At 40.0% G+C, this 68,462-nt stretch overlaps 1 protein-coding gene and 1 long non-coding RNA gene across 3 annotated transcripts; both read right to left on the reverse strand.

The window, feature by feature from the left end:
- Positions 1-27,924: 27,924 nt before the first annotated feature.
- On the reverse strand, positions 27,925-28,532 carry LOC118766882. Its single transcript, XR_005002793.1, has 2 exons — positions 28,093-28,532; positions 27,925-28,060 (listed from the first exon to the last, which is right to left on the reverse strand). It is a non-coding gene; the product is annotated as an uncharacterized LOC118766882 (long non-coding RNA).
- Positions 28,533-28,917: 385 nt separating this feature from the next.
- LOC115221511 (zinc finger protein ZFAT) lies at positions 28,918-60,404 on the reverse strand. Of its 2 annotated transcripts, none has more exons than XM_029791711.2 (14): positions 60,241-60,404; positions 48,178-48,383; positions 45,864-46,196; positions 45,170-45,265; positions 43,839-43,970; positions 41,858-42,340; positions 39,094-40,440; positions 37,764-37,977; positions 36,843-36,946; positions 35,703-35,982; positions 34,825-35,164; positions 32,929-32,980; positions 32,389-32,468; positions 28,918-29,328 (listed from the first exon to the last, which is right to left on the reverse strand). In XM_029791711.2, exons 2-14 carry the CDS (start codon positions 48,374-48,376, stop codon positions 29,053-29,055), a joined length of 3,936 nt encoding a protein of 1,311 aa, XP_029647571.1. In that variant the 5' UTR covers positions 48,377-48,383; positions 60,241-60,404; the 3' UTR covers positions 28,918-29,052. The 2 variants fall into 2 exon arrangements, with proteins under 2 accessions (XP_029647571.1, XP_029647572.1); XM_029791712.2 differs by having other exon boundaries at positions 45,876-46,196; positions 60,241-60,403.
- Positions 60,405-68,462: the final 8,058 nt, after the last annotated feature.

A 68,462-nucleotide genomic window follows, 5' to 3' on the forward strand; every position in this document is an offset into this window, starting at 1 on the left:
CCGAGAGTGTAGTGGGTGCTTTTTACGTGCCAGCGGCATGGGACCAGTCAGCTGGATGCCTCTCCTAACACCAACCACTCCGAGAGTGTAGTAGATGCTTTTTATGTGCCACCGGCACGGGGGCCAGTCAGGCGGTACTGGCAATGACCTCACTTGAATCTTTTTACACATGCCACCGGCACAGGTGCCAGTAAAGGCGACGCTGGTAACGATCACGCTCGAATGGTGCCCTTTTACGTGCTACCGGCATGGAAGCCAGTTGGCTGCTCTAGCAACGATCACGCTCGGATGGTGCTCTTTGCATATTTGAAAGTAAAAGTTGGTGATCAAAACAAGTCTTCGGCCCCTCAGAAGGTGTGAAAGCCATGTGTCAGGCGTTTACAGATATGGACCAAGGGAACAAAAGATAAGTTGAGAGAATTTGAACTCAGAATGTAAAGACAGGCGAAATGCCACTAAGCATTTTGTCTGGTATGCTAACAATTCTGCCAGCTCGCTGCCTTAGCCGTGGGGAAATATTCCCTTGTAGGGAAATAGTGGTGAGGTGGCAGCAGGAAGGGCACCAGTCAGAGAAAATTTGCCTCAACAAGTTCCGCCTGACCCGTGCAAGAATGGAAAAGTGGATATGGTGATGGTGATGATGATGATGATGATAAGAAACCATATCTTGAATGAACAGATAAAACAAGATTGCTGGTTTAACTTCTCCTCCTCACTCACCAAAACCGTCAGAGAAAGTACAAACAACACTCAAGCGATAAAAGATGGAACCCAGCTAACATTAGCTTATCATCGTTTGCACTAAGACGCTAATTAGACAGACTGGACAAACAATATGACTAAGTTTATTTCATTGTGAGGAAGAACTGACCGACATGTGACTGACAGAGAAACCACTGTTGTTGAGAGAGAGAGAGAGAGTAGTGCATGCCACCCTGGGGTACAAACATATGAAGCTTGTCTGATAAGGGTACGTGCATTACAACCATATGTGCATGGTGGTCTCATGTCAAGATAAACAATGGATGACCTTGCAGGTGGGGATCAGTTAGAATTTTTTCCTTCAGGTTGAGTAGATCATCCCACTCAAAAGGTCCTTGGATAAGGGTTGTTTAAGGACTCCCTTAATTTAGTCAATGTGGTAACGGAGTAAAGTTGGACTTGACTAATACTTTGTGGGTTAGTTTAGCATAGGAGTTCTCAATTGGAGCCCATAAGAACCTTAGGGATCCATGTAAGATTGTGTTGTTAAAATCTATGTGCAACAGACAGCTTATAGTCTAACAATACACAAAATATTTTAGCAATTTTTAAAATATAATTCCTAATATTATCAAATTACAAAAATAGGATTTTAAAAGCATCAAATGGCTGTGAGGGCCCACCTGAATAAAAAAGGAAATTGTTCAGAACGATGGGTTTACAAGTCATCATTATCATCATCATCATCATCATCATCATCGTTGGTATTTTACATCCATTTTCCATGTTGCAGGCAGCATGTATTCAAGGACATACTCCTCCCCTACCCGGTTCAGGGGACATCATTAGCTTGCATTTCAAGTTTGAGGTCCTTAAAACTTAAGGGTTCTCGCCATCTCATTTCAAAACATTGTGGGGCTCCCAGGATGTCACTGCACTGGCCCTTCTCTTTCACTGGCCCCCGATATGTGTATGTATGTATGTGTGCTCGTGTCTGTGTGCACACTTGCCATTAAGTATACGTATTCTGCTCCTGTGTGTTGTTTTGTTTCAACCCCTTTTTATAGAATGGAGTTAAAAATAAAGAATTTATGAACAAAGCGTAAAAATAACAGATCATGCGATCAATCTAAAAATAAACAACAGCAAAAAACACGTTCAGCCTGTTTCACATGAGGAAAGCGCTTTTAGTAGTAAGAAAAAACAACTAATAATAATAATAATAATAATAATGAAGAGAGTGTGGGAAACTGTGCAGACACAAATCCATTCTGAAAGTTTATGTTCAAATGCAGTTGATTATAAAAAAGCAAATATGACCATTAACTTATTTTTATTATCATATTTTTCACGAGAAAATAAAATATATACTAATATATAAAAAAAAAAAAAGATATTAACCGCTTTGTTACCCAATTCCTATTGAAATAAATGCGGAGACTTTATTTCAATAAATTCTGTAAACAATAGTCAATTCATTTCCTTTTTTTTTCTCTTCTATATATGATGGGATTCTTTCAGTTTCCTTCAACCAAATCCACTCACAAGGCATTGGTCAACCCCGGGCTATAGCGGAAGACCCTTACCCAAAGCGCTGCACGCTGGAACCAAACCTGGAACCGTTTTACCAATGTTGTTTTATAAAGTTCAATACATTTCCTAACAAATCTTTCCTTTTAAACCAGTTCTCAACTGCGGTCCCTATCACCCTTAGGGATCATATAAGATTTTGGTGTTAAAATTTATATACAATAAACTAATCATACTTCTACAAGACACATGGTATTTTAATTTTTCTATACAATTCCTCAAGGCCTGAGATTTGCGGGGAAGGGACCAGTTGATTACATCAACCCCAGTATTTCACTGGTACCTAATTTATCGACCCTGAAAGGATGACTCAAAGTCAACCTCGGTGGAAACTGAACTAAGAACATAGCGATGGGCAAAAAACACTGCTAAGTATTTTGTCCTATTTCGCTAACGATTCTGCCAGTTCGTTGCCTTATATACAATTCCTAAAATTTAATTAGCAAGAATTTTTTTTTTCATACAGCGAAATGGCTGTGAGGGTTCACCTCAGTAAAGTAGGAATCACAGGCTAAAAACGGCTGAAAATCACTGCTTGAAACAAACAATTTTAACCATGTCCCGTTGCCAGAGAACCATTGGAAAGTTCTTAAAATAACTTTGTGATTATTAAGATGTTTGGGATGGAAACAAGAGTGAAATTCAGATGGAAGGTCTTAATAGGCGCAGGAGTGGCTGTGTGGTAAGTAGCTTGTCTACCAACCACATGGTTCCGGGTTCAGTCCCACTGCATGGCACCTTAGGTAAGTGTCTTCTACTATAGCCTCGAGCCGACCAAAGCCTTGTGAGTGGATTTGGTAGACGGAAACTGAAAGAAGCCCGTCGTATATATGTGTATATATATATGCGTGTGTGTGTTTGTGTGTCTGTGTTTGTCCCCCTAGCATTGCTTGACAACCGATGCTGGTGTGTTTATGTCCCCGTCACTTAGCGGTTCGGCAAAAGAGACCGATAGAATAAGTACTGGGCTTACAAAAAGAATAAGTCCCGGGGTCGAGTTGCTCGATTAAAGGCGGTGCTCCAGCATGGCCACAGTCAAATGACTGAAACAAGTGAAAGAGTAAAAAAGAGTAATTAAGATGGTTATCAAAAGGGTTAATTATCTGAGTCACTTTTGTATAACGATGATTGACGATACTTTTTACAAAATAAAAACTTAAGGAATCAAAACATCTGCTAAACTTGCTTTATCAACCATTATCTTTTATCTTTCCCTGTACTTCTTCATCATCATCATCATCATCGTTTAACGTCTGCTTTCCATGCTAGCATGGGTTGGACGATTTGACTGAGGGCTGGTGAACCAGATGGCTGCACCGGGCTCCAATCTGATCTGGCAGAGGTTTTACAGCTGGATGCCCTTCCTAACGCCAACCACTCCGAGAGTGTAGTGGGTGCTTTTATATATATATATGTGTGTGTGTGTGTGTATCATCATCATCGTTTAACGTCTGCTTTCCATGCTGGCATGGGTTGGACGATTTTGACTGAGGGTTGGTGAACCAGATGACTGCACCAGTCTTCAATCTTGATCTGGCAGAGGTTTTACAGCTGGATGCCCTTCCTAACGCCAACCACTCCGAGAGTGTAGTGGGTGCTTTTACGTGCCACCGGATATGGCTATGTTGTCTGAATCCTGACTCAATCATGGCAGGACTCCCCTCCAACAGATAGGTGAAACGACATGGCCAGTCTGGGGCACACTGCCATAACATCAAGCAGTCAAGCACTGGAATAAGGAAGAGGATAAGTTTTTTTTCTCTTGATACAGTTGAGCGAACAATGGTTGAGGGTGAAAAGGAGTGGCCAGAACAGAAACATTTCCCATTTATTAGGTCAGATTAATTACTTAGAATAACCTCTTAATTAATAATTAACCCATTTCGTCTCCCTATTCCTATCTATTTTTAGCTTATTAGGAATACAATAACGAATCTGATGAAATAATTTTGTCATTACTAATCTGAGGCTTGAAACCAATAAAGAAAGAAATATTTTGAGAGAAGGTTTTCAGGCATTAAAAATGTGGCCATGCTGGGGCACTGCCTTCAAGAATTCTAAGTCAAGTGAACCAACACCAGAATTTATCATCGTTTTTAAGCTTGGTACTGACCCTGTCGGTTTCTTTTGTTGAACTGTTAAGTTGTAGGGACATAAACACACCAACACAGGTTGTCAAGTGGCAATGAATGACAAACACACACACACACACACACATGCGACAGGTTTCTTTCAGTTTCTGTCAACCAAATCCCCTCACAAACCTTTGGCCTGCCCAGGGCTATAGTAGAAGACACTTGCCCAAGATAGTCCCGCAGTGGGACTGAACCCCGAACCATGTGGCTAGAAAGCAAGTTTTCTACCACACAGCCACCTTACACCAGGAAGTTAGTATAACACTGAACCAAGGATGGTTTGAGACAGGTCTGAGATAAAATAATATTTCTGGAATTTAAGGTGGCGAGCTGACAGAATCGTTAGCACGCCAGGTGAAATGCTAAGCAGTATTTCGTCTGCCTTTATGTTCTGAGTTCAAATTCCACTGAGGTCAACTTTGCCTTTCATCCTTTTGGGGTCAACGAATTAAGTACCAGTTGCATACTGGAGTCGATCTAATCGACTGGCTCCCTCCCCAGAAATTTTGGGCCTTGTGCCTAGAGTAGAAAAGAATATTTCTTGAACTTAATCTTTTATCTTTAACTTGTTTCAATCATTGGATTACAGCCATGCTGGAGCACTGTTTTGAAGACTTTAGTAAAAACAAAAAAAAAAAAAAATCAAGCCCAGTACTTAATCCTTTTGGTTCTTTTTGCCAAACCACAAAGTTACAAGGACATAACCAAACAACACCAGTTGTCAAGCAGTAACAAGGACAAACACAAAGACATACACACACACACACACACACACACATGTATACGTTGTGCTTCTTTCAGTTTCCATTTACCAAATCTACTCACAAGGCATTGGTTTGCCTGGTGTATAATAGAAGACACTTGCCCAAGGTGCCATGCAGTGGGACTGAACCCAAGACCACAGAGGTGAAAAGAAAGCCAACTTCTTAACCACAGTCACAAAATCATTCGTCCTTTGTAAATTTATTTTATTCTCATTATTCTCAATGCCTTGTGAGTAGATTTGGTAAATGGAAACTGAAAGAAGCGCATCATATACTGAGTGTATGTCTTTGTGTTTGTCCCTGTTACTGCTTGACAACTGGTGTTTGTTTGGTTATGTCCTTGTAACTCATTTTCGTTGACCTGAGTGTCATTGGCCAATGGCTTTCATTACATCAATCATTGCTTCTCTGCATTTTGTGGGGCAGCCGTGAAATTGAACCAGGGAACCACATGTTGCAAAGCAAACTTCTCAACTATTTGGCTACACCAGCACTCTCTACAGCAGTGGCTATGTGGCAAGAAGCTTGCTTCCCAACCACATGGCCATGGGTTCAGTCCCACTGCGTGGCACCTTGGGCAAGTGACTTCTACTATAGCCATTCGCCAACCGTAGCCTTGTGAGTGGATTTGGAACTGTGAGGAAGCCTGTGGTATATGCATGTGTCTTTGTGTCTGTCTTTTTCCCCCACCACTGTTGTTGGTTTGTTTATGTCTTTGTAACTTAGCAGTTCTGCAAAAGAGACTGACAGAATAAATATCAGGCTTAAAAAAAATCAATACTGGGGTCAGTTCATTTGACTAAAAACCCTTCAAGGCAGTGCCCCAGCATGGCCACAGTCTAATGACCGAAACAAGAAAAAGAGGAAAAAAGAATAAACAAAAAAAGCCTGTCCCATGAGTTGTTTTAAATGACATTTCTGATGTCGTTAATGGGTTTTTAAAAACCACCAACACCTCTCTCTCTCACTATTCAGCTTTTTTATAGCTCAGACCTCCACCCAGAAATCACAACCCTTCTACCCTAACCAGTGAACATGTGCCTACACACACACATTCTATTACCACCACACGTTTTACAACCGGCACACAACGAACTGATAAAAACATTAAAGGTTAATTACCTAAAATAATTAATATATATAATAATGTGAGAGTGTGCAGCTTAGTGGTTAGGATGTTGCACTCACAATTGTGAGATCGTGGGTTCGATTCCCAGAGCAGGCAGTGCTGGGTTCAGTCCCACTGTGTGGCACCTTGGGCAAGTGTCTTCTGCTATAGCCTCAGGCCGACCAAAGCCTTGAGAGTGGATTTGGTAGACGGAAACTGAAAGAAGCCCGCCGTATATATGTGTGTGTGTGTGTGTGTGTGTGTGTGTATATATATATATATATATATATGGGTGTGTTTGTGTGTCTGTGTTTGTCCCCCCAACATCGCTTGACAACCGATGCTGGTGTGTTTACGTCCGCGTAACTTAGCGGTTCGGCAAAAGAGACCGTTAGAATAAGTACTAGGCCTACAATGAATAAGTTCTGGGGTTGATTTGCTCGACTAAAGGCGGTGCTCCAGTATGGCCACAGTCACATGACTGAAGCAAGTAAAAGAGTATATATATATATATATATATATATATATATTTAATGTGAGTAATCTCTTATGATAAAAGACAGATTTTCTCTGCCTGTTCCCATGTTCCTTTTTAATACAATTCTACAATATGGAATTTCTTCAATTGGAATTTACCTATGATTTTTCTAAGTAGATTTGATTGGGTCATGGCATATAAAGTTTTTTTCAATTTGACCCCCAATTAAGCAAAAATTTGAGAAAACTCAATATTTTACGATTTACCTGGAATAATGTTTGCTTCTCAAACCCTCTTTCATGGGTCTGAAGAGATGATAGCCTGAAGGCGCTAAATTATTTCAATGGCGTTAGGAAGGGCATCCAGCTGTAGAAACACTGCCAGACCTGACTGGACTGGTGCAGCTTTCGGGCTCCCCAGACCCCAGTTGAACCGTCCAACCCATGCTAGCATGGAAAGCGGATGTTAAATGATGATGATGATGATGATGATGAGGAAGTGAAAACTGTAGCGAAGAAGTGGCTCAAAGAACAGTCAACAGAATTTTATGGGGCAGGGATACATGCTCTCATTCAAAGGTGGAACATTGCTATTGAGAGAAACGGTGACTATGTTGAGAAGTAGGGATGTGATCCAGAGAGGACCAGCTTCCTTTTGATGTATGATACATGTTCCTGTGTTGGTAATTATACCTGTCCTAAACAAAATGGCATTACTTTTTGACTCACCCTCGTATATACTGTGTAGCTTTAATCAAAGATGCAAAAGTGGCAACCAAGACATTTGCAAAACCTTTCAGGCCATTCGGGAACAGGGAGAAGAGGAGAAAAAACAAGACTCCATTAAGTTGCTGGTAGCCAATATTTGGCTCTCTCTAAAGTACATCTATTAAAAGTCAGAGGCTTCAGGTGTCTGGCAGCAAATATGTCAGCCTGCTGAGGAGGCATTAATTAGAAGATTAGCCAACATAGCCAAGATTAGTGAAACATGTGGAGAATTACTGGCTATGGGCTTATGAATGGTTGAGCAACCATTGATAGTATAGGCCAGTGTTTCTCGGCCTTTGTGCCCTTGCGCAATCCTTAAAATAAATTACGTCTCAAGAAACCCCTGCACAAAAAAAAATTATATACCATAACATACTCATATTTTTTCATCGTAGTTCATGTAACTCATCATCGTTTAACGTCCGCTTTCCCTGCTAGCATGGGTTGGACGGTTCAACTGGGGTCTGTGAAGCCAGGGGCTGCACCAGGCTCCGGTCTGATCTGGCAGTGTTTCTACAGCTGGATGCCCTTTCTAACGCTAACCACTCCGTGAGTGTAGTGGGTGCTTTTTACGTGCCACCTGCACTGGTGCCATGTGAGGCTGGCATCGGCCACGGTCGGATTGGTGCATTTTACGTGCCACCGGCACGGAAGCCAGTCGAGGCGGCACTGGCTTCGGCCACGCATATATATATGTGTGTGTGGTTGTTATATTTTTTTGATAGGAAGATATCAATATTACAATAACCAATATGTTGTGCATGTATAGCGATATTTATTTCTTTATTGCCCACAGGGGGCTAAACGCAGAGAGGACAAACAAGGACAGACAAAAAGATCAAGTCGATTACATCGACCCCAGTGTGTAACTGGTACTTATTCAATCGATCCTGAAAAGATGACAGGCAAAGCCAACCATGACAGAATTTGAACTCAGAACGTAACGGCAGACGAAATACCGCTAAGCATTTCACCCTGTATGCTAATGAAATCATGAAATTAGAATTAGCTTATCTCACTCGTTCTTGTGGAACCCCGAAGAACCCTTTGCAGAACTTTAGGGTTCCAGGGAACCACAGCTGAGAAACGCTGGTATAGGCACTTCGATACTCCTTAGGAGATTTCAAATTCCATAGGTGGCTGCCTGTGAATTTAGTAAAAGCCTTTGAACGAAAGGGTATGAAAGCTGTTTTATCTCCTTGAACCAGAAGTTTTCTGATCTCTTCCCACCACTCTTTTCTCCTCACAGGTCCTACTCTTCCTACAGAAACCAATGAGAAAACCTCAGGGTGGCCACCTGACTGACCTACTATAAACAACAGTCAAATCTCACAGCATATCCCATCGCCTTTGAAAGAAAACAAAAAAAATATACATTAGCTATTGTGGATATAGACGTAGTGTCTAGGGAAAATACTGAGAAGGGAGGGTCGCGATTGGAATGCCTTTCGTGAATCAGAGTTGACCAGGTGGGGTGGGGATGCTGAACAGAAACAACTATCAAGTTGCTTGACCCACTAAAAATAGCAGCCCACCCCCTTTCTCAATCGCATTTGACTGTATCATCAAATAAGTAAATATTTCTAAAACAACAAAACAAACAAAACACACCGGATGGTCACGGATGAATTGCCTCCGATGCCAGGCGCCTACTGAAATGAGAACTGAGGATGTCAATAAGCAGCCAGATAACCATCTCCACTCACAGTCTCCACTCATAAGCAAGGCTGTGTCACAACAGACGAGAATTTACAATACTCTTTTACTGCGACCATGCTGGAGCACCGCCTTTAGTGAGCAAATCGACCCCCCCCCCCGGACTTATTCTTTGTAAGCCCAGTACTTATTCTATCGGTCTTTTACCGAACCGCTAAGTGACGGGGACGTAAACACACCAGCATCGGTTGTCAGGAAATGCTAGGGGGGGGGGACAAACACACACACACACACACACACACATATATATATATACATATATATATATATATATATATACGACAGGCTTCTTTCAGTTTCCATCTACCAAATCCACTCACAAGGCATTGATCGGCCCGGGGCTATAGCAGAAGACACTTGCCCAAGATGCCACGCAGTGGGACTGAACCCAGAACCATGTGGTTGGTTAGCAAGCTACTTACCACACAGCCACAATTATTATAATAAAATAGTTTTGCCCTGAAATAATTAAAAAGCTGATAACTTTTTAGCAAAATATAATTATTTCCTCCAACAATAAAATCAAAATAAATTCTTTTTCCCAATGCTCGGATCTCGCATCATTGGATCCAGTTCCACATTGAATGGTCTACGCTGCTTCAATAAGCGACAACCTGAGCTTCTATTAAGGTCGCTAGAAACAGTAGCCAAATTCTCATCATATCATACCTCATAATTTATTCATTATAACAATTGCAAGTAAATTTCTTCCACACAACGAAACTAAATAACGATAGGAATCAACAAATGTGCCTCTTCTACAAGGTAGCTTAACTTCCTAAAAATAACAGCCAAATTTACCTCAAGTCACATCACATTAACAGAGGATGCACTAAAGAATCTAGTCCTAGATCTACCACGTCTCTCTCTCACACACACACTTGATAATAAATAAACGGTAACTTCTCTGTTGGAGCATCTTTGATCTTAATTAGCAGGTTCTGCTAGAATGAAGACAGAGGGTCTGAAATTTCAGCAACATGCTTTTCTTAAAAAGAAAAAAAGAAGAGATACCGCCATCCGTTTAAAAGGTCAATCTCACACTCACCGACATGTCTGATCCGTGACCCATTGTTAGACTGTCCTTTCTCTCCTGTCTCCTGTCGCTTTCCGCTGCTACTGCTGCATTCCAAAGGAATGTAGTTCCAGGAACAACTGCATCCCACTGGAATTCCCCCCGCCCCCCACAAATTCCGCTCTCCCTCCCTCTTTCTCTCTCTCTCTCCACTGAAATATTTCAAACGAACTCGGTCGACTGAACTTCACGCACTTGCTTCAAACCACTTCACGTGGTTCTAAAAATACCTGAGCAATCTCTGGCTTTTTACTCACTTCTCTCAACACACACACACACTCACACAATTCAATAATGGACATTTTGTTTTATTTATTATTATTATTATGATTATTATTATTTGTGTTGCTGTTAAATATTTTAAAGAAGCCAAAATTAGAAAAGCAACAAACACAACAAAAAAAGTGCCTTTAAAAAAAAATATTTGTGTCTAAAACTATCGATCAATCGTATTTGTGAAAGAAATCGCTTTTATTCATTTACGGTATATATATGCATGGAGAGACATTCACATACATAATTGTGTATGTATATATGTGTGTAATATATATATATATATATTATATACATACACAAATATACACGCACACACACACACACACACATATATATATATATATAAAACATACACAAATATATACACACATACACAGATATATATATATATATATATATATATATATATATATATATATAAAACATACACAAATATATACACACACACACAGATATATATATATATAAAAAACATACACAAATATATACACACACACACACACACAGATATATATATATATATATATATATATTATATATATATATATATATATACATGCACACAATTATATATATTTGGTTATTTGTGTATCTTGTTTTAAAAAAACAAGGAAAAACATGATTTAAGGCAATGTACTCAATATATAAATAAAAGGGTGGAGGAACTTATTAAAAAAAATATTACTCCTCAAAAATTTTTTAAAAAACTAGGCACAATTTCTCAACAGAATTTCATGCCAATGTATGTGATGTGTATGGAATGGTTTAGAAGTGGAAGAAACAAACCCAATCCCCTGGGTAAAGAAGTATGGAGAGGGAGAAAAAGATAGATAGATGGATAGACAGACAGACAGACAGACAGACAGATAGATAGATAGATAGATAGATAGATAGATAGATAGATAGATAGATAGATAGATAGATAGACAGACAGATAGATAGATGGATAGATAGATAGACAGATAGATAAATATAGATAGATAGATGGATAGTCGTCTGGGGCCAGTCGAAAATAGATAGACAGATGGATAAATAGACAGATAGACAGAGGGAGAGAGAGAGTCATTAATTTATGTATTCTATATTTAGAAATTTCTATTACTATACGAAGATATTCACTTGTTCGTGCTAAATGGATGTGTATATAGAATGATTTAAAAGTTAGGTTGTAGGAAGAAACCAAAAAACCCGGGCAAGAGAAGTGTGTAAGATGAAGGACAGAGAGAGAGAGAGAGAGAAAGAGAGAGCATCAGGACAGCAGGCTGAGAAGTAGTGTGTTTGTCATCAAATTCACACCCAACATCTTTTTTCTTTTCTTTTCTTTTTTTATTTTATCTGTGGCTGATATTTAAACCCGGAATAGCAATCAAACGCAGGGTTAAAAAAGCCTTTCTAGCACAAACAATAAAAAACAACTGAATTGTCCCCATCAACTTATCTACCCCCATCATCATCATCATCTTCGTCATCAGCCAGCAACATTCTTATTTTTGGTAATTTACGCATTTTAGTTGTCGATGGCCTCGGGTCCAACCTTCACTGAACAAATTTCGAGATTAAAAACAATTTCAGCCATGACCCATGTGTCTTCTTACGCCCACCTCGGACTACACTATCAAATGTGTTCTTCTCAGTCGCTGTTCCGCCCCGTAAATCTATGACCAATAGGCGTTCCAGTTATGTCCACCATGTCTTAATTGCAGTCACAGTATAGTTAAGGACTAAGACTGCGGTATCCAATGTGTCCTTTCTCGTGTTTTAAAGACGGTAAAACTTTGGATTTGGGGGAAATTTTGACCCCTATTTCAAAGCTGGTCGAGCGACCACATCCTACTTAGGTCACAAGGTCGACGATGAATGCTTTTCGTTTTTTTTTTTTAAAGAAAGTAAAATCGATTGAATTTCCTTTCCAACCCCAAATAACCCCCAGTATATTACGATTTCGATTCCCTCTGCTTTACTGAGCTGAAGGGACAAAGACAAAGAAAAACATCGACCTTAAAGGACAATTGGTGGTTTTGACTCATTATCACGCGGTCTTTTCTCCACATAAGTAGATAAGTGTGGATGTCTTTAAGTGCAGAGTAATTTGTTACTATTTTAAGAGTGATCCGGGAACTTTTCGACTGGCCCCAGACGACTATCCATCTACTACTGGATGACGAGACATTTCGTTTCCTTTTATAAAGTTATCTGTCTGTTTTTTTTTTAAACCCATAATCGAGTCAACGGGGGGGGGGGGGAACCTCCAGTGTTTTTTGTAATCTGTCCTTGTAATGTCCTCACCATTCGTCGTCCTTGTGACAAATACGGAAATTATTATTGTTATTATTATTATCAACTGGCAGAATTGTCAGAGCGTCGGACAAAATGCAATGCGGTATTTTCTCCGATTATTTACGTTCAGGTTTCAAATCCCGCCGCGGTCATCGGCTTTGCCTTCCATTCTTTCGGGGTCGATAAAATAAAGTACCAATTGAGCACTGAAGGCGATGTTAGCGGCTGACCCTCCCCATCACAAGAATTCAGGCCTTGCACAAAAATTAGAATAAATTGTTAGTACGTCGGACAAAATGCTTAGCGGAATTTCTTCCGATTCTGAGTTCAAATTCTACCGTGATGGACTTTGCATTTCATACTTCAGAGATCGATGAAATAAGTACCAGTTGAACACTGGGGATCAATATAATCGACTTACCACTTCCCCTAAAAATTGCTGGCTTTGTGCCAAAACTTGAAGCATTTATTATCATGCTTGTGGTTGTTGTTTAGGTGTGGTACAATCCAAAAGACAACCTAGCCACGACCGTAAGGCATCGAAGACTAGCAAAACATAATATAATAATGTTGCTATAAATCACTTGCCAAAACAAGTACAAACATCTACGACAGATACAGAGTGTCCTTCTGTTTTCGAAACAGTTGGGTGCTGTGACATTTAGCAGCTGTTTTTAACAGGTCGAGCAACCACTGTACTCATTCCATTATAGATACAGGCTTCGCCAACATTTAGAGGAATTTGTTCTTGTAAGAAGAGCCTGGGCTGATGAACTTTACAATTCTTTCTTACAGACGTAGGTGTGTGTACACAACTGCATACCTATGGTACGTGGGTGTACTCTATATATAACTAGATTAAATGTGTGTAGATCAACACACATTAAGAAATATTAAGTAACATTGTCTATGGATGTATATGTGTGTGTGTTTATGTATACAAAGAAGCTACTTGTCCACATTAAAAGGGTAATTTTGTGTGTATATATAAAATAGAAGATTATATACATTCCATTTAGAAATGTGGACCCTACATTCTTTATGTATAGCAATGTATAAAGAAGAGAACCTTTATACACACACACAGGTATTTAGAAAATATATAAATTCACATAGTTTTTGTTTTTCTTTCTATATGGGCGTGTTTGCGTATACAGAAAAGAAGGCCAAATACATCCATTTCGGAATATAAACTTACATTTTATGTTTGCATTTGGGCAACCACGAAATGTTTTAGTTTGTGTTTTTATTTATAAGATTTCAAATAAGTTTTCATCGACACACACATACATACAGCTTGTCGGTTCGAGCCCAACTCAGGCCAGTCAGAACACGGACTTTCAAGTCAAACGATGATGACAATGTACATTTGGCAGTTGTTCAAAACTTTGATAAGTGTTATGGCAACGACCCCTCAGGGCATTCTCAGCTAATAAACAAGATTAAATACACCGTGGCTGATATATTGAGTTCTTTCTGTTATCCCTGGTTTGTAAAAGAGACAGCAGAATAGAAAATCTCTACTTAGTCGCTCGAACAACAAAAAATAACAGCCAAATTCCTTTACCATCTTAAAAGAAAAATGGAACGGATACACTAGAGAATATAGTGTCAGAAATTATGATGGAATCGTCATGACTGGAACGCCTTTAATTATAGGTCTCCTTCATAAGCAACAATTAAGGGTAAAACTAAGAAGACAATAAATGCCATCTCATTAGCAGCACCGTTTAATAAATTGGTAAAAGAGAAAAGAACTGAAGAAATAGAAGAGTTAAATAATAAAAAACCAAAGCTAAAATTTCCGTAAAATCTTCATAAAAGAATGAACTCTAGAGTTTTTGGAGCAAAGTGTTGATTCAAGGGTAAAACCTGCTAGAAATAGCAGTCAAATGTTTATCAAAGCACATATCCTACCGATCTCTAAAAAAGTGACGAAGGACATAAAAAAAAAGAATAATAATGATAAAAAATACGAGTGGAGGTGAAGGGACTCGAATCACAGGTGTGTTTGGTCGGGTCTGACCTGGGGTTAAACAACCAGCAACGAACGTGCTTCTATGCAATAGTTCGACTTGTTAGAAACAGAAGCTAAACCTCCCTCAAATTATATACAGCCGACCATCTGTAAAGAAAAGAAACAATGTAGTCCATGATATACTAAAGGCTGGATGGGCACGACTGGAACATCTTCGATCATAGATGTCTGTTGTGTCGACCGAATCAAGGCAAGACACGAGTTCAATAATCAACAAAGACGTCCCAAATTAAACAAAGGTGCCCACCTCGCCTCTTTGGAGCGGAGAAAAATAAAAAAAACACAACCATACATAATGTTGTCGTTGTTGATCACTGATCAAAGGCGTTCCACCCTTGACTATCCTGCCTCTTAAGACTTAGTTTAGCGACACGTCAGCCCTGATCCAGCAGACCTATGAATGAAGACACTCTAACAGTGGCCATCCAACCTCTTTTTTTTTATATATATCCACGACCATTTTATTCGATGTCCTTCCTCATTTTTAAAGGTTTCAGTGTGATTTGAGATGCATTTAGCTGCTATTTCTGAGGGGAAGCGACAAAGTGGACACTCCCTCATTTGATCGATGGTTATATATATATATATATATGATTGATTGATTGATTGATTCCAGTTCCAGCCTATGAGCTGTGGCCATGCTGGGGCACCGATATATATATATATATACATCGTGTTGTTGATGGTCTTGTTGTTTTAGCTCCAGGTTAGTAAGTGACTGTAGACAGACCTATTATCAAAGGCGCTCCTGCCGTGAGCATCCCGTCTTTTTAGAGTTATATGTAGTAACAGCCTTATCTGGTGTGTTCATTCCTTATTCAGGTCGGGTGGGGGTGTGATCTGAAATCGATGTTGTTGATTGTTGTTTTCCTTAGTTCAGGATAAAGCTTGAATAACGAGTCCACGTATCGTCAAAGACTCTCCCGTCGTGACCATCCCATCGTTTTAGAGGCGTACGTAGGAACATTACCCAATCGAGCTATCATCCAACCAGGAAGTTTTCACAATGTTACACAACCTGCTACAAATAGCAACCAAACCCCCTCAAATCACTCCCAACCGTCTTAAATAATAAAAGGAAGAGTAGTACATTAGATGATGTACTCCTAGTCCTACGTATCCCTAAAACAACAAGACGGGACGGTCAAAACAAGAACGCCTTTGGTCGTACGTCAACCTGGTCGCGCAGTGCGTCGGCCTTGGGTTAAACAGCAAATGACAACGACATCAACCAATGGGCTTTTCCACCGTACTTAGGACGGATGTGGTGTATGAAACGAGGGCTATTTGGCTACTATTTCTACCCGATCGAGCTACCGCACAGCTTAGAGTCCCTTCCGATCGGCCTTTTTATAGTTTTTTATCCGCCATGATAGAGAAACACTTGAAAAGTAAAAAGTAAAAAGATTTTCCCTTCTTTTTTTTCTTCCCCATTTTTCGAGTTTACATCGATCGTCAGATTATTAAAGAATAAGAGAGATTAGACAAATAAAACGAAAGTACAGATTAACTCGTATAAATGTAGACACGAATATTAAGATATATATATATATATGTATATTTAAAGGTCTTACCTTGGTACGGTGTTTAATTAATTATATATCAATCACACACACACATCTATAAGTGTGGTGTATGTTTGCGAGCTCGCATCCAAGATATATTAAGAGGGATAATTACGACTGGCAGCAAAGAGCTGTGAATGGTGTCAATGCACTGTAAACTGACTCGGTTACGCGTGTGTGTGTGCGTGTCTGTGTCTGTGTGTTTGTGTCTGTGTGTTTGTGTCAGGCTGTCTGTGTGTTTGTGTGAGCGCACATGCGCTTGTGTTGGGGAGGCAATTAGAATTTACTAATACGGTAGCGGGTGCGCGAAAGACAAGTACGGAAGAGCATAAAGGCAATAAACGTGTGCCGACGACCAATCGCACACGAACATTAGGTATTTTTATGTATTTCTTTACTACCCACAGGGCGATCTAAACATAAAGGGGACAAACAAGGACAGACAAACGGATTAAGTCGTTTACATCGACCCCAGTGCGTAAATGGTACTTAATTTATCGACCCCGAAAGGATGAAAGGCAAAGTCGACCTCGGCGGAATTTGAACTCAGAACGTAACTGCAAACGAAATACGGCTACGCATTTCGCCCGCCGCGCTAACGTTTCTGCCATGTATTTATACATGCCTAAGTTTATCTATGGGGGACACTTTATATACGAGCGCACACACACACACGCACATACACAAATGCATATGTATACACACACTTCTGAGAAATATTTCTCTTTTACTTGTCCCAGTAATTAGACTTGCAGTCGTGATGGGGAATCGCTCTGAAGCCCTTAATCGATCGAGTTGACCCCAGTGCTTATTTTTTTACGGCATGTTTATTATTTATTATTATTATTATTTTTTTTTTTTTTGCAAAACTGCGGGGACGTAAACAAACCTACACCGGTTACCAAGCGGTGTGGCGGGGAAAAGACACACACACACACACACACAACCCTGAGAAGAGGATTGGTTTCAGCATGAGCCATGAGAAGTGCATGACCGCCCGTCCCTTCTCCTCCCTCATCACGAAATCACAAGCATTCTCCTTATAAAGTGGGTGATGTCTGGTATACGAGATGTGACATATTTAGTAGATAAGCAGCGTTTAACAAAAGAAGTAAATGGCCTTCATTACAATAGTAGGCCTTTTAATAACTTACCATTCCTGATCCGTAAATTCTTTAGCTTTAGAAAGTAGCCCTTGTGTTTGGCAACGAAGGACTCGTTGTCAAACTTATGAGAAGGTTGATAGGCAAACAAGTAAAGAGGTTGCATGCTGATATAAAAGCTAAGTGTTGTGCATGTGTGTGTGTGTGTCTGTGTGTGTGTTTGCGTGATTAAAAATTTTTTTTTTTGCGTCTATTTTACTTTCCCATGCTTGATGTGGATTTGACACTATACATCATCATCATCATCATTTAACGCCCGTTTTCCATGCTGGCATGGGTTGGACAGTTTGACAGGAACAGGCCAAGTCATAGGGCTGCACCAAGTTCTCCTGCCCGTTCTGGCATAGTTTCTACAGTTGGATGTCCTTGCTAATGCCAACCACTTTACGGAGTGTATTGGCTGCTTTTTATGTGGCACCAGAGAGAAGAGAGAGAGAGAGAATGGTGAAAATGTGATGTTGGGGGTAAAAGGGTAAAGACCCCCTTCAGTCATGAATGACCACGGGATTACATCTAGAAAATACCCCTCTGAGGCACAAGTCTGGGCAAGATTATATATGGAAGACCAGCAGGCTCTTATGCATACAAGCCTCCCCTCTAGACGCCACCAATGTTATCCTAGGGTAAGGCAAAGGGGCCGATACAGCTTGGCACCTGTGACGTCGCAACTCATTTCTACAGCTGAGTGAACTGGAGCAACATGAAATAAAGTGTCTTGCTCAAGAGCACAACACACAACCCAGTCTGGGAATCAAACTCACAACCTCATGAGTGTGAGTCCGACACTAACCACTGAGGGAAGTGTATATAAGTGAAGAGTGACCAAAGATTGGGTAGGATGAGTGGGTGGGTTCATGAGATTGCAAATGGCACTCTGTCGGTTGCAACAACGAGGGTCCCAGTTGATCTGATCAATGGAACAGCCTGTTCGTGAAATTAACATGGAAGTGGCTGAGCACTCCACAGACATGTACTCTTAACGTAGTTCTCGGGGAGATTCAGCATGACCAAGGCTGACCCTTTGAAATACAAGTACAACAGAAACAGGAAGAAAGAGTGAGAGAAAGTTGTGGTGAAAGAGTACAGCAGGGTTTGCCACCACCCTCTGCTGGAGCCTCATGGAGCTTTAGGTGTTTTTGCTCACAACACCCAGTCGGGGAATCGAAACCACGATCTTACTACTGCGAGTTTGCTGCGCCTCCACATACATACACACACTAGCTACATACATATATCTATATCTTTACTACCTACAAGGGGCTAAACACAGAGGGGACAAATGGATTAAGTTGATTATATCGACCCCAGTGCGTAACTGGTACTTATTTAATTGACCCCGAAAGGATGAAAGGCAAAGTCTACCTCGGCGGAATTTGAACTCAGAATGCAGCGGCGGACGAAATACTGCAAAGCATTTCACCCAGCGTACTAACGTTTCTGCCAGCTCGCTGCCTTGCTACATATATCATCATCCTTTAGTGTCTGTGATCCATGCTGTAATGGGTTGGATGGTTTGACAAGGATTCAGTGACCACATAACACCCCATTTGTCTGTTGTGACATGGATTCTACAGCTGGATGCCCTTCCTCATGCAAACCCATTTCAGTGTGTCCTGGGTGCTTTTTACATGCCACTGGCTCTATTGGGGTCACCATGCAGCTTGCAAAACATAGGAACCACCTCGATGTAAACAGCCCAAACCATGGACGGCAATTGAAATTATCAGAAATGGTTAAAAGCAGCACAAAAAAAAAGGAAAAAAGAAAGAAATAATAACAACAACAATAAATAAATCAAAACTTTGATTTTAATTATTTTTTATTATATATTTTTATTACAAAAACAAACATGTTCATCCAAAGAATATTTACAATGCATACATATATACACACACACACATATATACATATAAACATATGCATATTATATATACATACAAACATATGCATATTATATATACATATACACACACATACATATATATACATACACACACATTATACATACATACACACATACATATACATTCAAACATATACACACACATACATATTATATATACATACAAACATATGCATATTATATATACATACAAACATATACATATACACACATATATATACATACACACACATTATATATACATATACACACACATATATACATACACACATATATATACATATACACACACATATATATACATACACACATATATACATACACATACACACACACATATACATACATACACATACATATTATATATACATACACAAACACAATATATATATATATACAAACATACATATATATACACACACACACACATCCCCATACATATCTACACACAAGACCTGCAGCATTTTATTCGGCCACTGGTGTAGCATCAGCAAAGTCAGGCTTCAGGTAACAGCATCTTCCTTTTGACGAAGGTTTTACCATTATTCTTCCAGTTAGCATCATGGTTCGGACAGGTGCACACATTATGTTTGCTGTTGAAACATTTATCAAAAGGGGGCGCACGCACACATTATTAGCCATTTGAAAAGACTATGGAATTTACAATTAACTGCACCAGGGTTCCTCTTCCCCAGGGAACCAGACCTAATGGTATACCTGCAGATATAGGTCCAGCCCCTGCTTTGCCGGGTCCTGTCTCTGATCACGTTGCACCTCCAAGGGCATCCATTGACGGTGATGCCCTCAATCTTAACAGACGGGTATCACCTGATGGAGAAGAGTCAGCTCCCAACCAAACAACACCAAACAAACACCTCATCAGCTGTAAAAATCATAGAAATGTCTCAACCACGGTCGAACAATGATGATGAAAAGGGGGTGAATCTGTGGAAGGGTTAAGGGGGGATAAATTCAAAGAGAAAAGGGGAAAGGGAAAAAATACAAGAGTCTCTTCTGCTTGGGTTTTTCCAATCTATTTACAGAAAACTTAGAAAGCGACTGATGGTTGCTCAACCATGCGCAGACGATGCAGTGACAATAAGAAGCTAAATAGAATTATAGCAGACAACAGACTGCAGTGGTAAAACAGCTCAGCAGAGAGAGGGGGAGCGGGGAGAGATAGGGGGGAGGACGGAGAGACAGAGTTGGCAAGATTTCATTGAAATTCTGCGTTGTCAGTTAATTATTTATTTGATAGTGAGACATCATCATCATCGTCGTTGTTGTTTAACGCCTGCTTTCCATGCTGGAATGGGTTGGATGGTTTGACTGAGGACTGGCAAACCAGGAGGCTGCATTTGGCTCCAGTCTGATCTAGCAAGGTTTCTACAGCCCTTCCTAATGCCAACCACTCCAAGAGCGTAATGGGTGCTTTTTACGTGTCACGTAGACATTTCATCATCATCATCATCATCATCATTTAGCGTCCGCTGTCCATGCTAGCATGGGTTGGATGGTTCAACTGGGGTCTGGGAAGCCAGAAGGCTGCACCAGGCTCCAGTCTGATCTGGCAGTGTTTCTACGGCTGGATGCCCTTCCTAACGCCAACCACTCCGTGAGTGTAGTGGGTGCTTTTTACATTTGTCAAAATATTATTGGAATGTATGTGTGTGTGAGTGTGAGCATGTGTTTGTTCATCTGTGAGAGTGTATCTGTGTGTGTGTGTGTGAGATGAAGAACAATAAGCCTGACAAAATGCGTTTCGTTCCACATGGGTTGGCACATCAAGGACCTTGTGGCAAATGAGGGACTGTTCCAGATTTACAGAAATCTAAACAGATATTAAAAAAGAATGATAGAAGGATAGCTATACCAGTAGTTGCAAGTGGGTAGAGGACATGGGGCTACATGGCAGAAGGGGGCAGGGGAAGGACGTGTTGTGATGTTAATGTTGGTAAAGAAGATTATGGTGTTAGGGAGAGTGAAGACGGTGGCACCTGCAAAGGTGATTAAGGGGCAGCAGTGATTAGAGTGGAAGATGAAGACAGAGAATAGAGTCCACATTTGAAATCAAAAACCAAACCTGAAATTTGGGATTCAGTTGAGAAATTTAAGTGTGAAACATGGGGCCCAAATAAAGAGGAGAGCTTAACCTGAAGCTTGGGACCCACCTAAAAAAGTTTAAGCTTGAAATTCCCTCAAATTTTTTTCTCATCTTTTATATTAGACTTTGGCCATTCTGGGGCACTGTCTTGGAAAATTTGTAGTTGAATAAATCAACCCCAATTTTTATGAAGACTGGTACTTGTTCAATTGGTCACTTTTGCCAAACTGCTAAGTTCTGGGGACATAAACACACACACACACACATATATACACTAAAAGCTTCTTGCAGTTTCCATATACCAAATCCACTCACAAGGAAGAAACTCATCCAAGATGCCACACGGTGGGACCGAACCCAGAACCATGTGGTTGGTTGGGCACCAGATTTCTTACCACACTGCTGTGCCTGTGCTTATGTTAATGTTTTATACAATATGTCTGATGCTGGAATGGAATCCTTTGTAGAACCAAGGAAAACATCTCCCTCGGGATGGAAACTGGTACATCATGACAAACTGTTCTTTGAGCCCCACAAAAAGCCTTTGGTTACCAAAGATGACACCTTCTTGTTATTGGTGAAGGCTGTTATATGACGTTAAGCGCCCTCTTCCAGTTGTCATTCCCTAACCTCCAGGTGCATGTTAAGAGTAGACCCATTCACCTGGGTCATGCTCCCCACTCTCAAACACCTTTTAACTAACTTATTTGGGGTGGAGGGGCAGCACGCCACACCCTCGGTGGAACTTGAAAAAAGTTAACAAAGCTGGAAGGAAAAGTATTTGCCCCCAGTCCTTTCAATCTTTAACCCCCAACTACAAGGCATAGGAACACTGCCTGTCCTTCCCAGCCATAGGAAAGATACGGGGGTGGGGGTGTCTTCACACGGGACAATAGATGGACTCATCATTCACATGAGAGCGGGCTTTTGAAATAATCCCATAAGTGAGCAATGCTTGGATTCTGATCCTGACATGATGTTGTATTTTAGAGAGACGTGACGAACAGCATATCTGAAGTTTATCTCAAACTGGTAACGACCCTGCCAGTTGGTATGTGTGTGTGTGTGTGTAGGAGTGTTTGTTTTCTTGTCGTGATATCACATAACACTTGTAAAGGAGCATTGCTGTCATGACTGGTGTGAAACCATGTCCAGCTATGAAGAGACACACATACAGAAATATATCCATCTATATGTCCGCAAGTCCTTTACAATTTTGCTTATATACACACATATGTATTTATATGTACATATCCCCTTTTTCAAACCTGCTTCTTTACAAATAAGATTATACATATACATATAATATAATATATAAATATATACATATATATATATACATATACATCATCATCATCGTTTAACGTCCGTTCTCCATGCTAGCATGGGTTGGACGGTTCGACCAGGGATCTGGGAAGCCAGAAGGCCGCACCAGGCTCCAGTCTTATCTGGCAATGTTTCAAAAGCTGGATGCCCTTTCTAACGCCAACCACTTCGTGAGTGTAGTGGGTGCTTTTTACGTGCCACCTGCACAGGTGCCAGGCGAGGCTGGCAACGGCCACGGTCGGACTGGTGTATTTTATGTGCCACCGGCACGGAAGCCAGTCGAGGCGGCGCTGGTATCGGCCACGAGTCGGATAGTGCTTTTTACGTACCACCAGACCAGGGATCCTGGCTGGTTCAATTCGATTTCGATTTCGCTTGCCCCAACATGTCTTCGCAAACAAAGGGGGTTGGCATGGGTGCCTGTCGTACGGTCGGATTGGTGTATTTTACGTGCCACCGGCACAGAAGCCAGTGGAGGCGGCGCTGGCATTGGCCACGAGTCGGATAGTATATATATATATATATATATATATATATATATATATACCCTGTTTGGAAAGAGGTGAGGGTTGGTGATAGGAGGAGCATCCAACTGTAGAAAACCTGCCGCAACAAACAGTCAGATACATGAAAGCATACGAAAACAGTCAATAAAATAATGGGGAACATAAAGGGACACAACCAAGGATGACACTTCAAACTGTAAAAGCTCTGAGCGCATAGAGTGGCTGTGTGGTAAGTAGCTTGCTAACCAACCACATGGTTCCGGGTTCAGTCCCACTGCGTGGCATCTTGCGCAAGTGTCTTCTGCTATAGCCCTGGGCCGACCAATGCCTTGTGAGTGGATTTGGTAGACGGAAACTGAAAGAAACCTGTCGTATATATGTATGTGTGTGTATGTGTGTCTGTGTTTGTCCCCCTAGCATTGCTTGACAACCGATGCTGGTGTGTTTACGTCCCCGTCAGTTAGCGGTTTGGCAAAAGAGACCGATAGAATGGGCTCACAAAGAATAAGTCCCAGGGTCGATTTGCTCGACTAAAGACGGTGCTCCAGCATGGCCACAGTCAAAGAGTAAGAGTATAGAATCCAGTAACTTACTAAATTCCTGGTTCTTAGAGTATTTAAGAAATTATTTGTAATTTCCATGGCTTTTTGTTTACATGCATCAATTTTTAAACACAGCGAGGTCGTTGCCAGTACCACCAAACTGGCCCCATGCCGGTGGCACATAAAAAGCACCCACTACACTCTCGGAGTGATTGGCGTTAGGAAGGGCACCCAGCTGTAGAAACTCTGCCAGATCAAGACTGAAGCCTGGAGCAGCCATCTGGTTCACCAGTCCTCAGTCAAATCATTCAACCCATGCTAGCATGGAAAGCGGACGTTAAACGATGATGATGATGAGGAGCAGGGGTGTTTGTGTGGTAAAAAGTTTCCTTCCCAACCACATGACTACAGGTTCAAACTCACTGCATGGTGGTACTCTGACCATCTTTTACTATAGGCCTGAGACAACCAAAAACCTTGAGAGTGGATTTTAGAAATGGAAACTGAGAGAAGCCCATTGTATATGTATATATCTGTGTGTGTGTGTTAATCTCCCTGTTTTCGATATGTGATATGTTATAGGAACATAAACACACTAGTGTCGGTTCTCAAGCAGTGGTCACACATATATACATGTATGTACATATACAACGGGCTTCTTTTAGTTTCCATCTACCAAATCTGCTCACAAGGATTTAGTTGACCTGAGGCTATTGTATAAGACACTTGGCCAAGATGTCACACAGTGGGACTGCCATGTGTAATCTAATTCATGAGTTTTGAAATCTTATGGTCTAACGAGGGAGTTTTTATATGATCAGCCTGCTGGAAATAGCAACCAAATCTCCCTCAAAGTCTTAAAAGTAAAGAAGGACACACTGGAAAATGTAGTTCTAAATAGAAGATGCCTAAAAATTTCAGAATAATAATAATAATAATAATAATAATAATATCATCAAAAATAATACCTTAGGAATGAGAACCCAGGTTCAAAATCTCCCCAAGACACCTGATGAAGGCTGGAGGGTATATCAGCCAAAACGTTGGGTTAACAAACAAGATGAGGACAAAAATCCGTCAAATGTAAATAAGGGAAAGTTGATTATTCTTCTGGAGGAAAAAAGAGAATATGATTATGGATAGAACGCCCTGAGAATGTGGTCTTGAGTTTTCCTCAAATGGTTTTTTTGGTTCCCTGTTATTCCAGTCACAGCTGCCCATATATAAGAAAGATTTTGATTCTCTGAAGCAATTTAGATTAGTTTCTGTTTTTTTTTTTTAAATCTGAAAATAATTTTAAGGTTCCTGTTTTTGGCTTGCATCCAGTTGTTTTGCATTTTCCAATGTTGATTTGCTAACTTTTGGAAATTTATTTCTTCATATGCTTCTTTCAGTTCCTCTCTTTTCATTCAACATGGAATATGGTTGTGTTATTTTCTTTCTACTTTCGTTTTTGGATTTGGTTTGCAAGATTCTTTATATGAGTTCGTGTATTGAAGCATATTTTGATGTGTATGGGGGAGTTATTCTCTTTTAGTGCCTTATAATGTAAAACACTCACCGGTAAAATTTCCACATTTTTTTCTTATTTGATTTTTTTCTTTCTTTTTTGTGAGTGGGGAAATGAAATTTAGTTAAAATCCTTTAAATAAAAAAAAAAAGAAAAAGGTGGAAATTTTACCGGTGAGTGTGTTACATTATAAGGCACAAAAAGAAACTGACTCTCCCCAGACACAACTTCATAATATTAGTTTCTGCTGTAATTTCATGCTCATTTCTGATGCCATTGTAAACAGAATTGGCATTTTCAATACCATCTAAAGTCTGCCAGGTTTCAAAGCAATTTTCGACACCAGTGGCAAGTTACCCCTGTTCATAAAACTTCCCTATTTATATTGAAGTTTTTATTCCTTTCCAAGCTCAACCTGGCATATTCCTGTCACAATTCCACAATCGGAAATCACATTAAAAAATGTGGATTTTGAAGTTCCTAACATAATTTCCTTCTTCTGTTGATTAAAATGCGATCCAGTCGTACCCTGGTGTTATTTGGACATGCTAACAACTTCACTATATTGCACATTCAACACAGCCATTGTGTCTGAAAGTCCTATTTCAGATTTCTGTCAACATCAAGGTTTAGTCATCAATCATGTGACCAATCATATTTAAATACACACACACACATGCTGTTGGATGGCCTATTGGACGCTACAGAGTCCATCACCCCACCCTTCCAGACAGGCTTTGTTTCAAGATGTTGGATCAGGTAATGAAGGTCACGGAGAGGGTCATAGCTCAACTAATAAAGGAGAGAGTCAGTTTAGATGAGATGCAGTTTGGGTTCGTGCCAGGGAAAAGCACCACTGATGCCATATTTCTGGTAAGACAGCTGCAGGAGAAATACCTAGCCAAAGGTAAGCCCCTGTACCTGGCTTTCGTTGACATGGAGAAAGCCTTTGGCAGGGTCCCCCGATCCCTTATCTGGTGGTCAATGAGGAACTAGGGATAAATGAATGGCTGGCGAGGACTGTGCAAGCCATGTATAGGGATGCTGTTAGTAAGGTGAGGGTGGGCAATGAGTACACTGAAGAATTCTGGGTAGAGGTAGGGGTCCACCAAGGTTCAGTCCTCAGCCCCCCCCCCTATTTATCATAGTCCTCCAGGTAATAACAGAGGAATTCAAGACAGGATGCCCCTGGGAGCTCTTCTATGCTGACGACCTTGCCCTAATTGCTGAGTCACTACCAGAACTAAAAGAGAAGTTTCAGGTGTGGAAGCAAGGATTAGAATCGAAGGGCCTTAGAGTTAACCTAGCTAAAACCCAAGTCCTAATAAGTAGGAAGGCAGACAAACCACAAATCCCTTCAGGTAGATGGCCATGCTCGATCTGTAGAAAAGGCGTAGGTAGAAACTCTATAAGATGTACCCAGTGTAAGCTATGGACACATAAGAGGTGCAGCAATATCAAAGGAAGGCTAACTGAGAAGATAGTTTTTGTCTGTGGCAGATGCTCAGGAGCAATAAACACTGAAAATGTGCAGAGAACAACTTCTGCCACATTCCAGGGAGGAAAACTAGATGTAGTTGATAGCTTCTGTTACCTAGGTGACCAAGTCTGTAGCAGGAGTGGGTGCTCTGAAAGTGTAGCTGTTAGAATAAGAATAGCCTGGGCAAAATTCAGAGAGCTCTTACCTCTACTGGTGACAAAGGGCCTCTCGTTCAGAATAAAAGGCAGACTGTATGACGCATGCGTACAAACAGCCATACTACATGGTAGTGAAACATGGGCTGTGACTGCTGAGGACATGCGTGTGTGTATATATATACACATACACTAGAATACACATACAAACTCACATAAATTATGCATCTACATGCACATACACACACAGCAGAATAAAAAGGATGAGTGACCAAATTGCAGTGAAGACACATCATCATCGTCATAATGATAATAATAATGAAATTATTGTATACAGTGCTCAGGTGCACCACAACTTGTCAGAAAGTGCGTATAGAGTACATGCAGTAATGTACAAATGTCTGGAAAGCAAACAATGCATGAGTCAGATACATGCTTGTGTGTGTATGGAGGGGAGAAAATCAGGTGTAGTGTTGGCGAATCTCAGGAAGCATGGAAGTTTTGAAGGATGCAGTGCTCCGACAACTAACAACTGATGCCGGCAGTTTGTTCCATGCTTCAGCAACTCTGAGCGTGAAAAAATGTTTCCGAAAGTCATGGGAGCTGTGCTGTTTTCTGACTTTGTAAATATGTCCACGGGTGTTAGACGGGTGGAGTTTGAAAAGGTGCTCAGAGTTATTGTTTGTACGTCACCACAAGACATTCGAAAGAGCAGAAAATAGATTTGTGTAGAAGAACAGAATGTTTCAAATTAGTCAATAGCTTTTCTTTATTTCATTAGATTTTTTGCTTTTTAAATTAAGAAATTCATTAGAAGTAAATATAAGTGTCAAAGAGAGACAGTGAACATAAAAATATACACTCTATACACACACACACACTCACATGCGCACACACACACCACACACACACAACACATGTATGAATTGCAATATCCACATCTTAGTTTGAACTGTTATATACACGTATATATACACACACACACGTGTATACATACAAAATATAAACACACATATATAATATATAGACCATATACACACATGTAATTTATATACGCACACACACACACACTCAGATATACAAATACATTTATGTGTAGGCATCTCCATTTCAATCCTGATATAATATATATATCTATATATATATGCACACACACACATACAGAAATATATCCATCTATATGTCCGCAAGTCCTTTACAATTTTGCTTATATACACACATATGTATTTATATGTACATAGCCCCTTTTTCAAACCTGCTTCTTTACAAGCAAGATTATACATATACATATAATATAATATATAAATATATATATACATAAATATATATATATATATATATATACATATATATATATATATATATACATACATATATATATATATATATATATACATACATATATATATATATAACTACTGTTATTTAATCATAAATAATAATAATAATAATAATAATAATGGTTTGAAATGGTGGCATAGGGCCAGCAATTTCGAGGAAGGGAGTAAATCAATTACATCGATCCCAGTTTTCAACCGGTCCTTTTTTTATCAACCCCAAAAGGATGAAAGGCAAGGGTGACCTTGGCAGAATTTGAACTCAGAATATAGAGGTGGACGAAATGCTGCTAAGCACCCTGCCCAGCATGCTAACAACTCTGCTAGCTCTTTGCCTTAATAATAATAATAATAATAATAATAATAATAATAACAACAATAATAATAATAATATTAATAATAATAATAACAATAATAATAATGATAATAATAATAACAATAATAATAATAATGATAATAATATTAATAATATTGATAATAATACTAATGTGTTCATAAAGTTTTTTGTCACAGATTTCTTGGAGAATTGCAGTTGTTAACTTTGTACAATCTCTTGGAGCACCTCGGTACTGGTCGTGATGTCCTGCAGATCAGTGCTCTGCACATCCAGCGTGGTTTCCCCCGCAGCTATTTGAGATGTCTCCTGAGGGGTCACATACTGAATCACAAACTGGTTTCCGGCAAGTTCCTGGTTTGCGTCCGACACAAGTACCTCCTGGCCTTCTTCTTGGACAATGATAGTGTCAGGGTTGACCGTAACCATTTGACCATTCTCTGATTGCACCGTTATTTGCTGCTGACCAAAAGCTCCCTGGAAAAAAAATATACATAAATATATGAGAAAGAAAAAAAAATAGGCGTAGGAGTGGCTGTGTGGTAAGTAGATTGTTTACAAACCACATGGTTCTGGGTTCAGTCCTACTGCATGGCACCTTGGGCAAGTGTCTTCTACTATAGCCTCGGGCTGACCAAAGCCTTGTGAGTGGATTTGGTAGACGGAAACTGAAAGAAGCCCGTCGTATATATGTATATATATATGTTTGTGTGTGTGTGTTTGTCCCCTCAACATCGCTTGACAACCGATGCTGGTGTGTTTACGTCCCCGTAATTTAGCAGTACGGCAAAAAGTGACTGATAGAATAAGTACCAGGCTTACAAAAGAATAAGTCCTGGGGTCGATTTGCTCGACTAAAGGCGGTGCTCCAGCATGGCCACAGTCAAATGACTGAAACGAGTAAAAGAGAGAGATATAACATGGAGCATCAGAACCGACAGAGTTGGTGGAAGATAGCAAAGGAAATTGATGGAAGACAGCTGTTGATGTGGAGGCTGGATGTGTAGGGAACTTAGGGGACTCACTGTTAAGAAGGGGATTCAAGATTTGGGAGTGGTTGGGTGTTGGATGGAATGGTGGGTGAGGCAGATTGGTTTATGTTGAATAGGAGAAAAATTGACAAACAGTACTGGGCAGGCCATTGCACACACACACACATATATATATATTAATGTGTGTGTGTGTGTCTTTATTATTCCGGGTTCAGTCCCACTGTGTGGCATCTTGGGCAAGTGTCTTCTGCTATAGCCCCAGGCCGACCAATGCCTTGTGAGTGGATTTGGTAGACGGAAACTGAAAGAAGCCTGTTGTATATATGTATATATATATATATATATGCGTGTGTGTGTTTGTCCCCCTAGCATCGCTTGACAACCAATGCTGGTGTGTTTACATCCCCATCACTTAGCGGTTTGGCAAAAGAAACCGATAGAATAAGTACTGGGCTTACAAAGAATAAGTCCCGGGGTTGATTTGCTCGACTAAAGGCGGTGCTCCAGCATGGCCGCAGTCAAATGACTGAAACAAGTAAAAGAGTATATGTGCAATGGGCTTCTTTTAATTTCCCTATTTCAGATCCACTCACAGACTTTATATCAGCTCCTTGATGTTTTGTAGAAAACATTTCCCCCAAAGTGCTGTCCACATTGAAGCTGAAACCCTGAAATTATTTGGTTGGGAAGCAACCTTCTAAATTGCACAAGTATGCCCACACCTGTAATATTTGAAATAAATAACTCAACACCAAGCAGAAACAAAGAAGGCCACCATATATTTATTACAGCTGATACGTCAAACAATGAGCCCAGGGTTTTTTTTGAAAGTCTATCTCAGAGTATCAGGTTTACGCTGAGATCAAGTTGGGAGATAAAAATGTCGTTCTGTATCAGTTTTCCTTTGATGACATAAATTGGACAGATATCTATGTCAAGCAGTATTTTTACGGCTCAACGCTCTTCCTGTCATTGACCCATTCCCTGTTTTACATTCAAGGGACATATTATATAATCCCCTACTTCAAAAATATAGAGCTACATTCACTGGGAATGTAAACATGACCCCATCGGGTTTGCTTTCTGCTCAGACAATCCCACGTTTAAACAACTTTGCCCTGCACGCAGCATTGCATCCTTTTCATTTTTTACATCGTTAGGCAAACACCTGTCCTTTCACTAATGATTACCTGTCTTTCCTGTTGAGGATCATCTCTTATTTCACATTTCTTCCGGCAAACATTTTATTAACAATGACAACAATTTCACTGATTGTAACTCAGAAATTTTCAGACAGGCACAAATGTAAACAAACAAACACACACACACACATATTAATGACTGTCTTCTTTCATTTCTCACCAACGAAATCCATACTGAAGACTTTGGTTGGGGCAGGCCTAGAGATAAGACACTTGCCCAAGGTACCATGCAGTGGGACTGAACCTAGAACCCATGTAGCTGGGAAGCAAACTTCTTAACCACACAGCCACTCCTATGCCTATTGTGTGTGTGTGTATTTTTTCTTCTTCACACTCTCATTGTGTGTTTGTGTCTGTGTATCCTTGTCTTGATATTGTCTGACAGTTGTAAATGAGTGTCACTATCATACAAGCAGTGTTGTTCATTTCCGATATTCTGCGAAAGCTTGTCTGACCACAAGGGAAATATTACCATGCAGCCATGCCTACACGCACAATGAGCTTTCATGGAATTTCTATTTATTGGTTCTAGTAACAAGATATTGGCAACAGAAGGTGAAGGAGTGTCACTCATTTCATTTCCAATCTTGCACAAAAACATGAGAAGATACGACCTAACTTAAAAAACAGACGACGGGTGGCAACAGAAAGGGCACTCAGCCGTAGAAAATTTCCCACAACCCAGGCGCATAGAGTGGCTGTGTGGTAAGTAGCTTGCTTACTAACCACATGGTTCCGGGTTCAGCCCCACTGCGTGGCAACTTGGGCAAGTGTCTTCTGCTATAGCCCCGGGCCGACCAATGCCTTGTGAGTGGATTTGGTAGACGGAAACTGAAAGAAGCCTGTCGTATATATGTATATGTATGTGTGTGTATGTGTTTGTCTCCCTAGCATTGCTTGACAACTGATGCTGGTGTGTTTACGTCCTCGTCACTTAGCGGTTCGGCAAAAGAGACCAATAGAATAAGTACTGGGCTTACAAAGAATAAGTCCCGGGGTCGATTTGATTGACTAAAGGTGGTGCTCCAGCATGGCTGCAGTCATATGACTGAAACAAGTAAAAGAGTAACCCATGTCAGCATGGAAAAGCAGGCACTGAACTGTTGGTATATGTATGTACGTGTGTGTGTGTGTGTGACAGGAAGGTATGTGCATTCCTGAATGTCTTTGTGTACATCTATGTGTGTGTGTGTGTGTGTGTGTGTGGGTGAGAGCGTGCGCAAATAAGTATTTTTGTCTTAGTGCATGTCTGTGCATATATGCGTATGTATGAACGTGTGTGTGTGTGTATGTGGGTGAAAGAGAGAGAATGGTTGAGTGTAGTCAACCAGGAAAATGTTTACCTGTTGCGACATGTCAATGATGTGTTGTAGAATGTTCACAGCTGAAGCAGTTTTCTCATCTAACTCTTGAGGGGCCGGAACTACAGAAAAAAAAACCCCAATTAATTGCCATTAATGGAAATTACAACAAAAGAAACACAATTAAAACATTAATTAACAAGAAACAATCAAGATAGAGTCTGCTAATCAAAGTTTTTACACGTCTGTTTTCATTGAACAAAGACTCTCCAATTATACCACATACTGAAGACTCACCCTGTACAAAACAGGGGGGGGGTATATTCTGGGTGGGTACTGGACTCCCCCACCACTAAAGAAAGATGTTAAAGTTTAAAATTTTCTTTGTAATAAAGACATGCACCTGCCTACAACAGGTGATCAAACCAACCCAAATGTAACAGAGATGACATGAATACTATAAAAACGAAGAAAAATTTCATCTTCAGAGATCAAAAAATTACAGTTTTGATTTTATTAACAGCAGTTCGTCTTCTTCGTTTAGGTGTTTAATTAATAAAGAAGTTATAATTGAATTTTTACCTGAATTTGTTTCCTCAGAATATAGAGGGGGTTCATCACTAACTTGGAAAACCTGAAGAGAAACAAGAAAAAAAAAAAATTGAGAAATGGCAAATGTTGGTTACTTTGATAAATGTCAAAGAAAATGATTCTTTGAGGACACCTACCCCATCTCCCTCTATTCCTTTAATCTCTCATCAACTAGCACAAATCTGGCCCCTGGCCTTACCAGCTCCTATCAAACCACCCAACTGATACCAGCTTGGAAAATAGACATTAAATGATGATAAAGAATCCAAATCCTACCATAGTTGATTCACCCTTTCATCTTTACAGGTTTGTTGATGGTGTTACTGTTTAACCCTAGGTAAAACACCTCATGGAGCAGAACTCGCTAATTTGAGGAAATAGACACTAAATGATGACCATGATGATGATGACGATGATAATAATAATAATAAGGGTCTAATCAATTACATTGGCAGGTGTTCTATGAACATTTTAAGGATGAAAATCCAAGTTGATCTTTCTAGAATTTGAACTTGGAACATTATGATTCCTCATTTTCAAATGAATATATATACATACACACACAGACTAATTATATATATATATATTTATTTATATTATATAGAGGGCATTATTACACATAAATGCTGCACGCTAGGAGGGACTCTTAAAGTCAAAACTACCAAAATATACATATCGTACCGAATGCAAGTCATTTAAAAACAGAATTTAGCTGCATATCACCAGTGATTTCGTAATCAACGCAATGGCTGCGTCCCTTACTCATCAGTGACAGCGTGATTCAAGATTTATAATCAGTGGTGATCTGCAGCTAAATTCTGTTTTTAAATGACTTGCATTCGGTACGATATGTTTATTTTGGTAGTTTTGACTTTAAGAGTCCCTCCTAGCATGTGGCATTTATGTGTAATAATGCCCTCTATATAATATAAATAAGTATATTCAAGTGGAAAAAATTTACAGATTTTTTTCTCTTATGAGGTTTTTCACGCTAACTACTTGATTGATTGATTGATGATTGATTGATTGATTGATTCTAGTTTCAGCTTATGAGCTGTGGCCATGCTGGGGCACCGCCATTTGGTGTTGCTACTTGGCTTCACTTCATGGAGGCTTTCTAGCAACTGCTATTTGGTGCATGAGAGAGTTCGATGCAGCTGCCCTCGTCTGCCCCTCCTGTCGTGAAGTTGGTTCATCTGGGACACCTGACAGGAAGAGATCCAGCTTCATTTTAAAGACATCTGTATCCACCCCATGCAGGTCTCTCAGGTTCTTCGGGAGGATATTGAAGAGCTGTGGGCCTCGGAAGCCCAGGCTATCACAGAATCTTGTCCTACATCTTGATGGCAGGTTTGGAGTCCTAGGCACCACGCAGTGGCGCCCAGTTCTGGCATTTGCGTAACTCTCGATGCCAAATTTCTTATGAAGATTTTATCCTATTTTTAAATTATATATATATATATATAGACACAAACACACATATATATATATAGACACACACACACACATATATATATAGAGAGAGACACACACACACACACACACATATATATAGACACACACACACACACACATATATATATATAGACACACACACACACACACAATATATATATATATAGACACACACACACACACACACATATATATATATATATATAGACACACACACACACACACATATATATATATATATGTATATATAAAACACACTCACACATTTACACACACACACTTGCATTGGAGTAGGGTTGCTGCTCTGCTCAGCCAATGCGGAATTCTCTGTATTCATTACACAAAATCCAGCACATACACACACACACACACATACATAGAGGCAAAAAAAGGCAGTAGATTAAGGCAAAAGCGAGCCGAACAGAAACTCACAAGTTCAGAAGCTGTTATATTCTCCAATGTCTGAATGTCTTGCACTTGGACGTGGTGCCTGACCTTTAGATGCCGCTTCAAGTCGGACAGATTGCCAAACAGATAATCGCAGCTGAGGCATCGGTAAACGCGAGAATCCGAGGAATTGTTTGGTTTCTCGACTGGGCTGCTGTTGCTGCTTGTGTACTGCAGCCCTTTATGGTTGCGTGTGTAGTGGACCTTCATGTAGCCCAGGGTATTGGCTGAATAATCACAATGGTGGCACACAAACCGCTTCACTATGTCGTGAGTTTCCATGTGGCGTTTCAAGTGACTCCTTTGTGTTGCTTCATAAGGGCACCTGGGGAAAAAACAAACCAAAGAAAAATATATATATAAACACATATATACAAGTGGGGTGCGGAAATGTTCCTGGTTTTGGGTAAAAGAAAATACAGGAAGATCAGTTAATTACGATTTTATTTAACATAGGCGCAGGAGCGGCTGTGTGGTAAGTAGCTTGCTCATCAACCACATGGTTCCAGGTTCAGTCCCACTGCACGGCACCATGGACAAATGTCTTCTAATATAGCCTCAGGCTGACCAAAGCCTTGTGAGTGGGTGTACCCTTGTCATATAATGATTGCAAATGAGCATCACCATTGTCCAAGCATTGCTGTTTGTTTCCCGTCTTCCATAGTGAAACTATTTCTTCGCCTGGAAACAGCTGTCTATCAAATCCACCACTCAAAAAGGCTTTGGTCACTTCTGGATTATAGTAGAAGACCCTTGCTCAAGGTGCTCTGCAATGGGAGTGAACCTGAAGACACACGGCTAAGAAGCAAGCTTCTTGACCACACAGCCATGCTTGTGGGCCATAAAAACTAACCAATACTCACTTGTCACACTTGAACAGTTTTCCGTCTTTGTGGGAACGGACATGCCACCTCAAGGCAGTCTTTGATTTGTAGGCCTTGCCACAGTCGTTGCACATGAACGGTTTCTCGTTGGAATGCCGTAGCATGTGCGCTTGCAAGTTATTCTTACTGCGACAGGCGTGGGGACAGAGGGGACATCGGAAAGGTTTGATGCCCTCGTGGATCCAAATATGTTTTCTCAGCTCAGAGTTGGCACGAATAAATACTCGTTCACAGTATGGGCATTTATAAGAACGACGACCTACAAAAGAATGTTGCAACATTTACAATATTATTGGACAATCATTTTCAAATGTACAATTCTAAACAATGGTTACATGGACATTACATGCAAAATATATATATATATATATACAAATTGAGATAGGGGTTGCAAATTCAACCTTCCATGGGATAACATATATTTGTTTAACCTTAATGTTCTTATGTAGTGGTTCAATAAAGTATGTGATTGGGTATTATCTGGTAGTTGATTAATGATTTAGATATATTGGCGTTAGGAAGGGCATCTAGCCATAGAAACATTGCCAGATCAGACTGGGCCTGGTGCAGCCTTCTGGCTTCCCAGACCCCAGTTGCACCGTCCAACCCATGCTAGCATGGAAAGCGGACGCTAAACGATGATATGATATGTGTATGGATGGGTGTGTGTGCAGATGTATTTATTAATATTACATGTATATATATATGTGTGTGCATGTGTGTACACATTTATGTATGTATGCACATGCATATATATATATATATATATATATATATATGTGTGTATGTGTATGTTAACTCACATGGGTATGGGTAGACAAATTGGATAAAAAGTACTCAATAGAGTGAGTAGAGTATATTTACACTTTCAAAGATAAGGTTTCCTAAAGACATTATGGTGTGGTGGACACCCCCAAGTGAGAAGTGGGCTATTTCACTACTGATAAATAATGAACAGACACAGCTTAACTCTATTTATTTATTTATCTATATATGTATGTGTATATATATATATATATATGCATAGAGTAAAGAACCCCTTTGGTCATGAACTACCACAATTATCATAACAACATAAAAAAAAAGTAGAAAAGAAAAAAACTGACAGATAATACTGACCCATTTTCCTTTGAATTCGGTGACCAAGTCCAGTTATTCGCTGAACTTCATCCTTGCTCATCTTTGGGTGCTTTATAAGAATATGATTGCGTAACCTTTTCAAACTTTAAGAAAAGAAGGAAAAATAAAATAATTTTAAGCTTTAACATAGCACACCTATAATATCTGCTATTTCCTTCAAAGAACACACATGCAACCACACATATATACATATGTTAAGAGTGTCCATAAATCATCTTTATAGTTTGGATACAATTTAGAAGAAAATAATGATAGCTGAGCATAGTTTACTGGGAAACAATTCGAAACAACAGAACCCTTCCACATGGATTCCATTTGTTGTGTGTAACCTACTGAATTATCCTGATTATATTTTTGTATTCTGAATTTTTCAAATTACGGAGATGTACTCGCATAGCAAGTGATTTGATCTGAGATCGTTTGCTGAAACGAAAACAATTGCAGCGTGGAAGGTGTTTGTAAGCCATTTAAGAAACACATCTCTGAGAGATGCAGCACGGATTTTTGTCAGTGAACAGGTCGCGGTCTTAAAGTGACGAAAATATTTTGACAAATTAAACTTAAATGTTGAAGTGAATCGAATGGTTTTTGTGTGTTTCTTAAATGGCTTACAAACACCTTCCACGCTGCAGTTAATGTTTCAAATGTTTAAAGGGTAATTTCTGTATTTTACCTTTATGCAAACAGTCTCTGAGCACCTAAATGACATTCGTGATTGTATTTTAAATAAATAAATTCGAAAATAATTTTCCTAAAGCACCTGTGACGAAAGGAAAACTATTTCAAATTTTATCCAGGGCAGGCATGTTTTGAATGCCCCTGCAAGGAGGAAAATGAAACAAAAAGGGAAGGGGAGATAATCACGTCTGCTAAGCCATCTCGAATGTATTTCTTACTCACTTTTCAAACTTCTCGTGACACTCTGGACATTCCAAGCCTGACACTCCCCGATGTTTGAGCTGATGGTTCCAAAGCTGTGTCCGACTAGTTGCCAGAAATTTGCACTCTTTACAAGGGAACGTAATTTTATCGTGTTCCCGCTCAATGTGTCGCTTGAGGTTATCTCGAGTAATGGCTCGATAGTCACACACTTCGCACTGGAAAGGTCGGTCCCCTGCAAGAAAGGAATGCGTTAAAAATTGACACCAACAAAACAGGGCTTTATTTTAATTGTCCAGATGCAATGAAACAAAAGTTGAACAAAAACAAAATTTTAAAAATACCTAATGTAAAAAAAAAAATTATAATAATCATTAAAAGCTACAGAAATTGTATTGAAGAATCAAGTTAATCCATTCGGATTATCCTCTCAATCAAAATGCTTATTAATCCACATGGTTTTGAATTATTCATGCATCTTCTTGTAGCACGGAGATCTCGATGATGTGATTGTTTATTTCTAGAATAACATTGTAGGGTAGGTGTGAGGGGTTGGATCTGGTCAATTTGAACATTAAACAGAATATTTAGGATGGATGGGTATATTGAAGCAAGGATGTAACATAATGAGCACCCGTAGCAGTATATGAAACTAACCCCCAAAGGAATAAGGTGTAGGGGGTGCTTTTTACGTGCCATTATTTATATTTCATACACACTTTAGACAGGGGCATAGGTGTAGATGATGCATAAGCAAAGGCATGGCTGTGTGGTTGAGAAGAGCCTGCTCCCCAAGCATGAAGTTTCAGGTTCAGTCCCACTGCGTGGCACTTTGGCCAAGTGCTTTCTACTATAACCCCAAGCTGATCAATGCCTTGTGAGTGGATTTGGCAGGTGGACTAAAAGAAGTCCATCACATATGCGTGCATATGTGTGTGTGTGTGCATGTATGTGTGTCCTTGCCTTGACATCAATTATAGGCATCACTGCTATACGAGTGATATTGTTTGTTTTCAAGGCTTCTGTGAAAAACAAGTCTGGTCCTGGGGAAATATTCCCTTGCTTGGAAACAGGTGAAGGTTGGTGACAAGGAGGGCACCCAGCCAACAATTTCTGCATGACCCATGTGAGCAGAGAAAAGTAGATGTTAAAAATATGATTAGATTGAATTTAAAATTTATGGATAATTAAATAAAGTAAGTATCCTGCTGAAAAATGCACGGAAATCTTGGACGCAATGCCCCAACATGGTCACAGTCCAATGATTGCACAAAGCAATCCGATATGTCACCAACCTTCATGGTTTGTATTAAATTCGTTTTAAATTAATAAAGCATAAAAAATGACTTACCTGTGTGGGTTCGAACGTGTGGGTCATAATCGGCACGGTTGTAAAAGAGACGGCCACAAAACTCACACTCTTCGTGACCAAATGTCTGTCGCATCTTCTGGAAGATCTCCAGAGAAAGTGGACGATAGCCAAGACGCTTTATTATGTCAGAAGCCTTAGAAGATTTGTTATCGGCATCAACATCTTCGGCAGGAAGATCTTCTCCGTTTTCATAGTTCTCTCCAGTTTCCGAACTGTTGTTGGGGAGTTTTATCCGCTCGGTCATACCAGTTGTTTTATCTTCTAAATAAGTCGAAGCAGATTTCTTAGGGTCACTTGAAGTACTTCCTTCTTCCATGGCACTCTCTGAAGAGCTGACAGCAAGCTTGTTATCAGAGGCAGATGCCTCTTCAGTATTACTCTCCGCATTCACTGTACATTTTGCTGGTTTCTCTTCAACACTTTCATCCACCTGCATGCTTTCTTCTTTCTTCAAATCATCATCAGTTTTAACAGTTGAGCTGCCTGCTTCCACGTTCTTCACCTCGGTCATTTCCACATCCGTAGTGGTTGCCACGGAACTGGTACTGGTGCCAGTGCTTGCAGCAAGCGGATCAGAAGCCACTGTACCAATTTCTTCAACATTAGCAGCAGCCAAAATGTTCGCATCAGTTGAAGACGTGATCAACAACTTTGTGTCAGTGCTGCTGTCTTTACCATTGTTGATGGCAACGGCAGAGAGTTCTGGGGGTAGGTTATCGAATTCCTTATCCTGGTCTGGAAGAGCATCGTCAGGTTCTGGCAGATAAAGAGATGCTGCGATGCTTTGCTCGAAAAGGTTCTCTTCGGTACCGGAATGGACATTGTTTATATGTTCCATCAAACGCACTGTGCTCAAGAACTTGTCCTGGCACACGGCACAACAATAAATGACACGATGTTTCAAGAAATGCTTCTCAAGGTAAATTCTTCGACTGGCAGAATAATCGCAGAGTTCGCAATGCTGTACACTTGGAATATCACGAATGTCGTGCACAAACAAATGTCTATCTCGATCGATTTTTTTCTTGAACTTGCGATTGCACACGTGGCACTGGTGAATCACCGTGGTGCCACGGTCTTGCCGTCCTTGCAAGAACTTTGCCAAATACTCTTTACCTTTCCGAGTGTTGCTGTGGTATTTCCGAATGTGGTTCACCAAAGACTTGATGGTGTTGTAGTCCTTCTTGCACATCTCGCACGCATGTCGGACGTTGCTGTGCGTTGCCTCGTGCTCCAACAGGTGGCTCTTGTTCACCGTCTTAAACGAGCACTTACAACAGATGTAAAACTGTCCTGTGTGTTTACGCATGTGTGTGTATAAGTTGCCTGCAAAACAAGGAAGCAAAATTTACATTCAAATACAATTAGATACACACATTTAAGGAATACTCAACCACCTCCCCACCAACAGAAACTGGATCAAACATCTTAACTATTATTCATAATATATTTCATATTATATGTTTATATATGTGGAGGCGCAATGGCCCAGTGGTTAGGGCAGTGGACTCGCGGTTGTAGGATCGCAGTTTCGATTCCCAGACTGGGCGTTGCGAGTGTTTATTGAGCAAAAAGACACAAAGTTCCATGCGGTTCTGGCAGGGTTTGGTGGCGACCCCTGCTGTACTCTTTCGCCACAACTTTCTCTCACCCTTTCTTCTGTTGGCCTGCTCACTTAGCCAGCGGGGTGGCGTCGTTTGAAGGCTAAAACAATGCTAAGCGCATTGTGACCAGCGATGTGTAGCAACATCTGATAGCCTGGTCGATCACGGTGATACATATCAGCATGGCTGTGTGGTTAAGAAGCATGCTTTGCAACCATGAGGTTTGGGGTTCAGTCACACTGTGTGGCACGTTGGGCAGTTGTCTCCTGCTATAGCCCTGAGACAACCAATGCTTTGGGAATGAACTTGGTGGACAAACACTGAGTGGAAGCCTACCATATATACAGGGTCCTGCAGATAAACTGAGAGTTTTTACAATGCATAAAACTGGTTACAAATCCTAAAATAACGATAGTAGACAGATATAATTTTAATGTGACATTTCATCATCATCATCACCATCGTTTAACGTCCGCTTTCCCTGCTAGCATGGGTTGGACGGTTCAACTGGGGTCTGGGAAGCCAGAAGGCTGCACCAGGCCAGTCAGATCTGGCAGAGTTTCTACAGCTGGATGCCCTTCCTAACGCCAACCACTCTGTGAGTGTAGTGGGTGCTTTTTATGTGCCACCGACACAGGTTGCTGGTGCCACACCAGGACAGTTAAACTAGGTAGGCTGGGACAAATTAAGATGTGCCTGTTTTAAGAGCAATTATTTAACCCTTTCGTTACTGTATTCATTTTGAGATGCTCTGTGTTTCTTCCAATTATTTTAAATATAACGAAGAATTTAGTAAAATAACATCGTTATCATTGAGCTAGTGTTAAGAAGATAAATTGTGACTAAGATTTGGTGGAAGATTTGAATTCAAAACTTATGAAAACAAGACAAGAGCCAGAGCCGGTTTCAGCCGGTTTGGTAACGAAAGGGTTAATTGCACCTGACTACATTCTGAGTTCAAATTCCATTGAGATCCACTCTGCATTTCATTCTTCAGGGTGTTTTATACAATAAGAATAAGTACCGGTCATGCACTGGGGTTAGTTTAATCAATTGTACCCTTTCTCCTAACTGTCTGGGTCCAGCACCCATGTTGGAGATCAATCTAACAAATTATGAGAGGACCTTAATTGACTTACCTTTAGAATTGGATGCATAGGTGCATTTTGAACATTTGAAGGGTTTCAGGTCGGTGTGGATGAGGCAGTGGAGTCGCATGTGGGACAGCGTCTTGAACACCTTATCGCACGTATTGCATGAGTAGAGTGAGAGTCCGAACGAACCGGTTCGAGGGGCCGAGGGGGCATTCTCATTAAGGTCCTGTTCAATAACATGGACACGAAACATGTGGTCAACCCCACTCAGATCCACATTCAAACTCTGTTCAAAGGCCATTTTCTCCTCCTCCGTATTAAATACTGGAATATCCTGAATGTGATCCTTGGTCTTTTCCACAGCAGTGTCCACTTCCAGGTTCCCAGACGGCTGGACCGAGCACGGCTGCTGGGTAGAGATAGGGTTGATAGTGCTGGCTTCTTCCTCCTCTTCTGATAAATGAAGCTTGTAATCCTCTTCATCATCTTTTACGAGAGTCACTTCAGTCTCTTCCTCACTTTCATCACCTAAAAAAACAAATAAAAATAAAAATATAAACAGCAACCCAACATCATCATCATCATCATCGTTTAACGTCTGTTTTCCATGCTGGCATGGGTTGGACAGTTCGACCGGGGTCTGGGAAGCCAGGAGGCTGCACCAAGCTCCAGTCTGATCTGGCAGTGTTTCTACGGCTTGATGCCCTTCCTAATGCCAACCACTCGGTGAGTGTAGTGGGTGCTTTTTACGTGCCAGAGGAGGCTGGCAAACGGTCACGATAGGTTGGTGCTTTTACGTAACACCGACACGGACGCCAGTCGGGACTCAAATTACACTTTACGGTCACCAGTCAATAAGGGGAAACCAGAAACAAGGCGCTGATTCTCAAGAGACTTCCTGGAACTTTCTCTCTCCCTGACACTCATGCAAACAAGAGTAATAAATAATTACTAAGTACTTTGGATCTAGGATATAATAAACTCTATTGCTTCAAGGAAGTGCTACAGCAGGACCACTGTCCATTGGCAGAAATTATTAAAAGAATAAAGCAAAGAATGAACCATCCTTGTCTTTTCCATCCTTGCATGGGTCAAACAGGAATTTGTTGAGGCAGCTCGACGCCTTTGCTGTTGCCAACCCTCACCTGTTTCAAAGTGATGTTTCCCCACAGGCAGATACATTTTTTTTTTATTCAAGACTGGAAACAAATACTCTGCTCATATGTTTACAACTACCATGTGGCATCAACACAAGGAGAATCACACACGGGGCTTCTTTCAGTTTCCGCTTACCAAAACCACTCACAAGTCTTTGCTTGGCTCAGAGCTGTTGGAAGAGACTTGCCTAAGATGCTGTGCAGTGGTACTGAACCTAAAATCTTCTGGCTGGGAAGCAAACACTTTGACCACACAGCCATGCCAATCAGATAAAGTTTATTTTTATTTTTCCATATTCTCTGTAGAATGTTCTACAACCTTTTACAGTCTGTTCCAGTTTTAGAATACCGAAGAATAGAGAGACTTTTTTCTGCGTAGGGTGTTTTTATCAGCAAAGCAACCTCAAAGATGTTCCTTTGATCTGCTTTATATAAATAAAACAACCAGGTTCAGGCGTAGCTGTGGGGTTAAGGATTTTACTTCCTAACTATATGGTTCCAGGTTCAAGATCACTGCATGGCACCAGTGGCAAGTGTGTTCTACTATAGCCTTAGGCTGTCCAAAGCCTTCTGTCTACCGAATCCAAAGTGGATTCGGTAGACAGAAACTGAAATACATCACACACACATGAATGTGTATCTGTGTATTTGTTTGTCCCCCAACCCCCACTTGGTAATCACTGTTGGTTTGTATAAATTCCTGTAACTTAGTGGTTCAGCAAAAGAGACTAACAGAATAAGTACCAGATGTACAAAAAATAAGTACTGGGGTCAATTTGTTTGACTAAATCCTTCAGGGTGGTGCCCCAGCATGGCCAGGATCCGATAACCGAACCAAGTAAAAGATAAAAGATAAAAATAAAACTCACCTTCAATTTTGACAACATCCTTTTTGGAAATATCCACATAGTCCGAAGTAGCCAGGCATTTGTGTGTGATGAAATAACGCTCTTTGGGGAACGCACGTTTACACCGTGCGCAATGGTATTTCCCATCTTTACCTAATGATGAAAAAAAAAGGGGGGGATGAAATACATAAAAGAAAACAAGGTTAAAATTAGTTTAAAAGGAAAACCTCTTCGGTTTAATGCCATAGAGCAGTGCTTTTCAACCTTTTTGCTGGAGCGGAACCCCAAGGAAACATTCCACTGGCTCGAGGAACCCCTGTGCAATAATTTAATAGTCTTATGCACACATATCTGCACAGGAGAATTAAAAATTACTGTCGATTTTAGCATTTTTGTAACTTCTTGCGGAACCCTGGTTGAAAACCACTGCCATAGAGAATGAAACGGTTAGATGACTTGAGAGACTTGGGATGAATGGGAAAATATTTAAACTGGGGGACAAATAGGTGTGAGTAAGCATCTTGAGAGAAAAGGTGGGCATAAGAGGCATCAGATGTGGTGCGCAAAAGAAATGGCTGCGCTGGTATGGTCATGTGATGTGCATGGACGAGGACAGTTGTGTAAAGAAGTGCCAATCTCTAACTGTGGAGGGAACCTGAGGTAGAAGTAGACCCAGGAAGACATGGGATGAGGTGGTGAAGCATGATCTTTGAATTTTGGGCCTCACGGAGGCAATGACTAGCGATTGAGACTTTTGGTGATGAGCTGTGCTTGAGAAGACCTGTCAAGGCCAGGTGAAACCGTAGTCGCGGTTGACGCTGGTGTCACATGACCGGCACCAGTGCCGATTGGCATGTAAAAGAACACCTTTTGAGCATTGGGCCTCATAGAGGCAAGGAGGCATGTCAAAAGCACTTTGAAGGATAAAGTGTTAGGACAGGTAACAACAGACACAGGTAGTTTATTCCATGATTTGACGTAAAAAGCACGATCTGTTTGTGGCCGTTTGCCAGGCTGGCCTGGCCCCCGTGCCAGTGGAAAGTAAAAAGCACCATCCGATCGTGGCTGTTTGCCAACCTCGTCTGGCACCTGTGCCGGTGGCACGTAAAAAGCACCCACTACAATCACGGAGTGGTTGGTGTTAGGAAGGGCATCCAGCTGTAGAAACACTGCCAGATCAGACTGGGCCTGGTGCAGCCTTCTGGCTTCCCAGACCCCAGTTGAACCGTCCAACCCATGCTAGCATGGAAAGCGGACGCTAAACGATAATGAAAGTGAAAAGAATGTTCCTGAAAGTCATGGGGGCTGTAGATTGTACCCATTGAATAATAAATTGAATCCTTGTTTGTTACCTTTCTCGGGGATTGGCAGTCTTTGCGGCTCTTTAGGGACAGCATCCCTTTGGACATTCTTCTCTTCTCCTTTTCTGGGTCTTCCACGACGACGGCCTACATCAAATATAGAAAGGTAGATGAGATTTTATAATATATACATACATACACACACACACACACATCTCTCTTACTTGTTTCAGTCATTTGACTGTGGCCAGACTGGAGCACTGCATTCAGTCGAGCAAATCGACCCCAGGACTTATTCTTTGTAAGCCTGGTACTTATTCTATCGGTCTCTGTTGCCGAACCGCTAAGTGACGGGGACGTAAACACACCAGCATCGGTTGCCAAGCAATGCTAGCGGGACAAACACAGACACACAAACATATACGCACACATACAATACACACACATACATATATATATATATATATATATATATATACATACATATATATACACATATATATATATACATATATACGACAGGCTTCTTTCAGTTTCCGTCTACCAAAACCACTCACAAGGCTGTGGTCGGCCCGGGGCTATAGCAGAAGACACTTGCCCAAGATGCCACGCAGTGGGACTGAACCCGGAACCATGTGGTTGGTTAGCAAGCTACTTACCACACAGCCACTCCTGTGCCTTGTTCACATAATTTATTACAATATATTAAAAAAAAAAAAGTTGAAAAAATAAAAATTAACCGAACCTCCTGACTCACCAGTTGAGCTGGGGGTAGTGGTGGTGGTTGTGGCTGTGGTGGTGGTGGCGGCGGTGATGGGTGTGGTGGTGGTTGTGGTGGTGGTAGTAGTGGCAAGAGGTTGAACTGTTGGAGGTGTCTTTGATTGTAATTGCTCTACGTTAACAGACTGGTTGAGGGCGTCCAGTATCGGCTGGACGGCCGCTGCACTGCTGTTGCTGTCCTGTGGAGAGGTGATGATGACCACGGCTTTCGTATCGGATGAGTTCTCTCCGGTCACCATGGCAGCCTGAGCCACTTGGGACAGTAGGTCAGCTGACCCAACATTTACAGATTCTTCAACTGGAAAATAAAGAAATAAAAAATAAAATGAAATTTATACAAAAAAAATAAAAAATGGGGGGAGTGAAGAGACCCTAGTACGAAGATGGATGAACGTAAATTATTCTTTTCTACTCTAGGCACAAGGCTTGAACCTTTTGGGGAGGTGGGGAGGAGCAGACATTTAGATCGACCCAGTACGCAACTGGTATTTAATTTATCGACCCCGAAGGGATGAAAGGCAAAGTCGACCTTGGAAGAATTTGAACTCAGAACACAAAGACAGATGAAATACCTATTTCTTTATTGCCCACAAGGACAGACAAATGGATAAAATCGATTACATCGACCCCAGTGCGCAACTGGTACTTAATTTATCGACCCCCAAAGGATGAAAGGCAAAGTCGACCTCGGCTGAATTTGAACTCAGAATGTAGCGGCAGATGAAATACCTATTTCTTTTCTACCCACAAGGGTCTAAACACAGAGGGGACAAACAAGGACAGATAATCAGATTAAGTCGATTATATGGACCCCAGTGCGTAACTGGTACTTAATTTATCGACCCCGAAAGGATGAAAGGCAAAGTCGACCTTGGTGGAATTTGAACTCAGAACATAGCAGCAGACGAAATACCGATAAGCATTTTGCCCGGCGTGCTAACAATTCTGCCAGCTCGCTGCCTTAAAGGCAAAGTCAAGCCAGACAGTATTTGAACACAGGGATGTAAAAACTGGAACAAATACCACAAAAGCACTTTTTCCAGCTCAGTAAGGATTCTTCCAGGTTGCCCTAAGGTGATCAATTATTGATTACCAAAATCCTAAGTTGAAAACCTATAAGAAATTGAAACCTTCATCTTTTGGTGTTTCAGTTTTTCAATCTGAAAACAGAAGCACTTCATGGCTCTGGTGAGAGAAACTTAATCAGTGTTTGAGGAAAGAGATGGTCAACCCATTTGATGCCAGACCCACCAGGGACCACCTTTGGTTCTCATCAAATCTTTATATATAGAAGTCAAGTTGTGTGTCTGTCTCCTGCGATTTAGATTCCTAACTACTCCCACATTTTGCGGTGCAGTTTAACCAAAACCGGGTATCTTATAGTCGTGATTCATATCAAGCCCTTCTGGGTATTAGCGCACGTCTACGATTTAAAAAAAAATTTACCATCATAATGCATTTTTTTCGCTATTATATAAGGGAAGTAACTCTCTAAAAATGTCTACAATGAGTCAACGATTTAAAAAAAAATTTACCATAATTTTTTTTCCATTTTTTTGCTATAACTCTCTAAAAATGCTTATATAGTTATTTCCCTTACAAACCCGAGCAACGCCGGGCGATACTGCTAGTTATATATAAAGACCTGTTTAAAAATTCACATTTAAATTAAAAGAAGTGTGTACATTAGGGAGTAAGGACAGATTGAAGATTGGTTTTGGTATCTGAGGAATGCAAAACCCATGAATTTGCTCTCCAGATCAACAACCTTTGCCACAGATTTACTCAAACAAGTGGGCAGGTTTTGTTTTTTTTGTTTTCTAATAAACTTTAAGAGAGGGCAGCATACATGACTATTTTCAGGACCCCTGAGAATGTCAAGAGGAAAAGAGAAAGGTAATCTCAGAACGGGGACTGGTGACCAAATATTTGCAACATATCAATTCCTACAGTTCTATATTTAAGAGATGAGGAATTAATAAACATTATTTACATTTGATGGATATTTGTCCTCATCTTGTTTGTTGTTAACACAACGTTTCAGCTGATATACCCTCCAGCCTTCATCAGGTGTCTTGGGGGAATTTCAAACCTGGGTTCTTATTCCTAAGGTATTTTTCAATATTATTATTATTATTATTATTATTCAGGTCACTGCCTGGAATCGAACTTGGAATCTTGGGGTTATTTTACGAAATTCTTCATTCCTTTCAAAATTTCTTGAAATAAAGACAACCTCTTCCAACAGAACTCTAGCAATAAAGAATTAAACAACTTACCTGGGGTACACTGCAAGGCATCGGCGAATTTAATTGAGTCATCAGAGTTTAGAGTTATTGGCACTTCAACTGCTTCAGGTGTGACATCAACTGCTGGTTCCGGCGCTTCGGGAGCGCATTCTTTCTTGTGAATGATGAACAGTTCAATGTCATTGAAGTTGCCTTGGCATTGACCACAAATGAATGTGTCCAAAGGCATCGTTTATCTGGAAAAAAAGAAAAAAAAAAGCAGGAACTTATTATCATAACCATAATTCTTTATCTAACATCTTGTGATATTTATGGGTTGGATGTAGGTCAGGTTAGGTATGGAGGGCATCTTTCTGAGTTCAAATTCCGCTGAGGTCGACTCTGCCTTTCATCCTTTCGGGGTTGATAAATTAAGTACCAGTTACGCACTGGGGTCGATGTAATTGACTTAATCCGTTTGTCTGTCCTTGTTTGTCCTCTCTGTGCTTAGCCCCTTGTGGGTAGTAAAGAAATAGGTATGGAGGGCATCCACTGTTGCAGTGTGTCCCTGTATCCACCATTTGTCAGTATCTGCTCAGGTCATCCCAGGCAACCCACCAAGCTGTGTTCCAGTTAGTCCTCATCACTGTGAGGTACTTCCTCATCCACATGAGACATGCGAAGTCTTAAAGAGACTTGGGCGAACTGGTGCAGTTGTGAACTCACTGGACAAGAGTGTTTGGCGCCACCAATATCTGAGTAGGAGGACATCTTCAGGTTTCTGGTATTCCCTGACTTGCTCTACAGTTGCAAGACTTGGACACTGTCCAGAGCCCTTAGGACACACCTGAACTCCTTTGGTTGAATGTGTATATGACATATCAGTTCTTAGGTCTCTCATGGCCCCTAAGATTATGGCTGCAGCTTAATACATTTTTTGTATACCAGTAATTCACAGGGTTAACTTCCCAGCTACTGGTGGGACCTATTTACAGCTAAGTGGACTGGAACAACGTGAAATGAAGCGTTTTGCTCAACAACACAATGTATCTTCCAGTTCCATAATCAAAAGCAGGACCCTAAGATCCCTGGTTTTCATACACCCTAACCACAAGGTCAAGCACCTTCACTTGTGTTAAAAACCATGTGAGGGCTTCACAATCACAGGGATCTAGGTTCAATCCCACAGCAAGGCCCTTTCAACAAGTGTCTTCTACTCTAGTTCCAGGTCTATAATTACAGACACACTGGTCAGTCTCTCATTAGTTGGTCAGAGATGTTTGAGATGACAGGATAATACGGCCAAGCATCATCTTTCCCCCCCTTACTGGCCCCTGCCTCTTTGCATGGTTCCCCATCCGTGTATTACCCTATACATGCACCCGTGTGGTTCACCTTCCATACATCCCTTTTAGACCCCATCCCACCCCATTGATCCTACTTCCTTATTGTGCAACTCCTGCCACAGGACAACTTTCCCTACCAAACCATTGAACCTTCTGGTATCACTTTGGTGGGGTCACTTTCTTCACTTTCTCTTATATTAGACCTTCCTGCCGCATGGGGCCACTTTTGTGGGCATGCCCTTCTTCACCTCTGTTTAGTTCACTTCATTGGACAACTTTGCAGTTCAGCCCCAAAACCCTCCCCCATTCTAATCGGATGGTTCCCCACAGATCAACCGCATCGACATTACAGCCAATTCTCTCATTTGCCACTACTAAATAATTCATTTATTAATGAATCGGTTACTGTCACTGTTGTAACAATTATGTTATTATTGTTATTAGTATTATTATTATTATTATTGCAGTTGTTCTTATCATCATCATCATCTATATATTGATACAATAGCAACCTGTGTGTCACATTCCAAATTGGAACAAAATCAAAAACCTAATCTATTAAAGAGAAGACATTTATATTATTCATAAGACAGATAAATAAATCATCCACCATGGAAAGCAAATTTGACATTTGCTTTCCTGGCTGGCAGGAGCTCTACAGCAGGATGCGCTTCCTAATTTGTACAGAGGTACAAATACATATTTTAAATTAAGTATGGTAGACACTTTCAGCTGATATACCCTCCAGCCTTCATCGAGTGTCTTGGGGAAATTTCGAACCTGGGTTCTCATTCCTAAGATATTTTTTCGATGTTATTATTATTTACGTCAAATCGTCCAACCCATGCCAGCATGGAAAGCAGACGTTAAACAATGATGATGATTATTATTATTATTCAGGTCACTGCCTGAAATCAAACTCGGAATCTTGGGTTTAGTAGCCTGCGCTCTTAACCACTATGCTATATGCCCGTGGGCAAATATGGAGTGAATTTTAGAGCTTATAAATCTAATATTTTTCTATCCTTCCTTAATACTGGTTCCCATATGCTGCTCATATCTGCACTCGGTCTACTTAGGGGGTTGTTGTGTCCTTGCATACGTGCTGCTTCTTTTACTTTTTGTATTTTCCAGCGGTGTTCCCTGTCTATTATTTTAACTTCATCCAACAGGGGGAGATGGTCACCCCCTGTGATGAAGGCTGGAGGGTATATCAGCCAAAATGTTGTACTAACAACAAACAAGATGAGGACAAATATCCGTCAAATGTAAATAGTGTACATAATTCCTCATCTCTTAAATATAGAACTGTAATATTTCTTTCTTTCTCCTTTTTTGTGAGTATCCATAACTGAATGGGACCACAACTATTCTTCCTTCGCAGGGTCTGTGGGTTCAAGCCTAACCATTTCAACTTTTCTCAGATATGAAAATAAGAATATCAAGATTTAGTAAAGCTTTACCGATGGAGTCATACAGAAATAGAAGATTATCATAATTAAATTATAATTATCATAATTAAATTACGTCTTCAATTTTGTTCTATATTGAGATTGTTTATTTTTTAATATAAAAAATAATAGTTAACGATTCTCAAGGTAAAAGAGGGGACAAAAGTATAACAAGGAATGTAGCTTTCAGAGGTGCTGTTGCCTATGACTGCACATTCAGCACTACCCTGCCTTGGTGGACTTTTACACTGTCTAAAGAATCAAATGTTTGACACAAAATACAATTTCAAAGAAATTATGCATTTCATGGTTCTCTTTTACACTTTTCAAAACAATTAAGTAATTTATCATAAATGTAATTACTTGTATCATTAACGATGTGTGTGACATGGTGACCTCGTATCAAAATAAACAGCACATGACTTTTCAGGTGTGGCCCAGTTAGAATTTTCTTCTGGTTGAGAAGCCCATTCAACTCAAAAGGTCTCTGAATATGAGTGTTCAAGAATGATGAATGAGACACCCATGATTCCAGGGGTGAATTATTCAAACCCCAAAGAAACCCTCTCAACACATGGCTATGGTGCCCCCCCCCAACTACTCCTGCTCATGATCAGAGATGCACATAACGTCAGCCACTAAGGGAAATGCTCAACTGGTGAAGGTCAAACAACTGACAAGCAAATCTGTGGTAGTGAGCAGAATATTTGCTGTAGCCCATCTTTTATACCAAGACGAAACATGTACATGATAACTTGTTGTTATTATTATTACTAAAGTGGCAAGTTGGCAGAATCGTTAGCATGCTGGGCAAAATGCTTAGCAGCATTTCATCCATGTTTATGCTCTGAGTTCAAATTCCACCAAGGTTGATCTTTGCTTCCACCCTTTCAGGGTCATCATCATCATTGTTTAACGTCCGTTTTCCATGCTAGCATGGGTTGGACGATTTTGACTGAGGACTGGCGAACCAGATGGCTGCACCAGGTTCCAATCTTGATCTGGCAGAGTTTCTACAGCTGGATGCCCTTCCTAACGCCAACCACTCCAAAAGCGTAGTGGGTGTTTCTTACATGCCACCGGCATGAGGCCAGTCAGGCGGTACTGGCAACGACCTCGCTCAAATCTTTTTACACATGCCACCGGCACAGGTGCCAGTAAGGTGACACTGGTAACAATCACTCTCAAATGGTGCCTTTTACGTGCCACCGGCATGGAAACCCCTTAGCTGCTCTGGCAACGATCATGCTCGGATGGTACTACCTGTCAAGGATTGAGGTTGATGTAATTGACTTCTCCTTCCCTCAGAATTGCTAACCTGCCCACACACAAAGCCTACCTTCTCTGTTTACCTGCATCTAATTCCACTTACACCTCTTCTGTTGTTACAGCATTTGGAGTTTCTACAGATTCTGTCTTTGCATATCAAGCAAAGCCAATTCTCTGATGATACTAAGGTCTTGTCTTCTTTCCTACTTACTAACACCTTAATCTAGGCCAAGATTTCCTCAAGGATTTCTATAAATTTAAGGTTCTGCATCCACATCGAGCTGTGTGGTTAGGGAGCTTACTTCCTAGCTACATGGATTCGAGTTCAGTCCCACTGCGTGGCACTTTAGGCAGGTGTCTTCTACTATAGCCCCGAGCTTTGTGATTGAATTCGGTAGGCGGAAGTTACTGCTGTGTGTGTATGTGTGCGTATAGCTGCTCAGTACCTCTCCGAAAGAGAGAGAGAGGGAAAATTCTATTATAGATTGAGCTGAGAGAACTCGATGCCAATAACATTACAAAAGGAGCTTTCACAGACAACTGTGATGGCCTGCAGGGTCATAATGAACAAGACAGGGCTGAACTCTGAGTCTTGATGGACCCCTACTATCAGGTTGAAGTTGTTGCTAAACTCAACATTGACTGACACTACTTACTGCACCTTAATACACAGCTTGTACTGCCTTCGTCTACAACTTGTTTTGTCAGTGACCACCAGATTACTCAGTTTGGCACCTTGTTAAGGACCTCCAAATCTACATAGAGTGACTTACTTGAAGCTGAGCATTTCTGCAGTTACCTTACTAAGAAGATAGCATCTCTGACATCCCTTCCAAACATAAAACCAAGCTGCATCTCCTCGAGTCCAACTGCATCAGATCAACTATACAATGGCACCGTGACTTCAATAGCTGCTCTAACAATTTGATGCCTCTGTAATTTCTCTCTCTAAGACATCTCCTTGTCCTGGTTGGTAGATTACAATGACACCGCTGCACCAGTCAGTGCATACAGGACTCTTCCATTGCTAGATTAAGTATCTGGGTGAGACAAGAATATATCTCACTTAGCCTCATACCTATTTCTTTACTACCCACAAGGGGCTAAACACAGAGAGGGCAAACAAATGGATTAAGTCGATTATATCGACCCCAGTGCGTAACTGGTACTTATTGAATCGACCCCGAAAGGATGAAAGGCAAAGTCGACCTCGGCGGAATCTGAACTCAGAATGTAACGGCAGACGAAATACCGCTAAGCATTTCGCCTGTTGTACTATCATTTCTGCCAGATTACCGCCTTAATTACTAAGATTACTTAGCCTCATACCATTAACAACTCAATGACTATTCTTAATGGACCAGTAACTATCCTCACCTTCAAGTCCTTCACTCTGTTACACTGCAGAAAGCTCACCTGCCGTTTCCTCTGTTGGGTCAGCATGTGGTTGACCCTCTTCAGCCCAAGCATTCTCTCATAACAGCACTTCTCTGCTCCTTTCTTGATACCAGCTTTAACAACAAGTATGTCTTCATCATTCTGGATATACTCCTCCCCCAATGACACCTCAGTTTACTCCGGCACCGTCTTATAATCCCGAACACCTCAAATCTCTCATCTTCACATCACAGAACACATGCAAATCTCCTCCTTTCGGTTTTTCCTAGGCTGAGTATACCCGACACCAAGATTCTCTTCTGCCTACTTGATAACGCTCTCTGCTTCTACCTCCCTTCCAGACATTCCAAACCTGTTTCTTAGCCATTATAGATCTATTGTATCACTCCATCATCATGTCACCTGTTTGGCCAGGATCTTACAATGGTGACCATACATCTCACCTGTAGGGATCACAAGGTATTTTATAGCAATTCCAAGTTGCCATCTGCACCATAATGCTAGGTAAGTGCCTGTCTCCTCTTTACTATTATGTGCAACAACTAGAATTTTCTGTGTGTATGCATACATATCATCATCTAACGTCCGCTTTCCATGCTAGCATGGGTTGGATGATTTTGACTGAGGCCTGGCAAACCAGATGGCTGCACCAGGCTCCAATCTTGATCTGGCAGAGTTTCTACAGCTGGATGCCCTTCCTAACGCCAACCACTCCGAGAGTGTAGTGGGTGCTTTATATATATATATATATATTTATATATATATATATATATATATTATATATATATATATATGCAAAGACATCACAAAAACTGTTACTCAGAGTTTCACATTTCTGTTCATCGGACAGTTTTGGTCAAGAACCAAAACTGTCTGATGAACACACACACATGTAATGAACTCTGTCCCTTAAATTCACCTGCAAGGCATTGGTCAGTCCGAAGAAGCAATATTAGAGGACACCAGTTCTAGAATATTCAGAATGGCTCATCGCATATAAGTGTGCCATCAAGCCTTGCTTCCTACATATTTGGTCAATGCCCAAATATATGGCAGCAACAGCCATGCAATAATAATAATTCCACACTGGCCCAGAGGAAATTTTTCTTAAGAACTTCTGATTCACACCTCCCTGCTGTGTTTTTTTTTTTTTTTTAAAGGAAGAAAGATATTGGATAATGTAGTGAGAGATAAACTATGTATGTAAAGCTGGGATGGTCATGGCTAGAAGGCCTTTGATCATAAATCTGTCCAAACAGGACACACAACACATCCTGTTGAACCAAAGTTTACAAGTAGTCATTTAACTCTTCAGCATTAAAACTTGGCATTTCTGGCTTAAATATTCTGTTTTACGTTCAGAATAGTCAGATCAGGCCTCTCACACCTACCCTACAATCATCATCATCATCATCGTTTAACGTCTGCTTTCCATGCTAGCATGGGTTGGACGATTTTGACTGAGGGCTGGCGAACCAGATGGCAGCACCAAGCTCCAGTCTGATCTGGCAGAGTTTCTACAGCTGGATGCCCTTCCTAACGCCAACCACTCCGAGAGTGTAGTGGGTGCTTTTTACGTGCCCCCGGCACGGGACCAGCCAGGTGGTACTGGCAGTGACCTCTCTCTAATCTTTTTACACATGCCACCGGCACAGGTGCCAGTAAGGCAATGCTGGTAACGATCACGTTCGAATGGTGCCCTTTTACGTGCCACCAACACGGAAGCCAGTTAGCCCCTCTGGCAATGACCACGCTCGGATGGTGCTCTCAGCACTCTACTAGCATGGGGCACAAGTGCCAGTAAGGTGACGCTGGTAACGATCACACTCGACTGGTGCCTTTTATGTGCCACTGGCACGGAAGCCGGTTAGCCGCTCTGTCAACGATCACACTCGTATGCTCTTTGCGCCCTGCTAGAAATAAACAATCACATCATCGGAATCTCCAAGTTACAAGACAAAGCATGAATAATTAAAAACCATGGAAATAAATAAGCATTGCATTTAACGATGTCCCTTGATTGCTGATGGGTTGTCTTTTATATCTACAGAAAATGCAAGACATAGAATATAGGCCTTGATGGTAAAGGCAGTACTGTTAGGGCACCAGACAAAATGCCTTGTGGTATTTAATTATGGCCCTTCATGTTACAAGTCCAAATCCCGCCAAGGTCAACCATGTCTTGCTGAGAACATACATCACCAATCAAGTACTCAGGTTGGTTTTAACTAAACTGCACTCCCCTCGAAAAATCTGTGGCTGTGTGCCAGCCAGTAATAGAAATCAATACTCGATAATATTTCTAACAAACACCATTTACAATTATGAAATGAGGCTGGCATTAATTTTTCATCAATGGAAACCGAGAAACACAACCACCACACAATCAATAGTTTCTCACTTACCCTGTCTTCATCACTTCCCCTATAAAGATCCCTACCCCTTCTCTCTTAGATTCTGCTCAGCCCCTTTCAATGAAAAATGTGACCTGATGAGGACGAGAGTCTCTATGTACTCTTACTCTTTTACTTGTTTCAGTCATTTGACTGCGGCCATGCTGGAGCACCGCCTTTTAATTGACCCCGGGACTTATTCTTTGTAAGCCCAGTACTTATTCTAACGGTCTCTTTTGCCGAACCGCTAAGTGACGGGGACGTAAACACACCAGCATCCATTGTCAAACAATGCTAGGGGGACAAACACAAAAACAAAACAAAAAAAAAACACATATATACGACAGGCTTCTTTCAAGTTTCCGTCTACCAAATCCACTCACAAGGCATTGGTCGGCCCGGGGCTATAGCAGAAGACACTTGCCCAAGATGCCACGCAGCGGGACTGAACCCGGAACCATGTGGTTGGTTAGCAAGCTACTTACCACACAGCCACTCCTGCGCCTATGGTTACTCTTCCTGCTAAAAATAGTAGCCAAATCTCTCGAATTACACCCTAGAGTCATAAATAAGGAAAGGGCGCACTGGATGATGTAGGCTTAAATGTAGTCCCTAGAATGAAGGTGGAATGTTTTTGATCATAAGTAGGTCTGCTTGCAATTAGTGTTAACCTGAGATTTACTTTTTTCCTTCCTGTATCTCAGTCAGGCCAGACACAACTCTTTACACCTTTGGTTGTCTCGTGTATATCCTGCTGATGTTTGTCATACATCAACTATGACATAACAGTGAAGTGGCAGAGTTGATAGGGCATCAGACGAATATTTTGCAAGATTTCTTTTTAGCTCTCTGTGTCCTGAATTCAAGGCCCACTGTCTGTCTCTGCACAAACAGGTCCTTGAAGATTTGGAAAAAAAAAACAGTAAGAGGTTTGGGTTTGTAAAGTCCTTAAGGTAAAGCCCAAGAAATTTAGCTTATCATTCTATGTGTGTGTGTTTGTATGCAATAGTTGTGAGCACCACCCTCATATCAGCAGTCATTCATTTCTGGTTTTCTGTGAAAACATGTCCAGCTGTGGGAAAATACCTTGTTTAGAAACAGGTACTGGGTTGGCGGTAGGAAAGGCATCCAGCCATAGAAAATCTGCTTCAACGAATTCAGTCTGACCCATGCAAGCATGGAAAAGTGGACGTTAAAACTGATGCTTCTTCTCATGACAGAACACCATGGCAAAAGATGAGGATGCAAGGGCAGTGTCAGCCTGTCTCCTCAGTGTGGAAGAGCGAGCCTCTACATGGTTGCTCTATTTGCTAGAAATAGCAGTATCCAGACATCGTTGATTATAGGTCTGCTCAGTGAAGGATCATTTGGAGCTAGACAACATTTTGTCACAGTAGCAATTCCTATACCATACCCACACAGATACTCAATTCACTTTCACACGGGTAACTAGGAGAAATACAACAAAAATTCAAAAGTAAACACAATTTTGGCTCCCTACTTTAAGTTTGGGAGACTGCACTTAACTGTATAGCGTTTATGCAGAAAGCATTCCAAGGAAATTTCCTTGGGTCGTATAATTATCCTTGTCGAACATAACGAAAATATATCTCAAATAAAAAACCGATTTAAACACATCCGTATTTTTATTATCAAAAACACTAGACTAATACGAGGTCACCCTTCTTCCCATTGCATCATTAGACATCTATTTCCAGTGTAGCTAAATCCATTAAGTGCAGGACTTCAGAAAATAACATTGCTACCTTTCATATATTTATTAATTTATTCTTCAATGGGTGAGAGGAATGGCCACCACCCATTAAGTGTTGAAATCTTCCGAGAGGAAAGGCGGAAGTTTATTTCGGAGAGGACCCCCTGGCCCCGATTGCGTGCAACAAGAGGGGCTCTCTGCCAAAGGGCACTCACGAGAGAGATTTAAGCACTACAAGCCACGAACAGGAAACGGTCTCTCCGACGACGGGCTTCCGTGTAGTTTCCGTCTCATCTTCGTTCAAGCCGCCATGCAGTCTAACAGAACCTGGTATCGTTTAAGGCCACAGCAATTTCTTTTCTTTCTTTGGATTAATGTCTTCTAACCGCAGCACTTTAATCTTGTTGTAAACCTAAAACTTATTTTGATGTCATTTCACAAAATTTAGGACGAAAAATAGACAGTTTCATAAACCAAATATTTTAAAAAAATTTTGCAGCTTCTATACAGAGTTGCTTTGAGTTCATTATAATTCCATTCCTGTCTAAAATGCATTATATATATATATATATACATATATAAAATAGGAATATAAACTAGCCACAACACTTGGCAGGGAGCCTCTACTAGGTCACTTAATCCGGTAGAAATGGCAGCTTAATCGCCCTCTATTGTCGTAAAAGGATACAATAGGTAATCTAAACCTAAACAACACGGTATGGCCATGGCTTGAACGCCTCTGATCATAGGTCTCCTTAGTAAGTGATGACCTAGGGCTAAACAGACACTTTAAATGCAAAGTTGATCTCTAGGCGGGATTTGAACAGATAGAATTTTAGAACCTTAACAGGAAAGAGAGAGAAATAATGAGGATTCGGTCCCGGGAGGGAGGGTAATTAATTGTGTATAATAAACAACATAATTAGACGGATATTATTAATATTTATTAGAATCAGATAAATGGCACGTGCTAGGAGTCGAAATTAATTTTTTAAAAAAAGGGAAAAAAGACCACAGTACAAAGAGATGGAAAAGAACGGAAGACAGCACATGGAAACGATGAGGGGGGAAGAAAAAACCATAGAATTAAAGCAATTTTATACTCTGTTGATTTTTTTATCATGGATTGGAAAAAAAAAAATTCTACGTTCGATCTTTTATGGACGGCAAAAGATGGAAATATACATAAATATATTCTACAACTACATGTATTGATTATATATATATATCCGTTTCCCATTCGTATATCCAAACGTGCGTGTATATATCTGTATATATATACATATATATATAGGTGTGTGTATATATATATATATAGGTGGTATATATATATATATATATAGGTGTGTATATATATATATATATAGGTGTGTATATATATATATATAGGTGTGTATATATATATATATAGGTGTGTATATATATATATATGGTGTGTATATATATATATATATAGGTGTGTCTATATATATATAATATATTATATAATATATATATATATATAGATGGTGTGTGATATATATGTATATATATCGTGGAGCTGCTGATTCAGTTAGTCGCTAATTTCTTGTTACGTGAGATCCTCCAGGTACCAAAAAGATGGAATATATAAATGACTATACCACGGTAAGGTGTGTATATGTGACAGAGGAGAGAGAGAGTGTGTGTGTGTATATATATATTATATATACACACCACAGTGTATATATGTGTGTGTGTACATTATACTGTAAATTTAGGGTGAATATTTGATAAGTGTAAGCATCTGTGTATGCCAGATAGTGGCAGAGGTGAGAGAGAATATATCAAATAAAATTAAAAACAGAACACAAAGGATGTGTGTATATTATACACACACATATATATATATATATATATATGTGTGTGTATATATACACACGAAGACTGAAGGCTCCCAGTATAGGTTATTATAATTCGCTGTCAGTGACGGTTTACAAATTGTAAACGATTCTGTGTTTGTGGTGGAAATCAATTCTTGGTTAATGAAGTCTTTTTGAGATGGAAAAAAATGTTGCAGTCGTTTCATATTTCGGTTCCAGGTGGAAGTCGGACGAGACACAATAAACAAGGTGTACACAAAGCAGGTAAATTAATTAATTAGAATGAAAGAAAGGAAGGAAAAATGATGAGAGAGAAGGAAGCGAAGAGAAGCCAGAAGCGAAACCTTTGCTGAATCGTTCAAGTAGAGCTGAATACGGACACACAGAGGCATCCAAACATGACCATCGCTAAATCTTGTCGAAACGAAAGAACGGAGCAACAACGAAAAGGACATATTAATTGACGATGCAATCCGGTCGTTAATTTCGCAAAAGAATCCCCGGACATTTTCGGGAGAATATATTTAGACGAGAATCCGAAACCGCCCGAATTTTAAACCAAATTTTTTTACCAGCTCAGTTTTAAAATCGCGAGAGCTAGGCTCAAGATCGCACAATGTACCCGTCGGACTATATTCCACATTGATTCTAAATCGGCAATGGGAAAATTTACAAAAATGCAATCGTAGCTTTGTCGCTTACCTTAAATAATGTTTGCAACGAATAGGAATAAATAAATTAGAACACCATCGCTCCGTATCCTTTCTAGATGCGGCTACAAAATGGCTTCCACTTTGTTCTCGACATGTAACGTAGCCAAGTCACGTGGTCTGTCTTTGCAATGAGGCAGGTCAGGGGTTCCAACCCACGTCTCGGAAGACACACATATACACACACACACACATATCTACTATTATTTTATTTATTTTATTGGTTTCAGTCGTTGCACTGCAGGCCATGTTGGGGATTTTTTCAAGTTGAACATTATCAGCTCAACGATTTATTTTTATCAATCTTTGTGGTTTAAGATAAACTTTCTTAACGCAAAGGGACGCAACTCGACGTCCTGTTTTTACCTCGACACACGAATACAACAAGCACATAGACATATCTATATACATGTGCATGTGAAATGCTATATATATATATATATAATATATATATATATGCGTATATATATGTATGTGTATATATGTATGTATGTGTATATATGTATGTGTATATATGTATGTATGTGTATATATATGTATGTATGTGTATATATGTATGTATGTTGTATATATATGTATGTCTATATATATATATGCTATGTATGTATATATATATGTATGTATATATATATATATGTATGTATAAATATATATGTATGTATATATGTGTGCGTGTATATATATATATATATTAAATATATATATATATATATAATAAATATTATATATATATATAATATATAAATATATATATATAAATATATATATATAAATATATATATATAAATATATATATATATAAATATATATATATATAAATATATATATATATATATATATATATATATATATATATATATATATATATATATATATATATTATTGTATGTATGTATGTATGTATGCATATATACAGAGAGGGAGAGAGAGGGGGGTAGCGTTGAGTTCCGTGTTCCTGCTTTTCGACAACGATCGTGTTGAAAAGCGGGACCGCGAAACCCAACTCGCTGCGATTGTAACCCGCACACATACCGATATGATATATAAACTAAATGCATTTGTAACGAATTAGAGTCGGGGATTAGCTTGTGCGCCAAAACCTGTAATTTTTTTCTGATGTGTTTTTTTAAGTATCAAAGATTACGAAACTGATTAAGTAAATAAATAAAAAAAGATTGGGATTTCCCCGAAAAATCTTTCCGTAATTTTTCGGTCTTTGACATACTTTTCGAAAAAATATTTTTTTTCTTCAGATCTATCTTTACAACATCTGTTAATAGTTTTATAGTATGAGTTTATAGTTCTTCGAAAATATGCATATTTCATAAATCTAAAAAACAAAAATTGCAAAAAACTGAAACCGAAAAAATTTTTGACAGTGGGAAGGGTGGTTCGAAACACCAACTCAGGTGTTTATTTTATTTTATTTTATTTCCAAATTCATGTTCTGTAATGCTTAAGATAATTTCCGACTCTATTCTTCACGAATGCCTATATAGAAACCAATCTTTTACAATTGTATATAAATAATTATACACGGTGGAAGATCCTCTCCACAAAGTAATTTAAACCCGTGGCTACCCAGGTGCAGCACAATCTTGGGGTAAAATATATTTTAGCTGAGTAAAATGTTTAGTATTACTTTTCAAGGTTTTGTTTCTGTTATTTTTCCTTTTGTCCCAGCAGGAATTCGTATTTCTGACGATGGAGAGAAAGCTCTCCCTATCTCTTCCTCATTCTTGCAGGAAGCGAAATCTCATGAAGGAACCTTAGAATTCTAAACAAAACATCACAGCAATGGAATATAATCGAACCATCTTCTGGATCGATTTTGTCTCCGATCATCAGATCATCATCATCATCAGTTTACTTTAATAAAGAATTCAAGGACTGTTTGTTTATTTTGATATTTTGGAAAAAAATATAAAGGCACTGGTCGAAAGCATGGTATTTCTAACGTAAACACACCTTTTAATGGATTTCTTGGTTTATGCAAAAAATGGCGCGGTTTTGGTCGGGTTTCAGGCGAAAATAAACAAACATTTGAAATGTTTTTATGCAGCTAAAATATATTTTAGCTATAATTCCCTTATATTGTTAACAGCCTATCGATAAGATTGCAATCATATATTTATATATTGTTACATAATTTTTTGGTTCGTTATTTCAATACTTAATTTTCGTAAATATTTCTTAGTTCTAAATCTTATCAATAATTCTATATTGACAATTAAAGAAATTATCTTTAAAATCTGACGGTCAAAGTGAAAAGATCCATTAAATCAAGTACCTAAATCTCAAAGAGATCCAGTATTTGAATGGTGCTTTGTTTTTATCGACCCCGAAAGGGGAAAAAAAAAGAGACAAAATTGGATTCGACAACATTCGAACTCAGAACGTAATGGGCTGTAACGAGTTTTCATTTTCATTTTTGAAAAACTTTTGATTTGACATCGTTTTAATTGATTTAAGCAAAATAAATAATTTTAAAAAAAAGGATTTTCGTAAATGGAATCGCATCAAATGATAAACACGTTTTGGTTTTCACAGCGTGTTCGTCTCTCTTTTGGCTTTCATGTAATAACATTCTTCCATTCACATCTAGGATGCTTTATAGGAAGAATTCTATAACAAACCAAGTACTTAAATGAGGGTTTATTTTATTATTATTAACCCCGAAAAGATAAACAGGTTATTTGGGAATTCTGCAGAATTCGAACTCAACACTGAAGGGGAGATAACTAAGTACTTCTGCTTCAAAACCTGATCTGACTCCAAGAATATTCTTAACCCTTTCGTTACTGTATTTATTTCGAGATGCTCTCTGTTTCTTTTAATTAATTTTAAATATAACAAAGAATTTAGTAAAATAATTTGGTTATCATTCAGTTAGTGTTAAGAACATAAATTGTGACTAAGGTTTGGTGGAAGATTTTAATTCCAAACTTTTGAAAACAAGACATTTGTACTACAGAGCCAGAGCCGGTTTTGGCCGAGTCTACAGCAGTGGTTTTCAACCAGGGTTCCGCCAGTACAGTCCAGGGGTTCCGCAAGAAGTTACAAAACTTCTAAAATCGGCTGTAATTTTTAATTCTCCTGTGCAGATATGTGTGCATAAGACTATTAAATTATTGCACAGGGGTTCCTCGAGCCAATGGAACGTTTCCTTGGGGTTTCGCTCCATCAAAAAGTTTGAAAAGCACTGGTCTACAGAAACGAAAGGGAATCGGTTTCATCAGCAAAGTTTAAATTAAAAATGTTTCGGTAAAACTTCTTTTGAGAAAATATAATCCTTGTAATATATATATTTTTATATATTATTGATAGCTTTATAATTTATAAACGTGGGATAATTCATTTTTGGAATTGGATCTCGAAGTGCATATGAAGCTATAAATAGTACTCTTTTACTTGTTTCAGTCATTTGGCTGTGGCCATGCTGGAGCACCGCTTTTAGTCAATCGAGAAAATCGACCCCGGGACTTATTCTTTTGTAAGCCCAGTACTTATTCTATTGGTCTCTTTTGCCGAACCGCTAAGTTATAGGGATGTAAACTCACTAGCATCGGTTGTCAAGCAATGTTGGGGGGACAAACACAGACACACACACACACACATATATATATATATATATATATATATATACGACGGGCTTCTTTCAGTTTCCGTCTACCAAATCTACTCACAAGGCTTTGGTCGGCCTGAGGCTATAGTAGAAGACACTTGCCCAAGGTGCCACGCAGTGGGACTGAACCCAGAACCATGTGGTTTGTAAGCAAGCTACTTACTACACAGTCACTCCTACACCTATATAGGGGAAATTTTGCAAGTACATCCCCACCCGGTTCACAAAGAAAAAAGCAATCTCGGATACGTAATAGGGGAGAGAGGTATTTAAGTAATTACCGAAAGAGGGAGGAAAATCGTTTTGGAGTATTTCATGGTCAGTTCCTAATTATAACGGTAAATCGTAAATGTTGGGTTGAAAAACTCTTTTAGATAGAAAAAGTCGAAGGCCACCTGTAGGACTCAGACTCACCTCTCCTGTAAACATATATGAAACGCATATAGAAGTATGTATGTATACATACATACTTGTATATGCGCTTCATATACACAGTTATACATTTTGTATTTTCTGGAATACAAATTGACATAGCATATGGTCTAAACCTGTACTGTAAGCATTTGAACATTGTTTCATATATATTTATATATATACATACATTTAATATATATTATATATATACATACATACATTATATATATATATATTATATATATATATATATATCGCCGCCGCCGCAGCACCACCACACACCTATGGCACTGGCACCGTTAGCTACAATGGCGAGGATGGCTCAGTGGTTAGAGCGTCGAGCTTACGATCGTGAGGTTGTGAGCTCGAATCCCGGACCGGGCTGCGTGTTGTGTTCTTGAGCAAGACACTTTATTTCACATTGCTCCAGTTCACTCAGCTGTAGTAATGAGTTGCGACGTCACAGGTACCAGGCTGTATCGACCTTTGTCTTTCCCTTGGATAACACTGGTGGCGTGGAAGAGGGGAGGCTGGTATGCATGGGCGACTGCTGGTCTTCCATAAAAACAACCTGCCCAGACTTGTGCCTCAGAGGGAAACTCTCTAGGTGCAAACCCAGGTCACTCATGACCGAAGGGGGTCTTTACCCTTTATATATATATATATATATATATATATATATATATAGATAGTTAATCCAAACATGAAAACACAACAATGCGAGGACGTGGAACAAATATAGTATTATTGGATGCTAAGGGAAGAAGGAGGGTTTAACGTTTCGAGCGGTGTTCTTCCTCGGAAACATAGGAGAAGGAAAGATCCAGAGAAGGGAAGACAGAGGAAAAAAAATCGCCAACGGTACACACAAAGTCACATTTTGAAAGTGTATATATATATATATATAATGTATGTATGTATATAATTATATATATACATACACACACACACACACATGTATATATATAAGTGAAACTAAATGAAATTGCTGTCTACTCCACATCCAGGCTTGGTCTTCTGGTGTTGGTGCCACTTAAAGAACACCCGTGTGATGCTGCATTAACAGAGCCATGCCAGTGCAATGTAAACCCACCCATTCTGGTGTACACTCTGTTAAATGGTTGGCATTAGGAAGGGCATCCAGCCATAGAAACCATGCCACATCAGACAATTGAAATCTGGACAGGGCTCTGCTAGCCAGCCCCCTGTGAAATCGTCCAACCCATACCAGCATAGAAAGAGGACACTAAACAATGATGATGATAATGTAGCATGCATATATATATATTATATATATATATATATATTATATATATATACATCATCATCATCATCGTTTAACATCTGCTTTCCATGCTAGCATGGGTTGGACAGGAGAGCCAGCTGCTACCCACCAGGCTCCTATCTGATCTGGCAAGGGTTCTACAGATGGATGCCCTTCCTAATGCCAGCCACTCCGAGAGTGTAGTGGGTGCTTTTTACATGCCACTTGCATAGTAGCCAGTCAGGGGACACTGGCCACAGTTACGATTTTGGCTTTACTTGACTCAACAGGTCTTCTCAAGCATATCATATTGCCCGACACATCAAGGGTACTCTTAAAAGGGCCAGACATGCAACACTGACATCAGCCATGGCTGTGATTTCAATTTAGTTGCCGGGTCTTCTCAGTCACTGCATATCTCCAAAGGTCTCAGTCTCCTGTCATTGCCTCTGTGAAGCCCAGCGTTCAAAGATCATGCTTCACTACCACGTCCCATGTCTTCCTGAGCCTAATTCTTCCACAGGTTCCTTCCATAGTTAGGGTGTAGCACTTCCTCACACAGCTGTCCTCATCCATACATAACACATGACCATACCAGTACAGTCGTCTCTCTTGCACACCACAGCTGATGCTTCTTATGTCCAACATTTCTCTCAGGACACTCACACTCTGTCATGTATACACACTGACATTATACATCCAGCGGATCATACTAGCTTCATTTCTTTCAAGCCTACACATGTCCTCAGCAGTCACGGCCCATGTTTCACTGCTGTGTAGCATGGCAGTTTGCACACATGCATCATACATTCTACCTTTCATCCTGAGCGAGAGGCCCTTTCTTACCAGAATAGGTAGGAGCTCAGGCTATTCTTATTCTAGCCGCTACACTCCCAAAGCAACCACCCCCATTACAGACTTGGTCGCCTAGGTAGCAGAAGCTATCAACTACCCCTAGATTTTCCCCCTGGCATGCAATGCATATATATATAGAGACAGACAGACAGACAAATAATATTATTTATTAAATCATAAAGAGGAATGTGTATTTTATTAAACAAATTCTTTTCAAGATAATTAACTGCAAATAATTAAATATAAAACTAATTGCTATTCATTAGCTGTGGATTCTTCACAGGCCCCTGATTGTGCAGCAAATAAAGATTAGAGTGTACATAAAATGTCTCTATAATATATACATATAATGTTCTATAAGGCATACATACACATGCACACACAATTATATATGTCTATATAAAGCATATGTGCACACACACACACACACACACACACACACACACACACACACCACACAAAGTCTTCTGTTATTGCATTATTAGCAATAACACCATTTTCTACCAGATGGCATTTAAATGTTGAACAATAAAGAACTGGTGGGTGACAGGAATTTGCTTCTGCAAGCTTCCAGCATCACCAAAGCAAATAATAACATACCAACATAACTTAGATTAAATTTGGAAAGAGAGAAAGAACTTGCATGGTGTTGTTCTTGTTGTCTGTTTCCTTTTGGGTCAATTCTGATTGAGGAGCCCAGAGTGAATCAAACCTGTTCCAATCATGACCATCTCAAATTGGTCATCTTCACTTATTATAGCCGTTTCAATTAATACTTAATAATTTAATTTCAAATTTGTGTATTAAAAGAGAGACAGAGAAATATCACCATCATCATCATCATCATTTAATGTCTGTTTTCCATGCTGGCATGGGTTGGACAGTTTGATTGGAACTGGCTCCAGTCTGATCTGGCATGGTTTCTTCAGCTGGATGCCCTTCCTAACGCCAACCACTCTGAGAGTGTGGTGGGTGCTTTTATGTGCCACCGGCACAGGAGCCAGAGGAGGCTGGCAACGACAACGATTGTTTGGTGCTTTTTGGCAGCGCTGGTGTTGGTCACGTTTGGATGGTGCTTTTTACGTGGGTGAGTCAAAAAGTAATGCCATTTTCTTTTATTTCATGTGAAGTTTTTGATAAAAATAACTGAAGATTTTCCCAGCTATAAATGATTCTATCATTTACATTCTGAAATATTTTGTTTCTTACTTTTCAGGTTTTTAGACTGGAAAGGAAAATCCAAAGTGGCTGCCTCCTTAGAGTTACGTCAAAAACAAAGAACAGTGATTGAATTTCTTGTTACTGATGGGAAAAAACCTCTGTGAACATTCACCAATGATTACAAAATGTCTTTGAGGACAATACTTTAGATTATAGCAATATTATGCAGGTGGGTCTGTCGTTTGAAAGATGAAAAAGTGGGAACTGTGAGTGTAGACGATTAACCCTGTTCTGGCCATCCGTCTGTCCGTCCGTCCGCTTCTGTGAATCCTTCCAATAAAGCAAAAACAGATGCTCTGATCAGAGAAGACAGGCGCTTAACTCTCGATGAGTTGGCAGAAAACCTTGGAGTGAGCCATGGAAGTGCCTACAATATTGTCGAATCACTTGGCTTTTCAAAAGAGTGTGACCGTTGGGTACTGAAAGAGCTGACTGACACGGTCAATGCCTGCAATCACCACATTTAGCGCCTTCAGACTATCATCTCTTCGGCCCCATGAAAGAAGATATGAGAGGCAAACATTATTCCAGTGACGAGGAAGTGAAAACTGTAGTGAAGAAGTGGCTCAAAGAACAGTCAACAGAATTTTACGGGGCAGGGATACATACTCTCATTCGAAGGTGAGACGTTGCTATTGAGAGAAACGGTGACTATGTTGAGGAGTAGGGATGTGATCCACAGAGGGGCCAGCTCCATTTTGATGTATGATACATGTTCCTGTGTTGGTGATTATAACTGTCCTAAACAAAATGGCATTACTTTTTGACTCACCCTCGTATATATACAAACTATGCCATCTTAATTCCGAGCAATGCTGGGTATCTCTGCTAGGAG

Source organism: Octopus sinensis, linkage group LG18 (assembly GCF_006345805.1).
Source record: "Octopus sinensis linkage group LG18, ASM634580v1, whole genome shotgun sequence".
Lineage (NCBI taxonomy): Eukaryota > Metazoa > Mollusca > Cephalopoda > Octopoda > Octopodidae > Octopus > Octopus sinensis.

Excerpts from the sequence above, each read along its gene's own strand:
- LOC115221511 (XM_029791711.2), bottom strand. The coding sequence starts at position 48,376 with ATGCCTTTGGACACATTCATTTGTGGTCAATGCCAAGGCAACTTCAAT. Across the intron at positions 45,266-45,863 it reads CTCAACTGGTGAGTCAGGAG|GCCGTCGTCGTGGAAGACCC; the intron begins GTTCGGTTAATT and ends TATTTGATGTAG. Across the intron at positions 32,981-34,824 it reads ATATAACAGCTTCTGAACTT|GTTTTCCAAGTTAGTGATGA; the intron begins GTGAGTTTCTGT and ends GTTTCTCTTCAG.